Genomic DNA, 72089 nt, shown 5'->3' with positions numbered 1-72089 from the left:
CATCTATTAACTCAGCACTTTCTTCACAACTTCACACAACTAACCAGCAAGTGCACTGGGTCATCCAAGTAATAAACCTTACATGAGTAAGGGTCGATCCCATGGAGATTGTTGGTATGAAGAAAGCTATGGTCATCTTATAGATCTCAGTTAGGCTGATTCAAATGGTTATGGAGTTTTCAAATAATAATAATAATAATAATAAATAAACAGAAAATAAAGATACAAATACTTATGTAAATCATTGGTGAGAATTTCAGATAAGTGTATGGAGATGCTTTGTCCCTGTTGGATCTCTGCAACATACTGCTCTCTTACTTTCAATCCTTCTTAATCCTTTCTATGGCAAGCTGTATGTAGGGCATCACTGTTGTCAATGGCTACATCCCATCCTCTCAGTGAAAAAGGTCTAAATGCTCTTCTCACAGCACGGCTAATCATCTGTCGGTTCTCGATCATGTCGGAATAGAATCCATTGATTCTTTTGCATTTGTCATCACGCCCAACAATCGGGAGTTTGAAGCTCGTCACAGTCATTCAATCCCTGAATCCTACTCGGAATACCACAGACAAGGTTTAGACTTTTCGGATTCTCATGAATGCCGCCAACAATTTTAGCTTATACCACGAAGATTCTGATTAAGGAATCCAAGAGATATGCGTTCAGTCTAAGGTAGAACGGAAGTGGTTGTCAGTCACGCGTTCATAGGTGAGAATGATGATGAGTGTCACGGATCATCACATTCGTCATGGTGAAGTGCAACGAATATCTTAGAACAGGAATAAAATGAATTGAATAGAAAATAGTAGTAATTACATTAAAACTCGAGGTACAGCAGAGCTCCACACCCTTAATCTATGGTGTGTAGAAACTCCACCGTTAAAAATACATAAGTGATCAAGGTTCAAGCATGGCCGAATGGCCAGCCCCCAAAGTCTAAGAACCAAACGTCCAAAGATGGATTTTAGATAAAAAACGAAAACCAAGATGTCTAATACAATAGTAAAATGTTCTATTTATACTAGACTAGCTACTAGGGTTTACAGAAATAGGTAATTGATGCATAAATCCACTTCTGGGGCCCACTTGGTGTGTGCTTGGGCTGAGCTTGAGCTTTACACGTGAAGAGGCTTCTTTTGGAGTTAAACGCCAAGTTGTAATGTGTTTTTGGCGTTTAACTCTGGTTTGTGACGTGTTTCTGGCGTTTGATTCCAGAATGCAGCATGAAACTGGCGTTGAGTGCTAGTCTGTGTCATCTAATCTCGAATAAAGTATGGACTATTATATTGCTGGAAAGCTCTGGATGTCTACTTTTCAACGCCATTGAGAGCGCGCCATTTGGAGTTCTGTAGCTCCAGAAAATCCATTTCGAGTGCAGGGAGGTCAGAATACAACAGCATCAGCAGTCCTTTGTCAGCCTTTTATCAGAGTTTTGCTCAGGTCCCTCAATTCCAGCCAGAAAATACCTAAAATTATAGAAAAATACACAAACTCATAGTAAAGTCCAGAAATGTGAATTTAGCATAAAAACTAATGAAAACGTCCCTAAAAGTAGCTAGATCCTACTAAAAACTACCTAAAAACAATGCCAAAAAGCGTATAAATTATCCGCTCATCACAACACCAAACTTAAATTGTTGCTTGTCCCCAAGCAACTGAAAATCAAAATAGGATAAAAAGAAGAGAATATACTATAAATCCCAAAATATCAATGAATATTAGTTCTAATTAGATGAGCGGGACTTGTAGCTTTTTGCTTATGAACAGTTTTGGCATCTCACTTTTTCCTTTGAAGTTTAGAATGATTGGCATCTATAGGAACTTAGAATTTCAGATAGTGTTATTGATTCTCCTAGTTAAGTATGTTAATTCTTGAACACATCTACTTTTATGAGTCTTGACCGTGGCCCTAAGCACTTTGTTTTCCAGTATTACCACCGGATACATAAATGCCACAGACACATGACTGGGTGAACCTTTTCAGATTGTGACTTAGCTTTGCTAAAGTCCCCAGTTAGAGGTATCCAGAGCTCTTAAGCACACTCTTTTTGCTTTGGATCATGACTTTAACCACTCAGTCTCAAGCTTTTTACTTGGACCTGAATGCCACAAGCACATGGTTAGGGCAGTTTGATTTAGCCGCTTAGGCCTGGATTTTATTTCCTTGGGCCCTCCTATCCATTGATGCTCAAAGCATATGATCCTTTTTACCCTTGCCTTTTGGTTTTAAGGGCTATTGGATTTTTCTGCTTGCTTTTTCTTTTTCTTTCTATTTTTTTCGCCACTTTTTTTTTGCAAGCTTTGTTCTTCACTGCTTTTTTCTTGCTTCAAGAATCAATTTCATGATTTTTTCAGATTATCAATAACATTTCTCTTTGTTCATCATTCTTTCAAGAGCCAACAATTTTAACATTCATAAACAACAAGATAAAAAAATATGCACTGTTCAAGTATTCATTCAGAAAACAAAAAGTATTGTCACCACATCAATATAATTAAACTAAATTCAAAGATGAATTCGAAACTCATGTACTTCTTGTTCTTTCAAATTAGAAACATGTTTCATTTAAGAAAGGTGAAGGATTTATGGAATTATTCATAGCCTTAAGACATAGTTACTAAATACTAATGATCATGTAGGAAAGACACAAACATAGATAAACATTAAGCATAAAAACCGAAAAACAGAGAAAATAAGAACAAAGAATGAGTCCACCTCAGTGATGGTGGCGCCTTCTCCTTGAAGGACCAATGATGTCCTTGAGCTCTTCTATGTCTCTTCCTTGCCTTTGTTGCTCCTCCCTCATTGCTCTTTGATCTTCTCTAATCTCATGGAGAATGATGGAGTGCTCTTGGTGTTCCACCCTTAGTTGGTCTATGTTATAACTCAAGTTTTCTAGAGAAGTGTTGAGTTGTTCCCAATAGTTGTTGGGAGGAAAGTGCATCCCTTGAGGCATCTCAGAGATTCCTTGATGATGAGCTTCCTCATGCATCTCTTGAGATCCATGGATGGCCTCTCTTGTTTGCTCTATCATTTTCTTAGTGATGGGCTTGTCCTCTTCAATGAGGATGTCTCCTTCTATAACAACTTCAGCTGAGTAGCATAGATGGCAAATAAGATGAGGAAAAGCTAGCCTTGCCAAGGTAGAGGGCTTTTCGGCTATTTTGTAGGATTCAAGGGAGATGACTTCATGAACTTCTACTTCCTCTCCAATCATGATGGCCCGATCCACAGTAACTTCAGATCGGTTGCTAGTGGGGATGATGGAGCGTTAGATGAACTCCAACCATCCTCTAGCCATAGGCTTGAGATCCAGTCTTCTTAATTGAACTGGCTTACCTTTTGAGTTTCTTTTCTATTGAGCTCCTTCAACACATATGTCCATAAGGACTTGGTCCAACCTTTGATCAAATTTGAATCTTCTAGTGTAGGGGCATGCATCTTCTTACATCATAGGCAAGTTGAATGCCAACCTCACATTTTCCGGACTAAAATATAAATATTTCCCCCTAACCATTGTAAGATAATTCTTTGGATTCGGGTTTATACTTTGATCATGGTTCCTAGTTATCCATGCATTGGCATAGAACTCTTGAACCATTAGGATTCCGACTTGTTGAATGGGGTTGGTCAGAACTTCCCAACTTCTTCTTAGGATCTCATGTCGGATCTCCGGATACTCATTTTTCTTGAGCTTGAAAGGGACCTTAGGGATCACCTTCTTCTTGGCCACAACATCATAGAAGTGGTCTTGATGGACCTTTGATATGAATCTCTCCATCTCCTATGACTCAGAGGTGGAATCTTTTGTCTTCCTGTTGAGCGGATAATTTATATGCTTTTTGGCATTATTTTTAGGTAGTTTTTAATAGGATATAGTTACTTTTAGGGATGTTTTCATTAGTTTTTATACTAAATTCACATTTCTGGACTTTACTATGAGTTTGTGTGTTTTTCTGTGATTTTAGGTATTTTCTGGCTGAAATTGAGGGACCTGAGCAAAATTCTGATAAAAGGCTGACAAAGGACTGCTGATGCTGTTGGATTCTGACCTCCCTGCACTCGAAATAGATTTTTTGGAGCTACAGAACTTCAAATAGCGCGCTCTCAACGGAGTTGAAAAGTAGACATTCAGAGCTTTCCAGCAATATATAATAGTCCATACTTTATTCGTGATTAGACGACGTAAACTGGCGCTCAACGCCAGTTCCATGCTGCATTCTGGAGTCAAACGCCAGAAACATGTCACGAACCAGAGTTGAACGCCAAAAACATGTTACAACTTGGCGTTCAACTCCAAAAGAAGTCTCTGCACGTGGAAATCTCAAGTTCAGCCCAAGCACACACCAGGTGGGCCCCGGAAGTGGATTTATGCATCAATTACTTACTTCTGTAAACCCTAGTAGCTAGTCTAGTATAAATAGGAAATTTTACTATTGTATTAGTCATCTTTTGACCACATATCTGGTCCTTCTCCTTATTTTCGAATTCATATCACATTTTAGGGGCTGGCCATTCGGCCATGCCTAGACCTTCATCACTTATGTATTTTCAACGGTGGAGTTTCTACACACCATAGATTAAGGGTGTGGAGCTCTGCTGTACCTCGAAGTTTTAATGCAATTACTACTATCTTTTATTCAAATTCAATCTTATTTCTGTTCTAAGATACTACTTGTACTTCAACCTAATGGATGAGATGATCCGTGACACTCATCATCATCCGTCCCTATGAATACGTGCCTGACAACCACTTCCGTTCTACAAGCGAAAGCTAGAGTGTGTATCTCTTGGATTCCTGATGCACGACGCATGGTTGCCCTCGCCTGACAACCAAGCCTTCCATTCCGTGAGATCAGAGTCTTTGTGGTATAAGCTAGAATTGATGGCGGCATTCATGAGAATCCGGAAAGTCTAACCTTTATCTGTGGTATTCCGAGTAGGATTCCGGGATTGAATGACTGTGACGAGCTTCAAACTCGTGATTGTTCGGCGTGATGACAAACGCAAAAGAATCAAGGGATTCTATTCCGACATGATCGAGAACCGGCAGATGATTAGCCGTGCCGTGACAGAGCATTTGGACCTTTTTCACTGAGAGGATGGGATGTAGCCATTGACAACAGTGATCCCTACATACAGCTTGCCATGGAAAGGAGTAAGAAGGATTGGATGAAGGCAGTAGGAAAGCAGAGATTCAGAAGGAGCACATCATCTTCATACGCCTATCTGAAATTCCCATCGATGATCTACATAAGTATTTCTATCTTTATTTTTTGTTTATTTATTATTATTATTCGAAAACTCCATAACCATTAATTATTCGCCTGACTGAGATTTACAAGATGACCATAGCTTTCTTCATACCAACAATCTCCGTGGGATCGACCCTTACTCACGTAAGGTTTATTACTTGGACGATCCAGTGTACTTGCTGGTTAGTTGTGCGAGGTTGTGAAGAAAGTGCTGAGTTATAAACGTGCATACCAAGTTGAATGCCATTATTAGAGATCACAATTTCGTGCACCAAGTTTTGACGCCGTTGCCGGGGATTGTTTGAGTTTGGACAACTGACGGTTCATCTTGTTGCTCAAATTAGGTAATTTTCTTTTTGTTTTATTTTCGAAAAAAAAATTTCAAAAATCTTTCAAAAATTTATCACCTATTTTTGAAAATTTCAGAGTTTTCAAGAATGAATTCTAGAGTTTCATATAACATGTTTTAGCTTGGCTGGCTATTAAGCCATGTCTAATTCATAGGATTTTGATTGAGGACTTTGGATTCATTACTTTCTTTTTCCTATATGTTTTTTGAAAAATATAAAATAAAATACAAAAAAATAATAAAATCATAAAAATAAAAAATATTTTGTGTTTCTTGTTTGAGTCTTGAGTCAACTTTTAAGTTTGGTGTCAATTGCATTTTTCTAAAAATTTATGCATTTTTCGAAAATCCATGCATGGTGTTCTTCATGATCTTCAAGTTGTTCTTGGTAAGTCTTCTTGTTTGATCTTGATGTTTTCTTGTTTTGTATCTTTTGTTGTTTTTCATGTGCATTTTTGCATTCATAGTGTCTAAACATTAAAGATTTCTAAGTTTGGTGTCTTGCATGTTTTCTTTGCATAAAAAATTTTTCAAAAATATGTTCTTGATGTTCATCATGATCTTCAAAATGTTATTGGTGTTCATCTTGACATTTATAGTGTTCTTGCATGCATCATATGTTTTGATCCAAAATTTTCATGTTTTGGGTCATAATTGTGTTTTTTTCTCTCATCATTAAAAATTAAAAAAAATCAAAAATATATCTTTTCCTTTTTTCTCTCAAAATTTCGAAAATTTGAGTTGACTTCGTCAAAAAAATTTTAAAATTAGTTGTTTCTTATAAGTCAAGTCAAATTTTCAAATTTAAAAATCTTATCTTTTTCAAAACTTTTTCAAAAATCAAATCTTTTTCATTTTTCTTTTATGATTTTCAAAAATTTCAAAAATTAGTTTCAAAATCTTTTCTTAATTTTATTTCAAAATTTTTGAAACTTAACTAACAAGTAATGTGATTGGTTCAAAAATTTGAAGTTTGTTACTTTCTTATTAAGAAAGGTTCAATCTTTAAATTCTAGAATCATATCTTTTAATTTCTTGATAGTCAAGTAATTAATTTTAATTTAAAAAAAAATAAATCTTTTTAATCATATCTTTTTATCATATCTTTTATATCATATCTTTTTCAAAAATTTATCTTTTTCAACAATTTTATTTTAAAATATCTTTTTTTTAACTTCTTATCTTCTTATCTTTTCAAAATTGATTTTCAAATTTTTTTTCAACTAACTATTTGACTTTTTGTTTATTTCTTATCTTTTTCAAAACCACCTAACAACTTTTCTCTCTCTAATTTTCGAAAATACCTCCCTCTTTTTCAAAAATTCTTTTTAATTAATTAATTATTTTAAATTTTAATTTTAATTTGATTTCTTATCTTAATTTTCAAAAATCATTAACTCCTTTTCAAAATTATTTTCGAAAACTTCTCTCTCTCATCTTATTCTATTTATTTATTCAGTTACTAACACTTCTCTTCATCTCCAATATCCGCCCCTATCCTCATCTTTGTGTTTGGATTATTCATTCTTCTTCGCTCTTATTCCCTTTCTTCTTCTACTAACATAAAGGAATCTCTATACTGTGACATAGAGGATTCCTCTTCCTTTTCTGTTCTCTTCTTTCTCATATGAGCAGGAATAAGGAAAAAAATATTCTTGTTGAAGCTGATCTTGAACCTGAAAGGACACTGAAGAAGAAACTAAGAAAAGCTAAATTACAACAATCCAGAGACAACCTTACTGAAATTTTCGAACAAGAAAAGGATATGGCAGCTGAACCCAACAACAATAATGCAAGGAGGATGCTTGGTGATTATACTACACCTACTTCCAAGTTTGATGGAAGAAGCATCTCAATTCCTGCCATTGGAGCAAACAATTTTGAGCTAAAACCTCAACTAGTTGCTCTAATGCAACAAAACTGCAAGTTTTATGGACTTCCATCAGAAGATCCCTACCAGTTTTTAACTGAGTTCTTGCAGATCAGTGAGACTGTTAAGGCTAATGGAGTAGATCCTGAAGTCTACAGGCTCATGCTTTTCCCTTTTGCTGTAAGAGACAGAGCTAGAACATAGTTGGACTCACAACCTAAGGATAGCCTGGACTCTTGGGATAAACTGGTCACGACTTTCTTGGTTAAATTCTTTCCTCCTCAAAAGCTGAGCAAGCTTAGAGTGGATGTTCAGACCTTCAAGTAAAAAGATGGTGAATCCCTCTATGAAGTTTGGGAAAGATACAAGCAGATGACCAAAAAGTTTCCTTCTGACATGTTTTTAGAATGGACCATGATAGATATATTCTATTATGGTCTGTCTGAGTTCTCTAAGATGTCACTGGATCATTCTGCAGGTGGATCTATTCACCTAAAGAAAACGCCTGCAGAAGTTCAGGAACTTATTGAAATGGTTGCAAATAACCAATTCATGTACACTTCTGAGAGGAATTCCGTGAATAATGGGACGCCTCAGAGGAAGGGAGTTCTTGAAATTGATGCTCTGAATGCCATATTGGCACAGAACAAAATGTTGACTCAGCAAGTCAACATGATTTCTCAAAGTCTGAATGGATGGCAAAATGCATCCAATAGTACTAAAGAGGCATCTTCTGAAGAAGAAGCTTATGATCCTGAAAACCCTGCAATGGCAGATGTAAATTACATGGGTAAACCTTATGGAAACACTAGCACCTATAATTCTTCATGGAGAAATCATCCAAATTTCTCATGGAAGGATCAACAAAAGCCTCAACAAGGCTTTAATAATGGTGGAAGAAATAGGTTTAGCAATGGCAAGCCTTTTCCATCATCTTCTCAGCAACAGACAGAGAATTCTGAGCAGAGCACCTCTAACTTAGAAAATATAGTCTCTGATCTGTCTAAGGCCACTTTAAGCTTCATGAGTGAAACAAGGTCCTCCATTAGAAATTTGGAGGCACAAGTAGGCCAGCTAAGTAAGAAAGTCACTGAAACTCCTCCTAGTACTCTCCCAAGCAATACTGAAGAAAATCCAAAAAGAGAGTGCAAGGCCATTGATATAATCGATATGGACGAACCTAGAGAGGAAGGAGAGGACGTGAATCCCAATGAAAAAGACCTCATGGGACGTCTCCCTACCAAGAAGGAGTTCCCTATTGAGGACCCAAAGAAATCTGAGGCTCATATAGAGACCATAGAGATTCCATTTAACCTCCTTCTACCATTCATGAGCTCTGAAGACTATTCTTCCTCTGAAGAGGATGAAGATATAACTGGAGAGCAAGTTGCTCAATATCTAGGAGCTATCATGAAGCTGCATGCCAAGTTAATTGGTAATGAGACTTGGGAAGGTGAACCTCCCTTGCTCATTAGTGAACTAGATACCTGGGTTCAGCAAACTTTACCTCAAAAGAGACAAGATCCTGGCGAATTCGTAATACCCTACACCATAGGCACCATGACCTTTGAAAAAGCTCTGTGCTCTGTGTGACCTAGGGTCAGGTATAAATCTTATGCCACTCTCTGTAATGGAGAAGCTGGGGATCATTGAAGTACAGCCTGCCATATTTTCATTACAAATGGCAGACAAGTCAGTAAGATAAGCTTATGGATTGGTAGAGGACGTGTTAGTGAAGGTTAAAGGCCTTTACATCCCTGCTGATTTCATAATCTTAGACACTAGGAAGGAGGAGGATGAATGCATCATCTTTGGAAGACCTTTCCTAGCCACAGCAGGAGCTGTGATAGATGTTAACAGAGGAGAATTAGTCCTTCAATTGAATGGGGACTACCTTGTGTTTAAGATTCAAGGGTGTTCTTCTGTATACATGGAGAGAAAGCATGAAAAGCTTCTCTCAGTACAGAGTCAAAAAAAGCCCCCACAATCAAGCTCTAAGTTTGGTGTTGGGAGGCCACAGCCAAACTCTAAGTTTGGTGTTGAATCCCCACATCCAAACTCTAAGTTTGGTGTTGGGAGTCTACAACATTGACCTGATCACCTGTGTGGCTCCATGAGAGCCCACTGTCAAGCTATTGACATTAAAGAAGCGCTTATTGGGAGGCAACCCAATTTTTATTTATCTAATTTTATTTTTCTTTTATTGTTCTTTAATATTTTATTAGGTTCATGATCATGTGGAGTCACAAAAAAAATACTAAAATTAAAAACAGAATCAAAAATAGCAGAAGAAAAATCACACCCTGGAGGAAGGACTTACTGGCGTTCAAATGCCAGTAAGGAGCATCTGGCTGGTGTTCAACGCCAGAACAGAGCATGGATCTGGTGTTGAATGCCAGAAACAAGAAGCATCATGGCATTTGAACGCCAGGAATATACCTTGAGGAGAGCTGGCGCTGAACGCCAGAAACAAGCATGGAACTGGCGTTCAACGCCAGAAACATGCTGCAATTGGGCGTTGAACGCCCAAAATAAGCATCACTTCGGCGTTTAAACGCCAGAATTGTATGCAAAGGCGTTTTACATGCCTAATTGGTGCAGGGATGTAAATCTTTGACATCTCAGGATCTGTGGACCCCATAGGATCATCTCAGTATCTGTGGATCCCACAAGATCCCCACCTACCTCAACTCACCTTTTCTCCTCTTCTTCATATTCATCCTCTCTTCCCTATAAATACTCTTCCCTAAAAATCCTTCACCAATCACCTCAACCTCTCTTTCCAATTACCACCTTCACCACTCACATCCATCCACTCTTTCCCACAAACCCCACCTACCTTTAAAATTCAAAATTTCTTTCCCACCCAAACCCACCCTAAATAGCCGAACCTACCCCCTCTCCCCTCACTATATAAACCCCTCCATCCTTCTTCATTTTCACACAACACAACCCCCTCTTCTCTTCCTTGGCCGAAACACAACCCCCTCTCCCTCTCCTCCAAATTTTCTTCTTCTTCATCTATTATTTCTTTTCTTGCTCGAGGGCGAGCAATATTCTAAGTTTGGTGTGGTAAAAGCATAGCTTTTTGTTTTTCCATAACCACCTATGGCACCTAAAACCGGAAAAACCTCTAGAAAAGGGAAAGGGAAGACAAAAGCTTCCATCTCCGAGTCATGGGAGATAGAGAGATTCATCTCCAAAGCCCATCAAGACCACTTCTATGATGTTGTGGCCAAGAAGAAGGTGATCCCTGAGGTCCCTTTCAAGCTCAAGAAAAATGAGTATCCGGAGATCCGACATGAGATCCAAAGAAGAAGTTGGGAAGTTCTGACCAACCCCATTTAACAAGTCAGAATCTTAATGGTTTAAGAGTTCTATGCCAATGCATGGATCACTAGAAACCATGATCAAAGTATGAACCTGAATCCAAAGAACTATCTTACAATGGTTCGGGGGAAAAACTTAGATTTTTGTCCGGAAAATGTGAGGTTGGCATTCAACTTGCCCATGATGCAAGGAGATGCACGCCCCTACATAAGAAGGGTCAACTTTGATTTAAGGTTGGACCAAGTCCTTATGGACATATGTGTTGAAGGAGCTCAATGGAAAAGAGACTCCAAAAGCAAGCCGGTTCAAGTAAGAAGACTGGACCTCAAGCCTGTGGCTAAAAGATGGTTGGAGTTCATCCAACGATCCATCATCCCCACTAGCAACCGATCTGAAGTGACTGTGGATGGGGCCATCATGATTCATAGCATCATGATTGGAGAGGAAGTAGAAGTTCATGAAGTCATCTCCCTTGAATTCTACAAAATAGCCGAAAAGCCCTCTACCTTGGCAAGGCTAGCTTTTCCTCATCTTATTTGCCATCTATGTTACTCAGTTGGAGTTATCATAGAAGGAGACATCCCCATTGAGGAGGACAAGCCCATCACTAAGAAAAGGATGGAGCAAACAAGAAAGCCCACTCATGGATCCCAAGAGACGCATGAGGAAGCTTATCACCAAAAAATCCCGGAGATGCCTCAAGGGATGCACTTTCCTCCCAAAAATTATTGGGAACAACTCAACACTTCTCTAGAAGACTTGAGTTACAATATGGATCAATTAAGGGTGGAACATCAAGAACACTCAATCATTCTGCATGAAATTAGAGAAGATCAAAGAGCAATGAGGGAGGAGCAACAAAGGCAAGGAAGAGACATAGAAGAGCTCAAGGACATCATTGGTTCTTCAAGAAGAAAGCGCCACCATCACTAAGGTGGACTCATTCCTTGTTCTTATTTTTCTGTTTTTCGATTTTTAAGCTTTATGTTATCTATCTTTGTGTCTTTATTACATGATCATTAGTATGTAGTAACTATGTCTCAAGGCTATGAATAATTCCATAAATCATTCACCTCTCTTAAATGAAAAATGTTTCTAATTCAAAAGAACAAGAAGTACATGAATTTTGAAATTATCCTTGAATTTAGTTTAATTATATTGATGTGGTGACAATACTTTTTGTTTTCTGAATGAATGCTTGAACAGTGCATATTTTTTATCTTGTTGTTTATGAATGTTAAAATTGTTGGCTCTTGAAAGAATGATGAACAAAGAGAATGTTATTGACAATCTGAAAAATCATGAAAATTGATTTTTGAAGCAAGAAAAAGCAGTGAAAAAGCAAAAGCTTGTGAAAAAAAATGGCAAAAAAAATTAGAAAGAAAAAGAAAAAGCAAGTAGAAAAAGCCAATAGCCCTTAAAACCAAAAGGCAAGGGTAAAAAGGATCCAAGGCTTTGAGCATCAATGAATAGAAGGGCCCAAGGAAATAAAATCCAGGCCTAAGCGGCTAAATCAAGCTATCTCTAACCATGTGCTTGTGGCATGCAAGTCCAAGGGAAAAGCTTGAGACTGAGTGGTTAAAGTCGTGATCCAAAGCAAAAAGAATGTGCTTAAGAACTCTGGACACCTCTAACTGGGGACTTTAGCAAAGCTGAGTCACAATCTGAAAAGGTTCACCCAGCTATGTGTCTGTGGCATTTATGTATCCGGTGGTAATACTGGAAAACAAAGTGCTTAGGGCCACAGCCAAGACTCATAAAAGTAGCTGTGTTCAAGAATCAACAAACTTAACTAGGAGAATCAATAACACTATCTGAAATTCTAAGTTCCTATAGATGCCAATCATTCTAAACTTCAAAGGAGAAAGTGAGATGCCTGATAAATCCATATTTTATGGTTTATCTTGTGCTTAATTGAGTGGATTTTATCAACTCTTTACCCACTTATTCATACAATTCGCATGCTTTACATTTGCCTTCCTAATTATGTGCTTTGATTGAAAACATGCTTCTTTGATCTTATATTTGCTTATTATTAATCCTCTCTTATGATCATTAGATGCCTTGATATGTGTGTTAAGTGTTTTCAGAGATTACAGGGCAGGAATGGCTCAGAGGATGGAAAGGAAGCATGCAAAAGTGGAAGGAATACAAGAAGTTGGAGAAACTGCTAAGCTGTCCAGCCTGACCTCTTCGCACTCAAACGGTTATAACTTTAGCTACAGAGATCAAACAACGTGGTTCTAGTTGCATTGGAAAGCCAACGTCTGAGGCTTCGATTTAATATATAATTTACCATAGCTGCCTCGATGCCAGGCGACGCGAACGCGTGAGTCACGCGGACGGGTGAGTCACGCGGACGCGTGACCTGGCAGGAACGCAACCCGCGCGGCCGCGTGAGCCATGCGGCCGCGTCACTCTTCCGCGACCTGTACGGACCAGAAAGCACTGGAAGTGATTTTTGGGCTGTTTCTGACCTAGTTTTCGGCCCAGAGAACACATATTAGAGGCTATAAAGTAGGGGAATGCATCCATTCAGGGGGATGCTCTCATAATTCACTTTTTCATGATTTAGATTTAGTTTAGAGAGAGATTCTCTCTCTCTCCTTAGGATTTAGGATTTCTTCTTGTTTTGAGAGTAACTCTGGATCCAGGTTTAATGTTCTTTTATTTTTAGTTTACTTTTATTTATTTATTTGCTTTTAATATTTGAATTGATTTATGAATTATTCCATGTTACAAATCTCTATTTTGAATTAATGATATTTGAAGTATTTTTAGTTAAGATTGTTCTCTTTGATTTAAGTTACTATTGCCTTCCATCTAAGGTCACCTCTATTATTCTAGCAATTTTACTTTTTCCCCTTTTGGTTTTGGTTAAGAAATCAGTAACTCAACAGTTATTAAACTCAACATATTTGATAATCGTTATCTTGCTAATTGAGCTAAACTTAAGTAATCCCAACCTTTTCTTAGAAAATAAATAGGATTCAACGTTCAATTTAATTAGTCCCTTGACTTTCCTTTGCTTTAGTAAAGGTTGACCAAGTGGAGTTTAGATTCAACTTTCCTTATAGTTGAGAGAGAGATAACTACGTTGGACCTCCAATTTCTCATACCTTGCCCAAAAGTTTGCTTTACAGTATTTATTCATTTTTAATTGCCATTTAAATTATTTGTCATATAACATATTCTCACCTTACTTCCAAAACCCCAATTTACAAACTCATAACCAATAATAAAAACATACCTTCCTCGCAGTTCCTTGAGAAGACGACCCGAGGTTTAATACTCGGTTATCAATTTTAAAAGGGGTTTGTTACTTGTGACAACCAAAACGTTTGTACGAAGGGATTTCTGTCGGTTTAGAGACTATATCTACAACGCGACTGTTTTTATGAAATTCTTTACTGGCAAAAATCCTAACGTCAAAATGGCGCCGTTGCCGGGGAACTGCTAACGTGTGCCTTATTATTGGTTATTGTAAATACTTTTCTTTTGCTTGCTTATTTATTTTTATTTTTATTTTTCCTTTTTACCTTTATTTGCTACTATGAACTCTCACTCCTCTCGCTTTGAGTTTGGTTCTAATATTATTAAAGGAAATAGAAGTTACAGCAGGAATGTGCATCAAGGTCAGACCAATCAAGGATGGATGGAACCAAGAGGATCTAATCAACCTCTTTGGCAACAACACCCTCCAAGATATCCTGGACAAAGACCATTCTACCGTGCATACCCAGCTGAAAGACACGGTGGACAACCTTGTAACTACCAACAAGCCCCACCCCGTACATATAGACCGTCCTTTCAACATAACCTCGAACCACCACACTCACAAGCTTCTCTTCACCATTCGCCACCATATGATCCTTCCTTGCCCCAATACCAATCCAATCGTTCCCAATCATCACCACTTCCCTTTGTATCATGTCTAAGTCCAGCAAACCACGAAGCAGAGGATCGCCTCAAAGAAACAGTAATTAAATTTCAAACAACCGTTCAACAATTGGAGCAAGCATTAATTCAATGGGCTTCTAGACGCTCAAATATACAAGGATTAACCACAGCTCCATGTGGACAGTCTAACGAAGAGCGTAGCATGAAAGAAATACTAGAGACTCCAGTGGACAAGACAGAGAATGAACTTGTACTAGAACAATTAGAAGAAGCTGTCATTGTTCAAAAAGAAGAGTTGGTTGAAGACTTAGGAGATACAGAACCTCCATGGGAAAGTCCAGTCATAGAACCCCCTTCCAAGATGTTTGAAATTGATGCTGAGGAGGATGTACAACCTCCAAGGGATATCACAGCTGAAGCCTTGGAAGAGGTTGATCAAGAGATGGAGATTTAAGAAGAAGAAGCACAACCTCCCATGCCCTTGGAAAGCAATGAAGAGGAGATTAAATTGGAAGGGAGCTACCAAGAGGAAGAGGTTGAAATTGAAGAAGCTTGCAAAGAGGTGGTAGTTATCCGAAAAGAGCACAAGGGAGTAGAGCTTGCAATTTCATTAAAAATACCTCCCCCTAAGTTGCCATCATCCTTCACAACATTCAAGTGGGTAAAATTCATATCCCTTAGCTTTCTAATTCCACTTGAATATGGGCTACTGGAGACGGATGGTCAACTTAGAGCTCTATGTGGCATCAAGAGTAAAAGGAAGATGGTTAGTGGTAAGAATTGTCCTGCAAGGTTCATCATTGTTGGAAGCTTTAAGTTTAAACGTAAAGGTTGGTATAGAGCTCAACTGAATGGGTCTAGGAAGTTGTTTGGCCGCTTACGTGAGAATTCAGACTGCTTGCCACCCGGATGGAACAATATTGCTCAACCAAAAGACGGGTGCAAAGGCAAGGTCTGGGACCCCGGAATCCATCCTAACAATCACCACTCTTGGGGCCTTGTCACTTGCTTTAACTTACTTGAAGGCCTTCTGCGCCTAGTTTGGGACCCCGGAGGCTATTGGAAGCACAAACATTGGTGGAGATTCCTGGATCAGTACAAGCATAAGCCACCATGACAGGAAGCTCATCAAATGTCCAACTTAAGGACTTTAACTAAAAGTGCTAGGTGGGAGACAACCCACCATGGTATGATCGTTCATTTTTCATTTTTATTTAGTTTTATTTGCTTTTGAGTTTTATTTTATTTTATCATATTGAACCTAGAGTTTTACATCACATTCATATTAACACTGCATTCTGCATTTTATTTCAAAAAAAAAAGGAAAACACGCACACGACGCGGCAGCGTCGCTGACGCGTCCGCATCGCCAGTGCATTGGGTAGAAAAAAATCGAACAGAGAGTCACGCGAAAACATGGCTGGAGCCGCGCCTTTAGCATCATTTGACCCCACGCGACCGCGTCATGTGGAACTTTGGCCTCCCACGCGACTGCGTCACCCACGCGGCCGCGTGCCCTGAAAATCGACGTCAAAAAGGTGCATGGCCAAAAGTTGTGCTGGAATTGGGCTGGACTCGTGCTAGAAGCCAAAGCCCTCCCACGCGACCGCATGCCCCACGCGGCCGCGTCATTTTTCAAAAATGGCCATCCATGCGATCGCGTCACCCACGCGACCGCGTCACCCAAAATTTGGCAAAATAAGATTTTGAACAGAGAGTTGTGCGAGCGCGAGGCTGCCCTCGCGCCAGTAGCATAAATTGAGTCACGCGACCGCGTGACCGACGCGACCGCGTCGATTAAATTATAGCGCAAGTTGCGCGACCGCGTGCCCCACGCGTCCGCGTCGCTTGCGCCGCACAGCTTATCCTAATTTGCCAAATATCTTATCTTTTCTTCCCCAATCCTGATTTCTTCTATCTTTTCTTCTTTCTTCTTTCTTTCTTACTTTACTTCTTTTCCTTCTCATTCTTCTTATCTTTTATTTTATTTTACTTAATTTATTTGCATATCTCATTCATCGCATCTTAATTTTGTGCATATTGTTCTTATTTTCTTTTCTAAATTTTTTATTTTTCCATTGGTGTTAAAAAAATCTTATTCTACTGTTGCATCTTTTCTTGAATTTTGGTAACTTGTTTTACACTTTGGGATGATATTAATTATCTGCCAATGCCAATCTTTTATGATACTTGCACTCCATTTGCATTGGCATGAACTTGTATTGATACTTCCATTACCCACTCTCCTCCCCTATGTTACAAATTTTATACCACTGGTATGCCATGGCTTCTATTATTTTCTCACGTACATGTTGAAACTTCCATGTAAATGAGACCATTATCATTTGGCATTACCCAACCCATATTTCATTTATTTTTTATCTTTATTTTTGGGTTAATTTTCTTTCCTTTTTCTTTCAGGATGGCCACCATGAAGGGAACTGAAAGAAGTTTACATGGGGAGACAGACAAGTCCATCTGTAAAATCTTGAAGAAAAGCATCAGTTGGAACCACCCATCCACCTGCACATCTCAGCAAGCACCGAGGACGGTGCATTCTTTAAGTGTGGGGAGGTCGATACCGATCTCCAGGGTTAGTTATTTCCTATTTCAACACCAATGTTTTATTTTATTTGTTAGTTCATTGTTGCATTTGCATATTTATTTGATTTTGTGCACTTAGTTACTACTTGGTTGAAGTAATATTTTCTTTTTCAAGAAATTTTTTTAGTATTTCACTAATTTAAATTGAAAAAAAAATTTTGTGTTAAACTTGTTTTGAAGTTGTATTTGAAACATGGTTTTTGAGCTAAAGAACACACAACCTGTGAGATTTTGAGCTTATTTATATGGTTACATTATTTAACCATAAATTTTTATTCTTGTGTGTTTTCTTATCTATAATTGTAATCTTTGCTTTGTTCCATTCTATATGTCCATTATTTAGTATATGTACATGCTTGCATATGATTGAGGCCATTGTTTGATTTTAGCTCACTTATCCCAAAATTAGCCTACCTTTTACATCACCCTTGTTAGCCCCCTTGAGCTTTTAAATCCCTTCTGTTTTACAAACACATTACTAGCCTTAAGTAGAAAAATAAAATAAAAATCCCAAGTTGAATCCTTGGTTAGCTTAAGATAGATATTGTGTATAATTTAAGTGTGGGGAATTTTATGGGAACATGGGATGATATGAAAAAAAAAAGTAGGAATTAAATTAAATAAGTTATTTGAAAATTTGGGAAGCATGCTCATGTGAAATCAAAATAATTAAATTACCATGTGCATTGAAAAGCAATATTAAGTAATTAAATAAGGGGGTTCCAAAAAAAAGAGAAAAATAATATTACCCCAAATGCAAAATAAAAAAAAAGAATCAATGCACATGGGACAAAATTCAAAAAATAAATTTGATACATGAGCATGTAATACAAAAAGTGAGAAAATTATGGGAAGCTAAGTATAATTTTAAAATTTTTATAGAGTATGTATATGTTAGGTGAGATCTTAGACTACTCAAGGATTCACTTTATTAGCTCACTTAGCCTTATATACACCCTTACATTCACCTTAGCCCCATTACAACCCTAAAAAGACCTCATGATGTTTGCATTAGTATGCTAAATATTTGTTGATTGGTTAGATGAAGAACAAGGTTTAGAAAACATGATTAGAGAAGAGTAGAGCGATTACCCCTATACACTTGAGATATTAGAGTGATATACACTACCAGTGAGGGTTCAGTGCTTAATTCTATGTTCCTTGCTTTCATGAGCTACCTTTTTACAAGTTTACTTGTCTTTATTTTGTATATGATTTGAATTAGTAGAATTTGAATTATTTTTGTCTTGGAGAACTTATTTACTTTTAACCAAGTAGGTAGAAACATCTTAGCATGTAGTTGTATTTATAGGTTGCATTTCATACATTCTACCATTCCTCTTCATCTTTATAGTTCTCTTGAGCTTAACATGAGGACATGCTATTGTTTAAGTGTAGGGAGGTTGATAAACCCATATTTTATGGTTTATCTTGTGCTTAATTGAGTGGATTTTATCAACTCTTTACCCACTTATTCATACAATTCGCATGCTTTACATTTGCCTTCCTAATTATGTGCTTTGATTGAAAACATGCTTCTTTGATCTTATATTTGCTTATTATTAATCCTCTCTTATGACCATTAGATGCCTTGATATGTCTGTTAAGTGTTTTCAGAGATTACAGGGCAGGAATGGCTCAGAGGATGGAAAGGAAGCATGCAAAAGTGGAAGGAATACAAGAAGTTGGAGAAACTGCTAAGCTGTCCAGCCTGACCTCTTCGCACTCAAATGGCTATAACATTAGCTACAGAGATTCAAACAATGCGGTTCTAGTTGTGTTGGAAAGCCAACGTCCGGGGCTTCGATTTAATATATAATTTGCCATAGCTGCCCCGATGCCAGGCGACGCGAATGCGTGAGTCACGCGGACGCGTGACCTAGCAGGAACGCAACCCGCGCGGCCGCGTGAGCCATGCGGCCGCGTCACTCTTCCGCGACCTGTACGGACCAGAAAGCGCTGGAAGTGATTTTTGGGCTGTTTCTGACTCAATTTTCGGCCCAGAGAACACAAATTAGAGGCTATAAAGTAGGGGAATGCATCCATTCAGGGGGATGCTCTCATAATTCACTTTTTCATGATTTAGATTTAGTTTAGAGAGAGATTCTCTCTCTCTCCTTAGGATTTAGGATTTCTTCTTGTTTTGAGAGTAACTCTGGATCCAGGTTTAATGTTCTTTTATTTTCAGTTTACTTTTATTTATTTATTTGCTTTTAATATTTGAATTAATTTATGAATTATTCCATGTTACAGATCTTTATTTTGAATTAATGATATTTGAAGTATTTTCAGTTAAGATTGTTCTCTTTGATTTAAGTTACTATTGCCTTCCATCTAAGGTCACCTCTATTATTCTAGCAATTTTACTTTTTCCCCTTTTGGTTTTGGTTAAGAAATCAGTAACTCAACAGTTATTAAACTCAACATATTTGATAATCGTTATCTTGCTAATTGAGCTGAACTTAAGTAATCCCAACCTTTTCTTAGAAAATAAATAGGATTCAACGTTCAATTTAATTAGTCCCTTAACTTTCCTTTGCTTTAGTAAAGGTTGACCAAGTGGAGTTTAAATTCAACTTTCCTTATAGTTGAGAGAGAGATAACTACGTTGGACCTCCAATTTCTCATACCTTGCCCAAAAGTTTGCTTTACAGTATTTATTCATTTTTAATTGCCATTTAAATTATTTGTCATATAACATATTCCCACCTTACTTCCAAAACCCCAATTTACAAACTCATAACCAATAATAAGAACATACCTTCCTCGCAGTTCCTTGAGAAGACGACCCGAGGTTTAATACTCAGTTATCAATTTTAAAAGGGGTTTGTTACTTGTGACAACCAAAACGTTTGTACGAAGGGATTTCTGTCAGTTTAGAGACTATATCTACAACGCGACTGTTTTTATGAAATTCTTTACTGGCAAAAATCCTAACGTCAATGCCAAAACTGTTTAGAAGCAAAAAGCTACAAGTCCCGCTCATCTAATTAGAACTAATATTCATTGATATTTTGGGATTTATAGTATATTCTCTTCTTTTCATCCTAATTGATTTTCAATTGCTTGGGGACAAGCAACAATTTAGGTTTGGTGTTGTGATGAGCGGATAATTTATACGCTTTTTGGCATTGTTTTTCGGTAGTTTTTAATAGGATATAGTTACTTTTAGGGATTTTTTCATTAGTTTTTATGCTAAATTCACATTTCTGAACTTTACTATGAGTTTGTGTGTTTTTCTGTGATTTCAGGTATTTTCTGTCTGAAACTGAGGGACCTGAGCAAAACTCTGATAAAAGGCTGACAAAGGACTGCTGATGCTGTTGGATTCTGACCTCTCTGCACTCGAAATGGATTTTCTGGAGCTAAAAAACTCCAAATGGCGCGCTCTTAACGGCGTTGGAAATTAGACATCCAAAGCTTTCCAGCAATATATAATAGTCCATACTTTATTCGTGATTAGATGACGTAAACTGGCGCTCAACGCCAGTTCCATGCTGCATTCTAGAGTCAAACGCCAGAAACACTTCACGAACCAGAGTTGAACGCCAAAAACACGTTACAACTTGGCGTTCAACTCCAAAAGAAGCCTCTACACGTGGAAAGCTCAAGCTCAGCCCAAGCACACACCAAGTGGGCCCTGGAAGTGGATTTCTGCATCAATTACTTACTTCTATAAACCCTAGTAGCTAGTCTAGTATAAATAGGACATTTTACTATTGTATTAGTCATCTTTTGACCACATATCTGGTCCTTCTCCTTATTTTCGAATTCATATCACATTTTGGGGGCTGGCCATTCGGCCATACCTGGACCTTCATCACTTATGTATTTTCAACGGTGGAGTTTCTACACACCATAGATTAAGGGTGTGGAGTATTGTTGTACCTCAAAGTTTTAATTCAATTACTACTATCTTTTATTCAAATTCAATCTTATTTATATTCTAAGATACTACTCGTACTTCAACCAGATGGATGAGATGATCCGTGACACTCATCATCATCCGTCCCTATGAATACGTGCCTGACAACCACTTCTGTTCTACAAGCGAAAGCTAGAGTGTGTATCTCTTGGATTCCTGATGCACGACGCATGGTTGCCCTCGCCTGACAACCGAGCCTTCCATTCTGTGAGATCAGAGTCTTCGTGGTATAAGCTAGAATTGATGGCGGCATTCATGAGAATTCGGAAAGTCTAAACCTTGTCTGTGGTATTCCAAATAGGATTCCGGGATTGAATGACTGTGACGAGCTTCAAACTCGTGATTGTTGGGTGATGAGCGGATAATTTATACGCTTTTTGGCATTGTTTTAGTATGCTTTTAGTATATTTTAGTTAGTTTTTAGTATACTTTTATTAGTTTTTAGTTAAAATTCACTTTTCTGGACTTTACTATGAGTTTGTGTGTTTTTCTGTGATTTTAGGTATTTTCTGGCTGAAATTGAGAGTCCTGAGCAAAAATCTGATTCAGAGGCTGAAAAGGACTACAGATGCTGTTGGATTCTGACCTCCCTGCAATCAAAGTGGATTTTCTAGAGCTACAGATACCCAATTGGCGCGCTCTCAACGGCGTTGGAAAGTAGACATCCTGGGCTTTCCAGCAACGTATAATAGTTCATACTTTGCCCGAGATTTGATGGCCCAAACCGGCATTGCAAATCAGCTTCAGAATTCCCAGCGCTTAACGCTGGAACTGGCATAAAAATTGGAGTTAAACGCCCAAACTGGCATAAAAGCTGGCGTTTAACTCCAGAAAAAGTCTCTACACATGAAAGCTTCAATGCTCAGCCCAAGCACACACTAAGTGGACCCAGAAGTGGATTTTTACGTCATTTACTCATTTCTGTATACCCTAGGTTACTAGTTCACTATTAATGGGATCTTTGGACATTGTATCTGTACCTCATGACACTTTACATGTTTCTCATTGTATTTTCCACAGCATGAGTCTCTAAACCCCATGGTTGGGGGTGAGGAGCTCTGCTGTGTCTTGATGGATTAATGCAATTACTACTGTTTTTTCATTCAATCATGCTTGTTTCCATTCTAAGATATCACTTGCTCCTAAACCTGATGAATGTGATAATCCGTGACACTCATCATCATTCTCAACTATGAACGTGTGCCTGACAACCACCTCCGTTCTATCTTAGATTGAGTAGATATCTCTTGGATTCCTTAATCAGAATCTTCGTGGTATAAGCTAGAATTGATGGCGGCATTCAAGAGAATCCGGAAGGTCTAAACCTTGTCTGTGGTATTCTGAGTAGGATTCAATGATTGAATGACTGTGATGAGCTTCAAACTCCTGAGGGCTGGGCGTTAGTGACAGACGCAAAAGAATCACTGGATTCTATTCCAACGCGATTGAGAACCGACAGATGATTAGCCGTGCTGTGACAGAGTGCGTTGAACATTTTCACTGAGAGGATGGGAGGTAGCCACTGACAACGGTGAAACCCTATATACAGCTTGCCATGGAAGGAGCCTTGCGTGCTTGAAGAAGAAGACAGTAGGAAAGCAGAGGTTCAGAAGATAGAGCATCTCCAAAACTTCAGCCTTTTCCCCATTACTGCAAAACAAGTACTTATTTCATGTTCTTTTGCTTTCACAATCAAATATGATAATTATTGATATCCTGACTAAGAGTTACAAGGTAACCATAGCTTGCTTCAAGCCGACAATCTCCGTGGGATCGACCCTTACTCACGTAAGGTATTACTTGGACGACCCAGTGCACTTGCTGGTTAGTTGTGCGGGATTGCAAAAGTGTGATTGCAATTTCGTGCATCAAGTTTTTGGCGCCGTTGCCGGGGATTGTTCGAGTTTGGACAACTGACAGCTTATCTTGTTGCTTAGATTAGGACTGTTTTATTTTAGTTGGTTTAGAGTCTTTTATTTGAGTTTAGTTTCATATTTTAAGTTTGGTGTCAATTGCATGCTTTTGTTTTCCTTTGATTTTTTTCGAATTTGCATGTCCCTAGTCCCTTTTTGATCTTTAAAAATTCTAAGTTTGGTGTCATTTTGTTGTTTTTCTCTTTCCTCATTTCAAAAAAATCAAATCTTCTCCAAAATAATTTTCAATCATATCTTCTCAATTGCTAATTCCAAAATCTTCTTAATTGACTAATTGATTTAGTTTTCAATTTGCCTTGATCTTATTTGAGTTTTCGAAAATTTATTTTGTTTTCCTTTTGTTTTATTTTAATTTTTTTTTCGGTCAAAAAAAAATATATAAATATTTTACTTTACATGTGAATTCATATCATATTCCCTTTCTCCATCATGGACCTAAGTGGAATTGAACAGTCCAGAAGGACTCTGGGGTCATATACTAACCCCATTACAGCTGTATATGGGAGTAGCATCAGTATACCTCCCATTAAAGCAAGCAGCTTTGAGCTAAATCCTCAACTCATTATCATGGTGCAGCAAAATTGCCAGTATTCCGATCTTCCACAGGAAGAACCTACTGAGTTTCTGGCACAATTCTTACAAATTGCTGACACATTACGTGATAAAGAGGTGAATCAGGATGTCTACAGACTATTACTGTTTCCATTTGCTGTAAAAGATCAAGCTAAGAGGTGGTTGAATAACCAACCTACAGCAAGCATAAAGACATGGAAACAGTTATCAGACAAATTCCTGAATCAGTTTTACCCTCCAAAAAGGATGACACAGCTAAGGCTGGACATCCAAGGCTTTAAACAAGAGGATAATGAATCCCTTTATAATGCATGGGAGAGGTATAGAGGTATGCTAAGAAAATGCCCCTCTGAAATGTTTTCAGAGTGGGTACAGCTGGACATCTTCTACTATGGGCTTACAGAAAAAGCTCAGATGTCTTTAGACCACTCAGCTGGTGGATCTATACATATGAGGAAGACGATTGAAGAGGCTCAAGAGCTTATAGATACTGTTGCTAGAAATCAATATTTGTACTCTAGCAATGAGTTCTCTACAAAAGAAGAAGTTATGGCAGTAGCCACTGATCCTAATCCTCAAGAACAGATGGTTGAGCTTAATCAGCAATTACAACTGATGACAAAACAGTTAGCAGAATTTAAAGAAATGCTCGAAGAAACTAAAATTGCTAACAAGAACATAGAATCACAGTTGAATCAGGCAAAACAGCAGCTATCTAAACAGATAACAGAAGAATGCCAAGCAGTTCAACTGAAGAGTGGGAAGACATTGAATAACACTGCTCAAAGTAGCAAAAAGCCAAATAAGGAACAATTGACAGAGGATTACCAAGCCACTGTCCAAAATCCCTCTGAGGACACTAAGAGCGCAGAGAGGAATACTTTTGGCGTCCAAACGCCAGAAAAGGGGGGAAAGCTGGCGTTAAACGCCCATTCCCTGCCCAGTTCTGGCGTTCAAACGCCAGAAAGGGGAGAAAAGTTGGCGTTAAACGCCCAATCTTCACCCAATCCTGGCGTTCAAACGCTAATGGGGAATCAGACACCTGAGAGTGCTGATAGTAACCCCTCTAAAAAGGCTTCTCCAACCACTTCTGTAAGGAATAAACCTGCAGCAACTAAGGTTGAAGAATATAAAGCCAAGATGCCTTATCCTCAGAAACTCCGCCAAGCGGAGCAGGATAAGCAATTTGCCCGCTTTGCAGACTACCTAAGGACTCTTGAAATAAAGATTCCGTTTGCAGAGGCACTTGAGCAAATACCTTCATATGCTAAGTTCATGAAAGAGATCTTAAGTCATAAGAAGGATTGGAGAAAAACTGAAAAAGTATTTCTCACTGAAGAATGCAGTGCAGTCATTCTGAAAAGCTTACCAGAAAAGCTTCAAGATCCAGGAAGCTTTATGATACCATGCACATTAGAAGGTGCTTGCACCAAGACAACCCTGTGTGACCTTGGAGCAAGCATCAATCTAATACCTGCATCCACTATCAGAAAGCTTGGGTTGACTGAAGAAGTCAAACCGACCCGGATATGCCTCCAACTTGCTGATGGCTCCATTAAATATCCATCAGGCATAATAGAGGACATGATTGTCAAGGTTGGGCCATTCGCCTTTCCAACTGACTTTGTGGTGCTGGAAATGGAGGAGCACAAGAGTGCAACTCTCATTCTAGGAAGACCTTTCCTAGCAACTGGACGAACTCTCATTGATGTACAAAAAGGGGAAGTAACCCTGAGAGTCAATGAGGATGAGTTCAAGTTGAATGCTGTAAAAGCTATACAGCATCCAGACACACCAAATGACTGCATGGGCGCTGACATTATTGACTCTTTGGTGGAAGAGGTCAATATGACTGAAAGTCTAGAATCAGAGCTAGAGGACATCTTCAAGGATGTTCAGCCTGATCAGGAAGAACCAGAGGAAACAAAGGAATTTTTGAAAATTCCTCAGGAGGAGGATAAGCCTCCCAAACCTGAACTCAAACCACTACCACCATCCCTGAAGTATGCATTTCTGGGAGAAGGTGACACTTTTCCAGTGATTATAAGTTCTGCTTTAAATTCACAGGAAGAGGAAGCACTGATTCAAGTGCTAAGGACACACAAGACAGCTCTTGGGTGGTCCATAAGTGATCTTAAGGGCATTAGCCCAGCAAGATGCATGCACAAGATCCTATTGGAGGATAATGCCAAACCAGTGGTCCAACCACAAAGGCGGCTAAATCCAGCCATGAAGGAAGTGGTGCAGAAAGAGGTCACTAAATTACTAGAGGCTGGGATTATTTATCCTATTTCTGATAGCCCCTGGGTGAGCCCTGTCCAAGTTGTCCCCAAAAAAGGAGGCATGACAGTAGTTCATAATGAAAAAAATGAACTGGTTCCTACAAGAACAGTCACAGGGTGGCGTATGTGTATTGACTACAGAAGGCTCAATACAGCCACCAGAAAGGATCATTTTCCTTTACCATTCATAGATCAAATGCTAGAAAGACTAGCTGGTCATGATTATTACTGCTTTTTGGATGGCTATTCAGGTTACAACCAAATTGCAGTAGATCCTCAAGACCAAGAGAAAACAGCATTTACTTGCCCTTCTGGCGTGTTTGCCTACAGAAGGATGCCTTTTGGTCTGTGTAATGCTCCTGCAACCTTTCAGAGATGCATGCTATCCATCTTCTCTGATATGGTGGAGAAATTCCTGGAAGTCTTCATGGATGACTTCTCAGTATATGGAGACTCATTCAGCTCCTGCCTTAACCACCTAGCACTTGTCCTGAAAAGGTGCCAAGAGACTAACCTGGTTTTAAACTGGGAGAAATGTCACTTTATGGTGACTGAAGGAATTGTCCTTGGGCACAAAATTTCAAGCAAGGGAATAGAGGTGGATAAGGCAAAGGTAGAAGTAATTGAAAAATTACCACCACCTGCCAATGTTAAGGCAATCAGAAGCTTTCTGGGGCATGCAGGATTCTACAGAAGGTTTATAAAGGATTTTTCGAAAATTGCAAAACCTCTGAGCAACCTGCTAGCTGCTGACACACCATTTGTATTTGACACACAGTGTCTGCAGGCATTTGAGACCCTGAAAGCCAAGCTGGTCACTGCACCAGTCATCTCTGCACCAGACTGGACATTGCCATTCGAACTAATGTGTGATGCCAGTGACCATGCCATTGGTGCAGTGTTGGGACAGAGGCATAACAAGCTTCTGCACGTCATTTATTATGCCAGCCGTGTTCTAAATGATGCACAGAAGAATTACACAACCACAGAAAAAGAGTTACTTGCAGTGGTCTATGCCATTGACAAGTTTAGATCCTATCTAGTGGGATCAAAGGTGATTGTGTACACTGACCATGCTGCTCTTAAGTACTTACTCACAAAGCAGGATTCAAAACCCAGGCTTATAAGATGGGTGTTGCTTCTGCAAGAGTTTGATATAGAAATAAGAGACAGAAAAGGGACAGAGAACCAAGTAGCTGATCATCTATCCCGAATAGAACCAGTAGCTGGGGCGTCCCTCCCTTCTACTGAGATCTCTGAGACTTTCCCAGATGAGCAACTCTTTGCCATTCAGGAAGCTCCATGGTTTGCAGATATTGCAAATTATAAAGCTGTGAGGTTCATACCACATGAGTACAATAGAGTGCAAAGAAAGAAATTAATTTCAGATGCCAAGTACTACCTATGGGATGAGCCATATCTCTTTAAGAGATGTGCAGACGGAATGATCCGCAGATGTGTACCCAGAGAAGAAGCACAAAGGATCCTGTGGCATTGCCATGGATCACAGTATGGGGGACATTTTGGAAGTGAGCGAACAGCCACTAAGGTCTTCCAATGTGGCTTCTACTGGCCTACTCTCTATAGAGATGCCCGAGAGTTTGTGCGTAACTGTGACAGTTGCCAAAGAGCTGGCAACTTGCCTCACGGATACGCCATGCCTCAACAAGGGATCTTAGAGATTGAGTTGTTTGATGTATGGGGAATTGACTTTATGGGTCCATTCCCACCATCATACTCAAACACTTATATTCTGGTGGCAGTGGACTATGTATCTAAATGGGTAGAAGCAATTGCTACACCTACTAATGGTACTAAAACCGTGCTGAAATTCCTCCAGAAACACATCTTCAGCAGATTTGGTGTTCCCAGAGTCATAATCAGTGATGGGGGTACTCATTTCTGCAATAAACAGCTTTACTCTGCTATGGTCCGATATGGAATTAGCCACAAAGTGGCAACCCCGTATCATCCACAGACAAATGGGCAAGCTGAAGTCTCTAACAGAGAGCTAAAAAGAATCCTAGAACGGACTGTAATAGCCCGAAGAAAGGATTGGGCAAAGAGCTTGGATGATGCTCTGTGGGCATACAGAACAGCATTCAATACTCCAATAGGAACCTCACCATACCAACTTGTGTATGGCAAGGCCTGCCATCTGCCTGTGGAACTGGAACATAAAGCCTACTGGGCAACCAGATTCCTAAACCTGGATGCTAAGTTAGCTGGTGAAAAGAGATTACTCCAGCTAAATGAGCTAGATGAATTTAGACTCAGTGCCTTTGAAAATGCAAAGATTTATAAGGAAAAGGCAAAGAAGTGGCATGACAAGAAGTTGTCATCCAGAGTCTTTGAGCCAGGACAAAAAGTTCTGCTCTTCAACTCTAGGCTCAGATTGTTCCCAGGAAAACTTAAATACCGCTGAAGGGGTCCGTATGTGATTACAGGAGTATCACCATATGGATATGTTGAGCTTCAGGATAATGATTCTGACAAGAAGTTCATTGTTAATGGACAAAGGATCAAGCATTATCTTGAAAGCAATTTTGAGCAAGAATGCTCAAAACTGAGACTTGAGTGATTCTCAGTGAAGGTCCAGCTAAAGACAATAAAGAAGCGCTTGCTGGGAGGCAACCCAGTGATTAGCAGGGTATCTGTTCTGTTTAATCAAGGTTGATACATATTCTAAAAGGGCAATTATCAAAATTGAAGGAATTCACAGAGTTACAGAAGGATTCAGTGCAAAAAGTAGAGAAAAAGAGCTTGCTGGTGAAAAAACGCCAGTAAAGGTGCCATTTTGGGCGTTAAACGCCAGAATGGGCACCATTCTGGGCGTTTAACGCCAGGTGTGCAACATCCTGGGCGTTTAGCAAAACGCCCAGTGATAAAGGGATTTCTGGTGTTTAACGCCAGCCAGGGTACCTGGCTGGGCGTTAAATGCCCAAATTGGCCAACAAATGGGCGTTAAACGCCAGAATGGATACCATTCTGGGCGTTTAACGCCAGAAAGGCAGGGGGAGGAGATTTTGTTTCCCACTTAAAATTTTTTTCAAACTTTCTTGTTTTGATCCATATTTTTCTGCATGAACACATTATAAACTTTCATCATTCACCTTCCAATTTCAAAAATTAAAATCTTCTTCAAATCTATTTCAAATCCTTTCCTAGGCTCTTTCAAAAACTCAATTATCTCCTCAAATTTTTTCCATATCTTCTCAAATCTCCCTCAAATTTTCGAAAATCTTTCCTCTCTACACAATTGCAAATAAGAATTCCACTGAAGCCTAACTGGCTTACCCAAGCTTGATCTCCTTGCTCTGTAAAGAGGCTGGGGTGAAGATGGGAGTAGATGAATTCATACCCATTGAACATCCAATCACCAAGAAGTCAATGGAAGGACAAATGCAAGACAACTCTATCAAAAAGAGGGCGCAGGAGTTCCTCCCTGAATTTCCTGAAATTGACTACTGGGCCAGCCTAGAAGCATCTATCACCAAGTTGCAAGAAACTATAGAGCAACTTAAGGAAGAACAGCAGAATCAAAATTGCATGCTCTGCAAATTGCTGAAGGAACAAGAGAAGCAGAGGCGTGAACTTCAAGAGTTGAAACGCCAAAAGTTCTCCCCTCAATTTGAGGGAGCATCCACTTCTCAAAATCAAGGTTGTTGAGTCCTAACTCTGTGATAACCTCTATCATTAGGAGCATATTTAAATTTTTGTTTTCTATTCCTACTAGTCTCATCTTATATCTATTTTTGAGTCTTGTTCTTAATTCATAATTAATAAAATTTAAAGTTCATGTCTTAAAGCTATGAATGTCCTATGAATCCATCACCTCTCTTAAATGAAAAGTGCTTTAATCACAAAAGAACAAGAAGTATAGGATTTCGAATTTATCTTTGAAACTAGTTGAATTAGTTTGATGTGGTGACAATACTTTTTGTTTTCTGAATGAATGCTTGAACAGTGCATATGTATTTTGAATTTATTGTGTTAAGAATGTTAAAATTGTTGGCTCTTGAAAGAATGAGGAAACAGAGAACTGTTATTGAGGATCTGAAAAATCATCAAATTGATTCTTGAAGCAAGAAAAAGCAGTGATTCAAAAAAAAAAAAAACAAAAAAATTTTAGAAGAAAAAGAAAGAAATAAAGTTGTGGTCCAAGGCAAAAAGAGTGTGCTTAAGAACCCTGGACACCTCTAATTGGGGACTCTAGCAAAGCTGAGTCACAATCTGAAAAGGTTCACCCAATTATGTGTCTGTGGCATGTATGTATCCGGTGGTAATACTGGAAAACAGAGTGCTTTGGGCCACAGCCAAGACTCATAAAGTAGCTATGTTCAAGAATCATAATTCTAAACTAGGAAAATCAATAACACTATCTGAGTTCTGACTTCCTATGGATGCCAATCATTCTAAACTTCAAAGGATAAAGTGAGATGCCGAAACTGTTCAGAAGCAAAAAAGCTACTAGTCCCGCTCATCTAATTGGAGCTAAGTTTCTTCGATATTTTGGAGTCTATAGTATATTCTCTTCTTTTTATTCTATTTTGATTTTTAGTTGCTTGGGGACAAGCAACAATTTAAGTTTGGTGTTGTGATGAGCGGATAATTTATACGCTTTTTGGTATTGTTTTAGTATGCTTTTAGTATATTTTAGTTAGTTTTTAGTATACTTTTATTAGTTTTTAGTTAAAATTCACTTTTCTGGACTTTACTATGAGTTTGTGTGTTTTTCTGTGATTTCAGGTATTTTCTGGCTGAAATTGAGGGTCCTGAGCAAAAATCTGATTCAGAGGCTGAAAAGGACTGCAGATGTTGTTGGATTCTGACCTCCCTGCACTCGAAGTGGATTTTCTGGAGCTACAGAGTCCCAATTGGCGCGCTCTCAACGGCGTTGGAAAATAGACATTCTGGGCTTTCCAGCAATGTATAATAGTCTATACTTTTCTCGAGATTTGATGGCCCAAACCGGCGTTGCAAATTAGCTTCAGAATTCCCAGCGTTTAACGCTGGAACTGGCATAAAAATTGGAGTTAAACGCCCAAACTGGCATAAAAGCTGGCGTTTAACTCCAGAAAAAGTCTCTACACATGAAAGCTTCAATGCTCAGCCCAAGCACACACTAAGTGGACCCAGAAGTGGATTTTTACGTCATTTACTCATTTCTGTATACCCTAGGTTACTAGTTCACTATTAATAGGATCTTTGGACATTGTATCTGTACCTCATGACACTTTACACGTTTCTCATTGTATTTTCCACAGCATGAGTCTCTAAACCCCATGGTTGAGGGTGAGGAGCTCTGCTGTGTCTTGATGGATTAATGCAATTACTACTGTTTTTTCATTCAATCATGCTTGCTTCCATTCTAAGATATCACTTGCTCCTAAACCTGATGAATGTGATGATCCGTGACACTCATCATCATTCTCAACTATGAACATGTGCCTGACAACCACCTCCGTTCTATCTTAGATTGAGTAGATATCTCTTGGATTCCTTAATCAGAATCTTCGTGGTATAAGCTAGAATTGATGGCGGCATTCAAGAGAATCCGGAAGGTCTAAACCTTGTCTATGGTATTCTGAGTAGGATTCAATGATTGAATGACTGTGACGAGTTTCAAACTCCTGAGGGCTGGGCGTTAGTGACAGACGCAAAAGAATCACTGGATTCTATTTCAACCAGATTGAGAACTGACAGATGATTAGCCGTGCTGTGACAGAGTGCATTGAACATTTTCACTGAGAGGATGGGAGGTAGCCACTGACAACGGTGAAACCCTACATACAGCTTGCCATGGAAGGAGCCTTGCGTGCTTGAAGAAGAAGACAGTAGGAAAGCAGAGGTTCAGAAGATAGAGCATCTCCAAAACCTCAGCCTTTTCCCCATTACTGCAAAACAAGTACTTATTTCATGTTCTTTTGCTTTTCACAATCAAACCTGATAATTATTGATATCCTAACAAGAGTTACAAGGTAACCATAGCTTGCTTCAAGCCGACAATCTCCGTGGGATCGACCCTTACTCACGTAAGGTATTACTTGGACGACCCAGTGCACTTGCTGGTTAGTTGTGCGGGATTGCAAAAGTGTGATTGCAATTTCGTGCATCATTGGGCGTGATGACAAACGCAAAAGAATCAAGGGATTCTATTGCAATATGATCGAGAACCGACAGATGATTAGCCGTGCTGTGACAGAGCATTTGGACCTTTTTCACTGAGAGGATGGGATGTAGCCATTGACAATAGTGATGCCCTACATACAGTTTGCCATGGAAAGGAGTAAGAAGGATTGGATGAAGGCAGTAGGAAAGGCAGAGATTCAGAAGGAGCACAGCATCTTCATACGCTTATCTGAAGTTCCCATCGATGATCTACATAAGTATTTCTATCTTTATTTTCTGTTTATTTATTATTATTATTCAAAAACTCCATAACCATTTATTATCCGCCTGACTGAGATTTACAAGATGACCATAGCTTGCTTCATACCAACAATCTTCGTGGGATCGACCGTTACTCACGTAAGGTTTATTACTTGGACGACCCAGTGCACTTGCTGGTTAGGTGTGCGAGGTTGTGAAGAAAGTGCTGAGTTATAAATGCGCATACCAAGTTGAATGCCATTATTAGAGATCACAATTTCGTGCACCACTTTCCTTTCCCTTTTCTAGAGGTTTCTCCGGCCTTAGGTGCCATAAGTGGTTATGGAAAAACAAAAAAAAAGCTATAATTTTACCACACCAAACTTAGAATATTGCTCGCCCTCGAGTAAGAGAAGAAAGAATAGATGAAGAAGAAGAAGATATGAAAATGAAGAAGAATGGAGGGGTTTATATAGTGGAGGGAGAGGGGTTAAGGTTCGGTGGTGCACAAAATTGTGATCATCAATGGCGCCATCAACATGGTACGCTCAATTGCAATCTCAACTCTTTATCATAACTTCGCACAACTAACCAGCAAGTGCACTGGGTCGTCCAAGTAATAAACCTTACGCGAGTAAGGGTCGATCCCACGGAGATTGTTGGTATGAAGCAAGCTATGGTCACCTTGTAAATCTTAGTCAGACAGATTCAAATGGTTATGGATGATATACGAATAATGCATAAAGATAGAGATACTTATGTAATTCATTGGTGAGAACGTCAGATAAGCGTATGGAGATGCTTTGTCCCTTCCGTCTCTCTGCTTTCCTACTGTCTTTATCGAATCCTTCTTACTCCTTTCCATGCCAAGCTGTATGTTGGGCATCACCGTTGTCAGTGGCTACAATCCCGTCCTCTCAGTGAAAATGTTCAACGCACCCTGTCACGGCACGGTTAATCATCTGTCGGTTCTCAATCAGGTTGGAATAGAATCCAGTGATTCTTTTGCGTCTGTCACTAACGCCCAACCTTCAGGAGTTTGAAGCTCGTCACAGTCATTCAATCATTGAATCCTACTCAGAATACCCCAGACAAGGTTTAGACCTTCTGGATTCTCTTGAATGCCGCCATCAATTCTAGCTTATACCACGAGGATTCCAATCAAGGGATCCAAGAGATAAACATTCAAGCCTTGTTTGCTTGTAGAACAGAAGTGGTTGTCAGGCACTCATTCATAAGTGAGAATAATGATGAGTGTCACATAATCATCACATTCATCATGTTCTTGGGTGCAAATGAATATCTTAGAACAAGAATAAGCTGAATTGAATAGAAGAACAATAGTAATTGCATTAATACTTGAGGTACAGCAGAGCTCCACACCTTAATCTATGGTGTGTAGAAACTCCACCGTTGAAAATACATAAGTGATAATAGTGATCATTGGCTTTGGCCCCAGAGAGGGAACCAGAAGAACCAAGATCTGATCTAAGAACTAGACGTCCAAAGATGAAAATACAATAGCAAAAGGTCCTATTTGTAGAGAACTAGTAGCCTAGGCTTTACAAAGATGAGTAAATGACATAAAAATCCACTTCCGGCCCCACTTGGTGTGTGCTTGGGCTGAGCATCGAAGCTTTCATGTGTAGAGACTTTTCTTGGAGTTAAACGCCAGCTTTTGTGCCAGTTTGGGCGTTTAACTCCCATTCTTGTGCCAGTTCCGGCGTTTAACGCCGGGCAGTTTTAAGCTGATTTGGAACACCAGTTTGGGCCATCAAATCTTGGGTAAAGTATAAACTATTATACATTGACGGAAAGCCCAGGATGTCTACTTTCTAACGCCGTTGAGAGCGCGCCAATTGGGCTTCTGTAGCTCCAGAAAATATACTTCGAGTGCAGGGAGGTCAGAATCCAACAGCATCTGCAGTCCTTGTTCAGCCTCTGAATCAGATTTTTGCTCAGGTCCCTCAATTTCAGCCAGAAAATACCTGAAATCACAGAAAAATACACAAACTCATAGTAAAGTCCAGAAAAGTGAATTTTAACTAAAAACTTATAAAAATATAATAAAAACTAACTAAAACATACTAAAAACATACTAAAAACAATGCCAAAAAGCGTATAAATTATCCGCTCATCACAACACCAAACTTAAATTGTTGCTTGTCCCCAAGCAACTGAAAATCAAATAAGATAAAAAGAAGAGAATATGCAATGAATTCCAAAAACATCTATGAAGATCAGTATTAATTAGATAAGCGGGGCTTTTAGCTTTTTGCCTCTGAACAGTTTTGGCATCTCACTCTATCCTTTGAAATTCAGAATGATTGGCTTCTATAGGAACTCAGAATCCAGATAGTGTTATTGATTCTCCTAGTTAAGTATGATGATTCTTGAACACAGCTACTTTATGAGTCTTGGCCATAGCCCAAAGCACTCTGTCTTCCAGTATTACCACCGGATACATACATGCCACAGACACATAAATGGGTGAACCTTTTCAGATTGTGACTCAGCTTTGCTAGAGTCCCCAATTAGAGGTGTCCAGAGTTCTTAAGCACACTCTTTTTGCCTTGGATCACAACTGTATTCTTTTTCTCTCTTTTTTTTCGTTTTTCTCCCCTTTTTTTCTCTTTTTTTTGTATTCACTGCTTTTTCTTGCTTCAAGAATCATTTTTATGATTTTTCAGATCCTCAGTAACATGTCTCCTTTTTCATCATTCTTTCAAGAGCCAATATTCATGAACAACAAATTCAAAAGACATATGCACTGTTCAAGCATACATTCAGAAAACAAAAGTATTGCCACCACATCAATATAATTAATCTGTTATAAAATTCAAAATTCATGCAATTCTTCTCTTTTTCAATTAAGAACATTTTTCATTCAAGAAAGGTGATGGATTCATAGGACATTCATAACTTTAAGGCATAGACACTAAGACACTAATGATCATAAGACATAAACATAGATAAACATAAGCATGAAAATTCGAAAAACAGGAAAATAAGGAACAAGGAGATTAAAGAACGGGTCCACCTCAGTGATGGCAGCTTGTTCTTCCTCTTGAAGATCTTATGGATTAATTGAGCTCCTCAATGTCTCTTCCTTGCCTTTGTTGCTCCTCTCTCATGATTCTTTGATCTTCTCTAATTTCATGGAGGAGGATGGAATGTTCTTGGTGCTCCACCCTTAGTTGTCCCATGTTGGAACTCAATTCTCCTAGGGAGGTGTTGATTTGCTCCCAATAGTTTTGTGGAGGAAAGTGCATCCCTTGAGGCATCTCAGGGATTTCATGATGAGTGGGATCTCTTGTTTGCTCCATCCTTTTCTTAGTGATGGGCTTGTCCTCATCAATGAGGATGTCTCCCTCTATGTCAACTCCAACTGAATAACAGAGGTGACAAATGAGATGAGGAAAGGCTAACCTTGCCAAGGTAGAGGACTTGTCTGCCACCTTATAAAGTTCTTGGGCTATAACCTCATGAACTTCTACTTCCTCTCCAATCATGATGCTATGAATCATGATGGCCCGGTCTATAGTAACTTCAGACCGGTTGCTAGTGGGAATGATTGAGCGTTGGATAAACTCCAACCATCCCCTAGCCACGGGCTTGAGGTCATGCCTTCTTAGTTGAACCGGCTTCCCTCTTGAATCTCTCTTCCATTGAGTGCCCTCTTCACAAATTTCTATGAGGACTTGGTCCAACCTTTGATCAAAGTTGACCCTTCTAGTGTAAAGGTGTTCATCTCCTTGCATCATGGGCAAGTTGAATTCCAACCTTACATTTTCCGGACTAAAATCTAAGCATTTCCCCCGAACCATTGTAAGCCAATTCTTTGGGTTCGGGTTCACACTTTGATCATGGCTCTTGGTGATCCATGCATTGGCATAGAACTCTTGAACCATTAAGATTCTGACTTGTTGAATGGGGTTGGTAAGAACTTCCCAACCTCTTCTTCGAATCTCATGTCGGATCTCCGGGTATTCACTCTTTTTGAGTTTGAAAGGGACCTCGGGGATCACCTTCTTCATGGCCACAACTTCATAGAAGTGGTCTTGATGCACCCTTGAGATGAATCTCTTCATCTCCCATGACTTGGAGGTGGACGCTTTTGCCTTCCCTTTTCTCTTTCTAGAGGTTTCTCCAGCCTTGGATGCCATAAATGGTTATGGAAAAACAAAAAGCAATGCTTTTACCACACCAAACTTAAAAGGTTTGCTCGTCTTCGAGCAAAAGAAGAAAGAAGAGAGTAGAAGAAGAAGAAAAGAAGGAGATGGAGATGGCTTTGTGGTTTGGCCAAAGGGAGAGGAGTAGTGTTTAGGTTGTGTCAAAATGAGGTGGTAAAGATGGGTTTATATAGGAGTGGAGAGAGGGGGTAAGGTTCGGCTATGTGAGGGTGGGTTTGGGAGGGAAAGTGGTTTGAATTTGAATGGTGAGGTAGGTGGGGTTTTATGAAGGATGGATGTGAGTGGTGAAGAGAAAGATGGGATTTGATAGGTGAGGGGTTTTTGGGGAAGAGGTGTTGAGGTGATTGGTGAATGGGTGAAGAAGAGAGAGAGTGGTGGGGTAGGTGGGCATCCTGTGGGGTCCACAGATCCTGAGGTGTCAAGGAAAAGTCATCCCTGCACCAAGTGGCGAGCAAAAATGCTCTCTATGCCAATTCTGGCGTTAAACGCCGGGCTGGTGCCCGTTTCTGGCGTTTAACGCCAGCTTCTTGCCCTTTCCTGGCGTTTAACGCCAGTCTGGTGCCCCTTTCTGGCGTTAAACGCCCAGAATGGTGCCAAACTGGGTGCATTTGTTGCCCTTACTGGCGTTTAAACGCCAGCAAGGTCTTCCTCCAGGGTGTGCTATTTTTCTTTCTGTTTCTCATTCTATTTTTGCTTTTTCAACTGATTTTGTGACTTCTCATGATCATCAACCTACAGAAAACATAAAATAACAAAGGAAAATAGATAAATATAACATTGGGTTGCCTCCCAACAAGCGCTTCTTTAATGTCAGTAGCTTGACAGTGGGCTCTCATGGAGCCTCACAGATACTCAGAGCAATGTTGGAACCTCCCAACACCAAACTTAGAGTTTGAATGTGGGGGTTCAACACCAAACTTAGAATTTGGTTGTGGCCTCCCAACACCAAACTTAGAGTTTGACTGTGGGGGCTCTGTTTGACTCTGTTTTGAGAGAAGCTCTTCATGCTTCCTCTCCATGGTGACAGAGGGATATCCTTGAGCCTTAAACACAAAGGATTCTTCATTCACTTGAATGATCAATTCTCCTCTATCCACATCAATCACAGCCTTTGATGTGGCTAGGAAGGGTCTGCCAAGGATGATGGATTCATCCATGCACTTCCCATTTTCAAGGACTATGAAATCAGCAGGGATGTAATGGTCTTCAATCTTTACCAGAACATCCTCTACAAGCCCATAAGCTTGTTTTCTTGAATTGTCTGCCATCTCTAGTGAGATTCTTGCAGCTTGTACCTCAAAGATCCCTAGCTTCTCCATTATAGAGAGAGGCATGAGGTTTACACTTGACCCTAGGTCACACAGAGCCTTCTTAAAGGTCATGGTGCCTATGGTACAAGGTATTGAAAACTTCCCAGGATCTTGTCTCTTTTGAGGTGATTTCTGCCTAGACAAGTTATCCAATTCTTTGGTGAGCAAAGGGGGTTCATCCTCCCAAGTCTCATTACCAAATAACTTGTCATTTAGCTTCATAATTGCTCCAAGGTATTTAGCAACTTGCTCTTCAGTGACATCTTCATCCTCTTCAGAGGAAGAATACTCATCAGAGCTTACGAATGGCAGAAGTAAATCAAATGGAATCTCTATGGTCTCAGTGTGAGCCCCAGATTCCCATGGTTCCTCATTAGGGAACTCATTGGAGGCCAGTGGACGTCCATTGAGGTCTTCCTCAGTGGCGATCTCTGCCTCTTCCTCCTCTCCAAGTTCGGCCATGTGGGTCATGTTAATGGCCTTGCATTCTCCTTTTGGATTCTCTTCTGTATTACTTGGAAGAGTACTAGAAGGGAGTTCAGTAATTTTCTTGCTCAGCTGTCCCACTTGTGCCTCAAAGTTTCTAATGGAGGACCTTGTTTCAGTCATGAAACTTTGAGTGGTTTTGATTAGATCAGAGACCATGGTTGCTAAGTCAGAGTTGCTCTGCTTAGAATTCTCTGTCTGTTGCTGAGAAGATGATGAAAAAGGCTTGCCATTGCTAAACCTGTTTCTTCCACCATTATTGTTGTTGAAACCTTGTTGAGGTCTCTGTTGATCCTTCCATGAGAGATTTGGATGATTTCTCCATGAAGAATTATAGGTGTTTCCATAGGGTTCTCCCATGTAATTCACCTCTTCCATTGAAGGGTTCTCAAGATCATAAGCTTCTTCTTCAGATGAAGCGTCCTTAGTACTGCCTGGTGCAGCTTGCATTCCAAACAGACTTTGAGAAATCATATTGACTTGTTGAGTCAATATTTTGTTTTGAGCCAATATAGCATTCAGAGTATCAATCTCAAGAACTCCTTTCTTCTGATTTGTCCCATTGTTCACAGGATTCATTTCAGAAGTGTACATGAATTGGTTATTTGCAACCATTTCAATGAGTTCTTGAGCTTCTGCAGGCGTCTTCTTCAGATGAAGAGATCTTCCAGCAGAGTTGTCTAATGACATCTTGGACAGCTCAGACAGACCATCATAGAAGATACCTATGATGCTCCATTCAGAAAGCATGTCAGAAGGGTACTTTCTGATCAATTGTTTGTATCTTTCCCAAGCTTCATAGAGGGATTCACCTTCCTTCTGTCTGAAGGTTTGGACTTCCACTCTAAGCTTACTCAATTTTTGAGGTGGAAAGAACTTTGCCAAGAAGGCATTGACTAGCTTTTCCCAAGAGTTCAGGCTTTCTTTAGGTTGTGAGTCCAACCATATCCTAGCTCTGTCTCTTACAGCAAAAGGGAATAGCATAAGTCTGTAGACCTCAGGGTCAACCCCATTAGTCTTGACAGTGTCACAGATTTGCAAGAATTCAGCGAAAAACTGATGAGGATCTTCCAATGGAAGTCCATGGAACTTGCAATTCTGTTGCATCAGAGAAACTAATTGAGGCTTAAGCTCAAAGTTGTTTGCTCCAATGGCAGGGATAGAGATGCTTCTCCCATAGAAGTCGGGAGTAGGTGCAGTAAAGTCACCCAGCACCTTCCTTGCATTGTTGGCATTGTTGTTATTTTAGGATGCCATGGGTTCTTCTTCTTTGAAGATTTCTGTTAGGTCCTCTACAGAGAGTTGTGCCTTAGCTTCTCTTATCTTTCGCTTCAAGGTCCTTTCAGGTTCAGGGTCAGCCTCAACAAGAATGCTTTTGTCTTTGCTCCTGCTCATATGAAAGAGAAGAAAACAAGAAAATATGGAATCCTCTATATCACAGTATAGAGATTCCTTGAAGTGTCAAAGGAAAAGAAAAATAGAAGGAAGAGGTAGAAGAATTCGAACTTATCAAGAAAGATGGAGTTCGAATTGTGTATTAAGGAGGAGTGTTAGTCCATAAATAGAAGGATGTGAGAAGAGGGGAAGAAATTTTCGAAAATTAAGTAAAAGATTTTAAAAACATTTTGAAAAACACTAATTGATTTTCGAAAACCAAGAGTGGAAAAGAAATCAAGTGATTTTTGAAAAAGATTTTGAAATTAGAAAGTAAAAAGATATGATTGAAAACTATTTTGAAAAAGATGTGATTAAAAAGATATGATTTAAAAGTTATGGTTTTTAAAAAGATGTGATTGAGAAGATATGATTTGAAAAATAATTTAAAAAGATTTGATTTTGAAAATTAATGACTTGGCTAACAAGAAAAGATATGATTCAAACATTAAACCTTTCTCAACAGAAAAGGCAACATACTTGAATTGTTGAATCAAATCATTAATTGTTAGCAAGTATTTTTGAAAATGGAAAGAAATTGATTTTGAAAACATATGATTGAAAAGATATGATTTGAAAAAGATTTGATTTTGAAAAAATTTTGAAAACTTGAAAAAAATTCGAATTAAAAACAGAATCTTCCCTCTTGTGTCATCGTGGCGTTAAACGCCCAGAATGGTATCCATTCTGGCGTTTAACGCCCAAAACACTACCCTTTTGGGCGTTAAACGCCCAGCCAGGCACCCTGGCTGGCGTTTAAACGCCAGTTTTCCTTCTTCACTGGGCGTTTTGAACGCCTAGCCTTTTTTGTGTAATTCCTCTGCTGTATGTTTTGAATCTTCAATTCTCTGTATTATTGACTTGAAAAGACACAAATTAAAATTTTTTTGGATTTTTAATGATGAGGAAAAATCAAAATGCAATTAAAATCAAATAAACAATGCATGCAAGACACCAAACTTAGAAGTTTGTATACTACTGACACTAACAAATTGAGAATGCATATGAGAAACAACAAAACACACAAAACAAGAGAATTTAAAGATCAGAGCAAGGAAATCATCAAGAACAACTTGAAGATCAATGAAGACACATGATTGAATTCAAAGAATGCATGCAATTGACACCAAACTTAAAATGAAACACTAGACTCCAACAAGAAACATAAAATATTTTTTTATTTTTATGATTTTGTAATTTTTTTGGATTTTTCGAAAATTAAGTGGAAAAGAAAATAAAGATATCAAAATTCTTAATGAGAATTCCAAGAATCATGCAATGTTAGTCTAAAGCTTCAGTCTAAAGGAATTAGACATGGCTAGCCAAGCTTCAGCAGGACATTGCATTCAAGAGCTAACTTGATGAGAATCAATCAGCTTTGGTGATGATAAGAACATCACCTTGAAACACTAGAATTCATTCTTAAGAACTTTGAAGAAAAATACCTAATCTAAGCAACAAGATGAACCATCAGTTGTCCAAACTCAACAATCCCCGGGAACGGCGCCAAAAACTTGGTGCACGAAATTGTGATCATCAATGGCGCCATCAACATGGTACGCTCAATTGCAATCTCAACTATTTATCACAACTTCGCACAACTAACCAGCAAGTGCACTGGGTCGTCCAAGTAATAAACCTTACGCGAGTAAGGGTCGATCCCACGGAGATTGTTGGTATGAAGCAAGCTATGGTCACCTTGTAAATCTTAGTCAGACAGATTCAAATGGTTATGGATGATATACGAATAAGGCATAAAGATAGAGATACTTATGTAATTCATTGGTGAGAACGTCAGATAAGCGTATGGAGATGCTTTGTCCCTTCCGTCTCTCTGCTTTCCTACTGTCTTCATCGAATCCTTCTTACTCCTTTCCATGGCAAGCTGTATGTTGGGCATCACCGTTGTCAGTGGCTACAATCCCATCTTCTCAGTGAAAATGTTCAACACACCCTGTCACGGCACGGCTAATCATCTGTCGGTTCTCAATCAGGTTGGAATAGAATCCAGTGATTCTTTTGCATCTGTCACTAACGCCCAGCCTTCAGGATTTTGAAGTTCGTCACAGTCATTCAATCATTGAATCCTACTCAGAATACCACAGACAAGGTTTAGACCTTCCAGATTCTCTTGACTGCCGCCATCAATTCTAGCTTATACCACGAAGATTCCGATCAAGGGATCCAAGAGATAAACATTCAAGCCTTGTTTGCTTGTAGAACAGAAGTGGTTGTCAGGCACTCGTTCATAAGTGAGAATGATGATGAGTGTCACATAATCATCACATTCATCATGTTCTTGGGTGCAAATGAATATCTTAGAACAAGAATAAGCTGAATTGAATAGAAGAACAATAGTAATTGCATTAATACTCGAGGTACAGCAGAGCTCCACACCTTAATCTAAGGTGTGTAGAAACTCCACCGTTGAAAATACATAAGTGATAATAGTAATCATTGGCTTCGGCCCCAGAGAGAGAGCCAAAAGAACCAAGATCTGATCTAAGAACTAGATGTCCAAAGATGAAAATACAATAGCAAAAGGTCCTATTTGTAGAGAACTAGTAGCCTAGGGTTTACAAAGATGAGTAAATGACATAAAAATCCACTTCCGGGCCCACTTGGTGTGTGCTTGGGCTGAGCATTGAAGCTTTCATGTGTAGAGACTTTTCTTGGAGTTAAACACCAGCTTTTGTGCCAGTTTGGGCGTTTAACTCCCATTCTTGTGCCAGTTCCGGCGTTTAACGCCGGGCAGTTTTAAGCTGATTTGGAACGCCAGTTTGGGCCATCAAATCTCGGGCAAAGTATGAACTATTATACATTGTTGGAAAGCCCAGTATGAACTATTATCCACTTCGAGTGCAGGGAGGTCAGAATCCAACAGCATCTGCAGTCCTTTTCAGTCTCTGAATCAGATTTTTGCTCAGGACCCTCAATTTCAGCCAGAAAATACCTGAAATCATAGAAAAACACACAAACTCATAGTAAAGTCCAGAAAATTGATTTTTAACTAAAAACTAATAAAAATATACTAAAAACTAACTAAAATATACTAAAAACATACTAAAAACAATGCCAAAAAGCGTATAAATTATCCGCTCATCACAACACCAAACTTAAATTGTTGCTTGTCCCCAAGCAACTGAAAATCAAAGTAGGATAAAAAGAAGAGAATATACTATAGACTCCAAAATATCAAGGAAACTTAGCTCCAATTAGATGAGCGGGACTAGTAGCTTTTTGCTTCCGAACAGTTTTGGCATCTCACTTCATCCCTTGAAGTTCAGAATGATTGGCATCTATAGTAACTCAGAACTCAGATAGTGTTATTGATTCTCCTAGTTATGTATAATGATTCTTGAACATAGCTAGTGTATGAGTCTTGGCTGTGGCCCAAAGCACTCTGTCTTCCAGTATTACCACCGGATACATACATGCCACAGACACATACTTGGGTGAACCTTTTCAGATTGTGACCCAGCTTTGCTAGAGTCCCCAATTAGAGGTGTCCAGGGTTCTTAAGCACACTCTTTTTTTTGCCTTGGATCACAACTTTATTTCTTTCTTTTCTTCTTTTTCTCTTTCTTTTCTTTCTTTTTTTCGTTTTTTTTTTTTTGAATCACTGCTTTTTCTTACTTCAAGAATCAATTTGATGATTTTTCAGATCCTCAATAACAATTCTCTTTTTCCCTCATTCTTTCAAGAGCCAACAATTTTAACATTCTCAAAACAACAAATTCAAAAGACATATGCACTGTTCAATCATTCATTCGGAAAACAAAGAGTATTGTCACCACATCAAACTAATTCAACTAAGTTCAAAGATAAATTCGAAATCCTGTACTTCTTGTTCTTTTGTGATTAAAGCACTTTTCATTTAAGAGAGGTGATGGACTCATAGGATATTCATAGCTTTAAGACATGAATTTCAAATTTTATTAATTATGAATTAAGAACAAGACTCAAAAATAGATATAAGATGATACTAAAATAGAAAACAAAAAAAATTAAATAGGCTCCTAATGATAGAGGTTTTCACAGAGTTAGGACTCAACAACCTTGATTTTGAGAAGTGGATGCTCCCTCAAATTGAGGGGAGAATTTTTTGCGTTTCAGTTCTTGAAGTTCACGCCCCTGCTTCTCTTGTTCCTTCAGCAATTTGCAGAGCATGCAGTTCTGATTCTGCTGTTCTTCCTTAAGTTGCTCCATAGTTTCTTGCAACTCGGTGATAGATGCTTCTAGGCTGGCCCAGTAGCCAATTTCAGGAAATTCAGGGAGGAACTCTTGCGCCCTCCTTTTGATAGAGTTGTCTTGCACTTGTCCTTCCATTGACTTCTTGGTGATTGGATGTTCAATGGGTATGAATTCATCTACTCCCATCTTTACCCCAGCCTCTTTACAGAGCAAGGAGATCAAGCTTGGGTAAGCCAATTTGGCTTCAGTGGAATTCTTATTTGCAATTGTGTAGATTTCACAAGCAATCACATGATGAACCTCCACTTCTTTTCCAAGCATAATGCAATGAATCATCACTGCTCTCTTGATAGTGACCTCAGAACGGTTGCTAGTGGGCAGTATGAAACACCCAATAAAGTCTAGCCAACCTCTTGCAATTGGTTTGAGGTCTCCCCTCTTGAGTTGGTTTGGGACACCCTTTGAATTGGTTATCCACTTAGTTCCAGGGAGGCATATGTCCTCTAGAACTTGATCCAACCCTTTATCTGCTCTCACCATTCTCCTATTAAAGGAATCAGGATCATCCTACAGTTGAGGCAATTTGAAGATTTCTCTTATTTTGTCAAGATGGAAGTACATAACTTTCCCTCTGACCATGGTTCTGTAGGTATGGTAAGCAGTTCCAGTCATTCTCTGCTTATCTGTTAGCCACAGATTTGAGTAGAATTCCTGAACCATATTTCTTCCAACCTTTATCTCAGGATTGGTTAGAATTTCCCATCCTCTGTTTCGAATTTGCTCTTGGATCCCCGGATATTCATCTTCTTTCAGATCAAATTTAACTTCCGGGATCACTGACCTCAGACCCATTATTTTGTGATAATGGTCTTCATGTTCTTTGGTTAAGAACTTCTCTTGATTCCAAAGATTCTTTGGATTATTCTCTTTCTTTCCTCTTAAATTGGTTTGTTTTCCCTTAGGAGCCATGATCTTGATGAATCTTGGCTCAGTGATCACGGAAAAGCACACCAAACTTAGAGGTTTGCTTGTCCTCAAGCAAAAGAAAGGAAAGAGGAGAGAGAGGAGAAGAGCAAATTCGAATGGTGTGGGGGAATGGTGAGGCCGAACGTCTATATATAAGGGGGGAAGAAGAGATTTCGAAAAATTGGAAGGAGATTTGAGAAGATGTGAAGAGATTTTGAGAGATTGGTGAGTTTTTGAACAAGATTTGGGATTGATTTGAGAGATTTGAAGAATGATTTTGATTTTTTTGAAGATTTGAAGGTGAATGATGAAAGGTTGAAATATGTTTATGTAGAAAATTATGGGTCAAAAAAAAGGAAAGTTTGAAAAAAAAATTTGATTGGAAAGCAAAATCTTGGTCCCCCACCTTTCTGGCGTTAAACGTCCAGAATGGTATCCATTCTGGCGTTTAACACCCATTTGTTAGCCAATGTGGGCGTTTAACGCCCAGCCAGGTGCCCTGGCTGGCGTTAAACGCCAGGATTCCCTTTATCACTGGGCGTTTTGCTAAACGCCCAGGATGCTGCACACCTGGCGTTAAACGCCCAGAATGGTGCCCATTCTGGCGTTTAACGCCCAAAATGGCACCTTTACTGGTGTTAAACGCCCAGAATGGTGCCCATTCTGGCGTTTAACGCCCAAAATGCCCCTTACTGGCATTTTTTCGCCAGTAAGCTCTTTTTCTCTGCTTTTTGCATCAAATCCTTCTGTAACTCTGTGAATTCCTTCATTTTTGATACTTGCCTCTGTAGAAACAAAACATATAACCTGCTAATAACTGAGTTGCCTCCCAGCAAGCGCTTCTTTATTGTCTTTAGCTGGACCTTTACTGAGGATCATTCCAGCCTCAGTTTTGAGCATTCCTGCTCAATATTACTTTCAAGATAATGCTTGATTCTCTGTCCATTAACAATGAACTTTTTGTCAGAATCAATATCCTGAAGCTCAACATATCCATATGGTGACACTCCTGTAATCACATACGGACCCCTCCACCGGGACTTAAGTTTTCCTGGAAACAATCTGAGCCTAGAGTTGAAGAGTAGAACTTTTTGTCCTGGCTCAAAGACTCTGGATGACAACTTCTTGTCATGCTACTTCTTTGCCTTTTCCTTATAAATTTTTGCATTTTCAAAGGCATTGAGTCTGAATTCCTCTAGCTCATTTAGCTGGAGCAATCTATTTTCACCAGCTAATTGAGCATCCATGTTTAGGAACCTGGTTGCCCAGTAGGCTTTATGTTCCAGTTCCACAAGCAGATGACAGGCCTTCCCATACACCAGTTGGTATGGAGAGGTTCCTATTGGAGTCTTGAATGTTGTTCTGTATGCCCACAGAGCATCATCCAAACTCTTTGCCCAATCCTTTCTTCGGGCAATCACAGTCCGTTCTAGGATTCTTTTTAGCTCTCTGTTAGAGACTTCAGCTTGCCCATTTGTTTGTGGATGATACGGAGTTGCCACTTTTTGGCTAATTCCATATCTGACCATAGCAGAGTATAGCTGTCTATTGCAGAAATGAGTGCCCCCGTCACTGATTAGTACTCTGGGAACACCAAATCTGCTGAAGATATGTTTCTGGAGGAATTTCAGCACGGTCTTGGTATCATTGGTGGGTGTAGCAATTGCTTCTACCCACTTAGATACATAGTCCACTGCTACCAGAATGTAAGTGTTTGAGTATGATGGTGGGAATGGACCCATGAAGTCAATTCCCCATACATCAAACAATTCTATCTCTAATATCCCTTGTTGAGGCATGGCATATCCGTGAGGCAAGTTACCAGCTCTTTGGCAACTGTCACAGTTACGCACAAACTCTCGGGCATCTTTATAGAGAGTAGGCCAGTAGAAGCCACATTGGAGGACTTTAGTGGCTGTTCGCTCACTTCCAAAATGTCCTCCATACTGTGATCCATGGCAGTGCCATAGGATCCTCTATGCTTCTTCTCTGGGTACACATCTGCGGATCATTCCATCTGCACATCTCTTAAAGAGATATGGCTCATCCCATAGGTAGTACTTGGCATCTGAAATTAATTTCTTTCTTTGCACTCTGCTGTACTCCTGGGGTATGAACCTCACAGCTTTATAGTTTGCAATATCTGCAAACCATGGAGCTTCCTGAATGGCAAAGAGTTGCTCATCTGAGAAAGTCTCAGAAATCTCAGTAGAAGGAAGGGACGCCCCAGCTACTGGTTCTATTCGGGACAGATGATCAGCTACCTGGTTCTCTGTCCCTTTTCTGTCTCTTATTTCTATATCAAACTCTTGCAGAAGCAACACCCATCTTATTAGCCTGGGTTTTGAATCCTGCTTTGTGAGTAAGTATTTAAGAGCAGCATGGTCAGTGTACACAACCACTTTGGATCCCACTAGATAGGATCTAAACTTGTCAATGGCATAGACCACTGCAAGTAACTCTTTTTCTGTGGTTGTGTAATTCTTCTGTGCATCATTTAGAACACGGCTGGCATAATAAATGACGTGCAGAAGCTTGTTATGCCTCTGTCCCAACACTGCACCAATGGCATGGTCACTGGCATCACACATTAGTTCAAATGGCAATGTCCAATCGGGTGCAGAGATGACTGGTGCTGTGACCAGCTTAGCTTTCAGGGTCTCAAATGCATGCAGACACTGTGTGTCAAACACAAATGGTGTGTCAGCAGCTAGCAGGTTACTCAAAGGTTTTGCAATTTTCAAAAAATCCTTTATAAACCTTCTGTAGAATCCTGCATGCCCCAGAAAGCTTCTGATTGCCTTAACATTGGCAGGTGGTGGTAATTTTTCAATTACCTCTACCTTTGCCTTATCCACCTCTATTCCCCTGCTTGAAATTTTGTGTCCAAGGACAATTCCTTCAGTCACCATAAAGTGACATTTCTCCCAGTTTAAAACCAGGTTAGTCTCTTGGCACCTTTTCAAGACAAGTGCTAGGTGGTTAAGACAGGAGCTGAATGAGTCTCCATATACTGAGAAGTCATCCATGAAGACTTCCAGGAATTTCTCCACCATATCATAGAAGATGGATAACATGCATCTCTGAAAGGTTGCAGGAGCATTACACAGACCAAAAGGCATCCTCCTGTAGGCAAACACGCCAGAAGGGCAAGTAAATGCTGTTTTCTCTTGGTCCTGAGGATCTACTGCAATTTGGTTGTAACCTGAATAGCCATCCAAAAAGCAGTAATAATCATGACCAGCTAGTCTTTCTAGCATTTGGTCTATGAATGGTAAAGGAAAATGATCCTTTCTGGTGGCTGTATTGAGCCTTCTGTAATCAATACACATACGCCACCCTGTGACTGTTCTTGTAGGAACCAGTTCATTTTTTTCATTATGAACCACTGTCATGCCTCCCTTCTTGGGGACAACCTGTACAGGGCTCACCCAGGGGCTATCAGAAATAGGATAAATAATCCCAGCCTCTAGTAATTTAGTGACCTCTTTCTGCACCACCTCCTTCATGGCTGGATTTAGCCTCCTCTGTGGTTGGACCACTGGTTTGGCATTATCCTCCAACAGGATCTTGTGCATGCATCTAGCTGGGCTAATGCCCTTAAGATCACTTATGGACCACCCAAGAGCTGTCTTGTGTGTCCTTAGCACTTGAATCAGTGCTTCCTCTTCCTGTGGATTTAAAGCAAAGCTTATAATCACTGGAAAAGTGTCACCCTCTCCCAGAAATGCATACTTCAGGGATGGTGGTAGTGGTTTGAGTTCAGGTTTGGGAGGCTTATCCTCCTCCTGAGGAATTTTCGAATATTCCTTTGTTTCCTCTGGTTCTTCTTGATCAGGTTGAGCATCCTTGAAGATGTCCTCAAGCTCTGATTCTAGGCTTTCAGTCATATTGATCTCTTCTACCAGAGAGTCAATAATGTCAGCGCCCATGCAGTCATTTGGTGTGTCTGGATGCTGCATAGCTTTTACAGCATTCAACTTGAATTCATCCTCATTGACTCTCAGGGTTACTTCCCCTTTTTGTACATCAATAAGAGTTCGTCCAGTTGCTAGGAAAGGTCTTCCTAGAATGAGAGTTGCACTCTTGTGCTCCTCCATTTCCAGCACCACAAAGTCAGTTGGAAAGGCGAATGGCCCAACCAATTATTGTGCTAGAGTGGTGCTGGATTGGTGCTGAACGCACAATTCTACCCACGCGGCCGCGTGACCCACGCGACCGCGTCACATTCCTCTAAAAAGCCCACTCACGCGATCGCATGCCCCACGCGATCACGTCACCCCAATTTTGGCAAATTTATCTATTTGAACAGAGAGTTGTGCAGCCGCGAGGCTGTACTCGCGCTAGAAGCACAATATGGGTCACGCGACCGCGTGACTGACACAACCGTGTCACCTACCTTACAGCGCAATCACGCGAACGCGTGCCCCACGCGGCCGCGTCGTTTGCACCGCACAGCTCCACCAAAACTGCCAAATTATCTTATCTTTCTCTCCTCCAAATCCTAATTTTTCTTTTCCCTCCTAATTTCCCCCTTCTCCCTTCTCCCTTCTACCACACCCCTCACTCTCTCTTTCTCTCGCCTCCATTAACAAGGTTTTCTTTTCTTTCTTCCCTTCTTCCATTTTTATCATTATTCTTATTTTAGATGTTATTTTCTTTTCTTTTCTTTTTCTTTTCTTTATCATTATTTTATTTCTTCTTATTTCCTTTTTACATGGTGCTAGCATATTTATTTGAGCCATCATTCCTCATTATTTGCTTGTGGATTCTTGTAATTTGTTTGGCACTTATATCTTATTCTCAAAAAAGGATTGCTTGCATGTTTACTTTAATACTTTCTATGCCTTATTTACCATGCATGCTATGTGTTTGTGAAAAGGCCCATATGGCATCATGCACTTTTCTACATTATCCTATTATACTACTCCATGCATGTTTTTCACAAACCTCCCTTACTATTTTATTAATCCATTTTAATTGCCAATACAAATTGTTAATTTGTTACAAAGTGATGCTTGATCTATGCTACTCATGCCCTTGCCGGCATGCCAATAATCATCTTGCATCTACTTCCCTTTTTGTGCACATATCCTATTTCCTTTCTTGATCTTTTCGCATGTTGTCTAGACCATGTGTTTATTTCATTCATCTTCACCGTGCACTGTTTATTACCCACTCCATCTCCTTCCTTGCTTTGTTTCTTTGGATCTAACTTACTTTCTCTTCCCTTTTTCAGAATGGCCACCAAGAAAGGCAAAGAGAAAGCAACCCCTAAACCCACAGCAAGGAAAGGAACGAAGAGAGCATTAGTGGCAGAACCTTCTTCAACTGCAGTCAAGCCCTCAACAAAGAGAATTAAAAGGATCATCAAGGTTGATGAAAAGGAACGAGCCTTCCCAGCCAAGGACACTGCACGATTCCCAAATCGCTACTGTGAGCATATGTTCCCTATTCTGGCAGCTCGAAATTATAACAACGAACACCTTCTTATCCTTCCGCCTCATATTGCTGAATTTGTTGAGCCACAAATTGCACATCGACATTGGGGATTTTTACTGAGACAGCCACGACAGGTTAACCTTTCTTGGGTTGTTGAGTTCTACTCCAACTTCCACCTGCCAACTTTGCAGTCCATCTATTTACGCCAGAAGCAAGTCCCCATTACAGAAGAAGCCATACAGCAAGCCTTAGATCTCCCACCTGCTCCAGAAGGATTGGACGTTTTTTAGAAAGCCGCAACTAAGCGCCAGGCATACACTTTTGACTGGGACGCTGTTCTCAGAGTTATTGCTCGCCCTGGCAGCAAATGGATCTTCGGATACCATCGTTCTCATCCTAAGGGAATCTCGGCTTCCGCCCTTACCTTAGAGGCTCACGTATGGGCACAGATCATGTCCCATTACGTCTTCCCGAGTACTCATGAGTCCTCCTTCACCGCAGACATGGCCGTTCTACTATGGTGTATCCTCACAGACCAGCCTCTCAATTTACCACGACATATCCGGAATGCTATGAAACATGTGCAGATCGCGGGCAACCTATATTTTCCCGCATTGGTCTCTGATCTCATCTCAGCAGCCGGAGTATCCTACAGAGCTGGGAACACCAAAGCCATTCTCCCACGGGATGATCAATATGTTCCTCACGGGAAATATCTCAGGCCACAACTTGCCCCTACCAGCCAGTCCACAGAGGATGCTGCAGCTCCTCCACCATCTACCAGTCAACTGCTACATCAGATTCTGAAGCGGTTGGACCAACATGAAAAGAAAGCAAAGATCCGTGAGCGCCGCAACCAACGCTGATTCAAACACCTCATGGAGCTACTTCGAGGAGATTGCAGAGGCTCAGCCATCCCGGACTCCACGTCCTTCACCAGCACATGGAGCCTTGACAGCCCCGACTGTGGAGACACTGCCACCAGCCCACCATTATTCCTGACAGATGGCACCGAGGACGGTGCAAAGCCTTAAGTGTGGGGAGGTCGGTCAGTACCTGACTTCCAGAGGTAAATTCTCTTTCCTAGCACCAATAAATTAGGATATTTTAGTTAGATTTTCTTTTTCTTAGAATAGGTTAGTTGCATGCATGTTCTACTTGATTGAAAAGACAATAAGTTTCTTCTAAAAAAATATCTTTAGAACAAAATTTCACTAATTCTAATCCTAATTTTTAGAATAAATCTGCTTGAAGTTGTATTTGGAACATAATTTTTGAGCTAAAGAACACACAACTTGTAAAAATTTGAGCCTTTATGCATGGTTACATTATTTAACCATGATTATTTTATTCTTGTCTGTTTACTTCTCTATGATTGTAATCTATATTTTTTCTCATCCTATATGTCCAATAGTTATTATGTTTATATGCTTGCATGTGATTGAGGCCATTATTTGTTTAAACTCACTTATCCAAATTAAGCCTACCTTTTTAATTACCTTTGTTAACCACTTTGAGCCTTAAAATCCCATTTGTTCTGTATTTTACCACATTACTAGCCTTAAGCGGAAAAACAACTGTATATCCCAAATTGAATCTTTGGTTAGCTTAAGATAGAATTGTGTATGCTAGTTAAGTATGGGAATATGTGGGAACAAAAATTATAAAGGGAATGTATCATGATAATATAATGGGAATTTGGGTACCTACTCATGTGAAGCTATAAGAATTACAAATCTATGTGCATTGATAAGCTATGTTTAATGAATAAGGGGACAAAATCACCCCAATATGAAATTAAAAATTCAAGGATCAATGCACACATAAAAAAAATATATTTGATACATGAGTATGGAAGGTAAAAGGGAATTCTGGGTAGCTAGGTATGAATTCTAAAGTTGTATAAAATATATAGGTTGGGTTAAAGCTGGGTTAATTAAAGATTCAATTTATAAGCTCACTTAACCATATATATATATATATATCCCTATCCTTACCTTGGTCCTATTACAACCTTAAAAAGACCTCATGATGTTTGCATTAGCATATTAACTGTTGTTGATTGGTTAGGAGAAAAACAAAAATTAGAGAGCTTGATTAGAGAAGGATAGAGTGATCACCCTATACACTAGAGAGATTAGAGCATACATACATCATCAGTGAGGGTTCTATACTTAAATTTTTATGTTCCCTGCTTTCACGAGTTATCTTCTTGCACTTTTATCTGTTTTACTGTATAGTAATAGAATTAATGGAATTTGATTTGTAATTGTTTTGAAGATCTTGTTTACTTTTGATCAAGTGGGCAAGAATCATATAGTTGCATTTGTATATATATAGGTTGTATTGCATTGCATGAATTTCTACATGTTCATACTCATTTGTCTTATCTCCTTCAATTAAGCATGAGGACATGCTAATGTTTAAGTGTGGGGAGGTTGATAAACCACTATTTTATGGTTTACATTGTGTATAATTATGTGGTTTTATCATGATCCCTATCCACTTATTCATTAATTTAGCATGCATTTATATTTCCTTCCTGGAATTATTACATGGTTGAAAACTGCTTCCTAGAGACTTTTTATTATGCATTTTAGTTCTCCTTTATCCCATTCGATGCCGTGATCTATGTGTTAAGTGTTTCAGGCTTTATAGGGCATGGATGAGTTGGAGATTGGAAGGGAAGCCAGCAACAATGGAAGGAACACAAGAAATTGAGGAGACAACCAGCGAGAAGTGACGCGGCCGCATGGCTCACGCGTTCGCGCGGAAGAGGAGAAATCGCAGTGACGCGTCCGCATGGCTCATGCGACCGCGCGGAAAGGAAAAGCACAAGTGACGCGGAGGCGTGGACGACGCGAACACGTGGCACGAAAAAATGCGAATGACGCGTCCGCGTGGACGACGCGATCGCGTGACATGCACGATCTGCATAATCTGCAGATTTTGCTGGGAGCGGTTTTGGGCCCTGTTTTGACCCAGTTCTCAGCCCAGAATAGCAGACTAGAGCCAGAGAACATGCAGAAATGAAAAACAACATTCATTCTACACAGTTTTAAGTTTTTAGATCTAGTTTTTACTCCTCCTCTAGGTTTTCTCTCTACACAATTTGATACTTTTAGGATATTATATTTCTACTACTTTTGCATTGGGATATTGAGAAGAGTTATTTCCTCATCAAGATTTCGTCATTCTAGTTCGTTCTCTTAACTTGGTTTATTTCTTCCATATTCTTTGCCTTGTTCAATTTTGTCATTGGAATACTTTTATGATTATTTAATACAAGAATTATTTCTTTCATTTTAATCCATTTTACCTTCCAATAATCATGTCTTCTTTTGATTCCCTTTCATATGTTATGGATTTATTATTTACAATGAGTGAGTAGTTCCCTAACTTGATGGGGAGTTGATTGAAAGGAACCAATTGAGTTGGAAGGCTTGAAAGAAAGATTGTAATTGGGTTTACTGTTGGATTGCCTTCTAGTCACTAACACCAATCCCTTTTAATTAAGTGGGTTGCAATTTGTGAACAGACGTAGCATTCCAACGTGTTTGACTTTCCTTTGCCTAGTAAAGGATAACCAAACAGAATAACCTTTAATTATCAATTAATCTTGAGAGCATTCCAACTATAATAGGGACTCCAACTAATCAACTCCCAGTCAAGGCTTTTATTTACATTGTTCAAATTCATCAATTTAATTTCCTGTCATTCAACTCAAACCTTTCTGAAAACATCTGATTAATAAAATAGCACACCTTTCTGCAACTCGTTGGGAGACGACCTGGGATTCATACTCCCAGTATTTAAAATTTGAATTTCTATGACATATTTTTAAATTGATAAGTGGATTTCCGGTGAGTTAAGAACTATACTAACAACGTACAAATTTTCATAATTTTTAATTCACCAATTTTCCTGCATCAATTTTTGGCGCCGTTGCCGGGGAGTTGCAACAGTGTTAATTTATTGATTGGTATTTATTTTTATTGCAATTTTTTTATTTTATTTTCTCTTTTCATTCTATCAATATGAACTGCACGTTTCTTTCGTTAAATGACGCGTTCGCTTTCTGATCCAAGCTTGCCAGCATTTGACCCTGAAATTGAAAGAACTCTTTCGCATATAAGGCGAGCTAGGCGTAGGCGACTCCTCTTTGAGGACGAACCTGAACCGTCATTTAAGGAAGAAACAACCCCCTTTTCTACTGATCCAGTTCATTCACGTACAGGTGACATGGCAGCACCCAGAAGAGTCACCATCCAGGAGGAAGGAGCCCCTGATTTTACGCTCCAACCATTCCAGGCACACCACCCAGCAGTAGCTGTAGATTTTGAAATAAAATCTTCACTACTCAACTTGATGCCCAAATTTCATGGCTTACCTGCTCAAGAGCCTATCAAGCATCTTAGGGATTTCCAGACTGCTTGCTCTACTGTTAAGCGTGATGGAGCTGATGAAATCTCTATTCTACTAAAAGCCTTCCCGTTTTCTCTGGAAGGAAAGGCAAGAGAGTGGTACTACACTCAGCCTAGAGAAACTATTTCCAACTGGGATACACTTAGGAGCGAATTTCTAGATAAATTTTTTCCAGCTGAAATTGCTGATAAGCTAAGGAAGGACATGTCTATGATCGTCCAGGATAAATCTGAGACCCTCTATGAATACTTGGAACTCTTCAATACACTTCGAAATGCATGTCCCCATCATATGATTGACAAGATAGTCATACTCGGTTACTTTACACAGGGTCTGAGACCTCAAGATAGGACCACACTCGAAGGTGCTTACAATGGTTCTATGAAAAAGCACAAGACTACGGACGAAGCATGGCAATTGATCAGAGACTTAGCTGACTCTACTAGGAATCATAAGCAGAGACAAAGTTGGTCAAGAGCGGTTGCGGAGGTATCCACTAATATAGAGACTACCGCTATAGCCCAAAATCTATGTGAAATTACTAACTTGCTGAAGCAGATGCAACTGAATCAACAACAATCTCAGCAAGTTCAGCCTTCTCCACTACAGCACAACCAGCAGTTAGTCCCACAAAGAGTGTGCGGCATCTATGCAGACTATAGTCACTATACCAATGAGTGTCCGCAGCTCCAACCAGAAGACAATACTGTAGCAGCCACTCACAACTTTTATGACCGCCCCAATCAATGGTACAATCAAGGTGGCAATTATAACCAAGGATGGCAGGATAATTCCAACCAAGGCTGGAAAGACAATTCTAACTTGGGTTGGAGGGACAATTCTAACAGAGGAGGCAAAGATAACAATGGAAATCAAAGGTGGAATAACAATAACAACAGGTAGCAGAATCAACCTTACAGAGCACCTCATTTAAGACAACCTCAAGCCCCTCAGCAAACCTCTCAGACCACTAGCATCTCTTCATCCCCTAATACTGACTTACTACAAGCCATTGATCAGAGACATCAGGCTATGGAAGAAAATATTAAAGCAACTCTGAATACTTTCGCTTCTACTTTACAAACTCTTGTCTCACAGATGGGATCAACGCAACATTCCAGTAACCAATCCTCAAGCTCTGGTGGACTCCCCTCTCAACTATTCCCCAACCCAAATGGTGGTATTAATGCCATTACTCTAAGGTCTGGAACCACACTGCAGGAGAGAATTCAGGAGGAGCCAAGCCCACCAGAACACGCCTCAGCTGAAGAGGTTGTGGAATTAGAAGATGTTGAAGAGGAAGAGGACATACAGGACATACCAGAGAGAGAAGAAGCTCAATCACAGGAGAAAGCACCAAAAGGCGCAGACACTGCAAAAAACACCACTCCCATTCCATTTCCACAACTTGCAAGGAAGCCCAGGAAGCAGTTGGAACCTGATCCCAAGATGGTAGAAATCTTCAAAAAGGTTGAGGTAACTGTTCCCCTTTTTGATGTCATTCAACAGGTACCTAAATATGCAAAGTTTCTAAAAGATTTATGTATACATAAGGACAAAATTAATGAATTAGAAACTATTCCTTTAGGAAGTTCCATATTTGCTTTAATGGGAAGTTTACCTGAAAAATGTAGTGACCCAGGTCCTTGTATAGTTAGTTGTACTATTAGTGGTGTAGTAATTTATGATTGCATGTGTGATTTGGGAGCATGTGTTAGTATTATGACTTTATCTGTATATGATGTTTTAAGGCTTCCTCCCTTAAAAAGGTCGGCAGCTCGTTTTGTGTTGGCAGATAAAAGCATTATTACAGTAGCTGGAGTTGCTGAAGATGTTTTAGTAAACATTAAAGGGCTCACATTTCCCACTGATTTCTATATCTTGGAGATGCCCAATAATGACTCAGATAAGCCATCATCAATTCTACTTGGCAGACCATTCCTAAAGACATCAAGATTCAAATTAGATGCTTTTTCAGGAACATATTCTTTTGAAAGAGATGGCAGAATAGCAATATTCAATTTGAATGGAGTCATAAACAACCCTCCAGAAGATCATTCCATCTTCCAGTGTGATGTCATAGATGAAGCTGTAGCTAAAATTCACCAGGAAGAGCTGGAAGAAAAGTACACAGAACAAAGTCCAGGTGTGGGGACTCTATTAACTAACAATACGGACACTTCTGAACTTTCACAAGCTCCAGATAATCCAGAACCTGCCCATGACCAGAAGATTGAGTTGAAACCTCTCCTTCCATATCTCAAATACGCTTATCTTGAAGAAGGGCAGAAGTTTCCAGTTATTATTGCACAGGATCTTACTCCTGAACAGGAAGAGCAGCTACTTAATGTGCTGAGGAAGCACAAGAAAGCAATTCGGTGGAGTTTGGCAGACATCGTAGGCATCAACCCTCAAGTATGTGAGCACAGAATATTTTTAGAGGAAGGAGCAAGACCTGTCCGCCAACTCCAGAGAAGACTGAATCCCACTATTTTGGAAGTTGTCAAAAAGGAAGTGACCAGACTATTGGAAGCAGGTATCATTTATCCTATTTCAGACAGTGAATGGGTTAGCCCAGTACAAGTGGTGCCCAAGAAGTCTGGAGTCACTACAGTGAAGAACGAGCATGGAGAGCTCATAGCGACCAGAGTACAAAACGCATGGAGGGTCTGCATTGATTACAGGCGTCTCAACCAAGCTACTCGCAAGGATCACTACCCTCTTCCATTCATTGATCAAATGCTGGATCGCCTGTCAGGTAAATCACATTATTGCTTTTTAGATGGTTACACAGGTTATTTCCAGATTCATATAGCTCCTGAGGATCAGGAAAAGACTACTTTTACATGTCCTTTTGGGACTTATGCTTACAAGAGAATACCCTTTGGCTTGTGCAATGCACCAGCTACTTTTTAGAGATGCATGATGAGTCTTTTTTTATCTCATTGAGGACTGTATGGAAGTTTTTATGGATGATTTTAGCGTTTATGGTGATTCTTTTTGCCTTTGCTTAGATGGATTATCTAGAGTACTAGATAGATGTGTCAATACAAACCTTGTATTAAATTTTGAAAAATGTCATTTTATGGTTAAACAATAGATTGTATTAGGACATATTGTATCTAATACTGGTATTTCTGTAGACCCAGCAAAGGTGAATGTTATTTCCAGTTTACCTTACCCCTCCTCTGTGAGGGAAGTCCGTTCGTTCCTTGGCCATGCAGGTTTTTACAGGAGATTTATTAAGGACTTCAGTAAGGTAGCACTTCCCTTATCCAGATTACTGCAGAAGGATATTGAGTTCGAGTTCAATGAGAATTGTAAGCAAGCATTCGATAAGCTGAAGACCAACCTGACTCAAGCTCCCATTGTGAGAGGACCAAACTAGAGCCAGCCATTTGAAATCATGTGCGATGCTTCCAACCATGCAGTAGGAGCAGCGCTGGCTCAGCGTGAAGGTACGGATCCTTTTGTTATTGCTTATGCGTCTAAAACTTTAGCGCTGCCCAGTCTAATTATACTACTACTAAGAAAGAGCTTCTTGCTATTATTTTTGCTCTGGATAAATTCCGAGCTTATCTACTTGGTACTAGAGTAGTAGTGTATTCGGACCATGCAGCTTTGAAGTATCTATTAGCTAAAAAGGAGTCCAAACCACGGCTCATACGTTGGATATTGCTTTTATAAGAATTTGATTTAGAAATAAAGGATAGGAGTGGTAATCAGAATCTAGTGGCAGACCACTTGAGTCACCTTGAGCACATTAAGGATGATTCTACTCCTATAGATGATAATTTTCCATTTGATAACCTGCAAGCAGTATCTGAGGTAGCACCTTGGTATGCACCTGTAGCTAATTATCTAGTTAGCCGCACATTTCCTCCACATTTTTCTAAGCATCAAAGGGACAAGCTGAAAAGCGAGTCTAAATATTGTATATGGGATGACCCATATTTGTGGAGATGTGGTGCTGATCAGGTAATTAGACGTTGTGTACCTCAATCAGAATTCCAGTCGATTTTGGAGGCCTGTCACTCATCTGAGGGTGGAGGACATTTTGGCCTTCAAAGAAAAGCTAGAAAGATCTTAGACTGTGGATTTTGGTGGCCTACTCTTTTTAGAGACGCTGCTGAGTTTTGTAGATCTTGTCTTCTGGTGCACGGAATTGCAATCACACTTTGCAATCCCGCACAACTAACCAGCAAGTGCACTGGGTCGTCCAAGTAATACCTTACGTGAGTAAGGGTCGATCCCACGGAGATTGTCGGCTTGAAGCAAACTATGGTTATCTTGTAAATCTTAGTCAGGATATCGATAATTATCAAGGTTGATTGTGAAAAGTAAAAGAACATAAAATAAGTACTTGTTCTGCAGTAATGGGGAACAGGTTGAGGTTTTGGAGATGCTCCATCTTCTGAATCTCTGCTTTCTTACTGTCTTCTTCTTCAAGCACGCAAGGCTCCTTCCATGGCAAGCTGTATGCAAGGGTTTCACCGTTGTCAGTGGCTACCTCCCATCCTCTCAGTGGAAATGTTCAACGCACCCTGTCACGGCACGGCTATCCATCTGTCGGTTCACAATCAGGTTGGAATAGAATCCGGTGATTCTTTTGCGTCTGTCACTAACGCCCAGCCCTCAGGAGTTTGAAGCTCGTCACAGTCATTCAATCATTGAATCCTACTCAGAATACCACAGACAAGGTTTAGACCTTCCGGATTCTCTTGAATGCCGCCATCAGTTCTAGCTTATACCACGAAGATTCTGATTAAAGAATCCAAGAGATATCTACTTAATCTAAGGTAGAACGGAGGTGGTTGTCAGGCACACGTTCATAGTTGAGAATGATGATGAGTGTCACGGATCATCACATTCATCCGGTTTAAGAACAAGTAATATCTTAGAATGGAAGCAAGCATGATTGAATGAAAAACAGTAGTAATTGCATTAATCCATCAAGACACAGCAGAGCTCCTCACCCCCAACCATGGGGTTTAGAGACTCATGCCGTAGGAAGTACACAAAGAAACGTGTAAAGTGTCATGAGATACAGATACAATGTCAAAAGATCCTATTAATAGTGAACTAGTAACCTAGGGTATACAGAAATGAGTAAATGACATAAAAATCCACTTCTAGGTCCACTTAGTGTGTGCTTGGGCTGAGCATTGAAGCTTTCATTTGTAGAGACTTTTTCTGGAGTTAAACGCCAGCTTTCATGCCAGTTTGGGCGTTTAACTCCAAGTTTTATGCCAGTTCCAGCGTTAAACGCTGGAAATTCTGAGGCTGATTTGCCACGCCGGTTTGGGCCATCAAATCTCGGGCAAAGTATGGACTATTATACATTGCTGGAAAGCCCAGAATGTCTACTTTCCAAAGCCGTTGAGAGCGCGCCAGTTGGGCTTCTGTAGATCCAGAAAATCCACTTCGAGTGCAGGGAGGTCAGAATCCAACAGCATCTGCAGTCCTTTTCAGTCTCTGAATCAGATTTTTGCTCAGGACCCTCAATTTCAGCCAGAAAATACCTGAAATCATAGAAAAACACACAAACTCATAGTAAAGTCCAGAAAATTGAATTTTAACTAAAAACTAATAAAAATATACTAAAAACTAACTAAAATATACTAAAAACATACTAAAAACAATGCCAAAAAGCGTATAAATTATCCGCTCATCACAACACCAAACTTAAATTGTTGCTTGTCCCCAAGCAACTGAAAATCAAAGTAGGATAAAAAGAAGAGAATATACTATAGACTCCAAAATATCAAGGAAACTTAGCTCCAATTAGATGAGCTGGACTAGTAGCTTTTTGCTTCCGAACAGTTTTGGCATCTCACTTCATCCCTTGAAGTTCAGAATGATTGGCATCTATAGTAACTCAGAACTAAGATAGTGTTATTGATTCTCCTAGTTAAGTATAATGATTCTTGAACATAGCTAGTGTATGAGTCTTGGCTGTGGCCCAAAGCACTCTGTCTTCCAGTATTACCACCGGATACATACATGCCACAGACACATACTTGGGTGAACCTTTTCAGATTGTGACCCAGCTTTGCTAGAGTCCCCAATTAGAGGTGTCCAGGGTTCTTAAGCACACTCTTTTTTGCCTTGGATCACAACTTTATTTCTTTCTTTTCTTTCTTTTTTTTTCGTTTTTTTTTTTGAATCACTGCTTTTTCTTGCTTCAAGAATCAATTTGATGATTTTTCAGATCCTCAATAACAGTTCTCTTTTTCCCTCATTCTTTCAAGAGCCAACAATTTTAACATTCTCAAAACAACAAATTCAAAAGACATATGCACTGTTCAATCATTCATTCGGAAAACAAAGAGTATAGTCACCACATCAAACTAATTCAACTAGTTTCAAAGATAAATTCGAAATCCTGTACTTCTTGTTCTTTTGTGATTAAAGCACTTTTCGTTTAAGAGAGGTGATGGACTCATAGGACATTCATAGCTTTAAGACATAGACACTAAGATACTAATGATCATATAATAAGACACAAACATAGATAAACATAAGCATAAAAATTCGAAAAATAGAAAATAAAGAACAAGGAGATTAAAGAACGGGTCCACCTTAGTGATGGCGGCTTGTTCTTCCTCTTGAAGATCTTATGGAGTGCCTGAGCTCCTCAATGTCTCTTCCTTGCCTTTGTTGCTCCTTTCTCATGATTCTTTGATCTTCTTTAGTTTCATGGAGGAGAATGAAATGTTCTTGGTGCTCCACCCTTAGTTGTCCCATGTTGGAACTCAATTCTCCTAGGGAGGTGTTGATTTGCTCCCAATAGTTTTGTGGAGGAAAGTGCATCCCTTGAGATGAATCTCTCCATCTCCCATGGCTCGGAGGTGGAAGCTTTTGCCTTCCCCTTCCTCCTTCTAGAGGTTTCTCCGGCCTTAGGTGCCATAAATGGTTATGGAGAAACAAAAAGCAACGCTTTTACCACACCAAACTTAGAAGGTTTGCTCGTCCTCGAGCAAAAGAAGAAAGAAGAGAGAGTGGTGGGGTAGGTGGGGATCCTGTGGGGTCCACAGATCCTGAGGTGTCAAGGATAATTCATCCCTGCACCAAGTGGCAAGCAAAAATGCTCCTCCTGCCAATCCTGGCGTTAAACGCCAGGCTGGTGCCCATTTCTGGCGTTTAACGCCAGCTTGGTGCCCATTCCTGGCGTTTAACGCCAGTCTGGTGCCCCTTTCTGGCGTTAAACGCCCAGAATGGTGCCAGACTGGGCGTTAAACGCCCATCTGCTAGCCTCACTGGCGTTTAAACGCCAGCAAGTTCTCCTCCAGGGTGTGCTGTTTTTCTTTCTATTTTTCTTTCTATTTTTGCTTTTTCAATTGATTTTGTGACTTCTCATGATCATCAACCTATAAAATAACAAAGGAAAATAGATAAAATATAACATTGGGTTGCCTCCCAACAAGCGCTTCTTTAATGTCAGTAGCTTGACAGTGGGCCCTCATGGAGCCTCACGGATGCTCAGAGCAATGTTGGAACCTCCCAACACCAAACTTAGAGTTTGACTGTGGGGGCTCTGTTTGACTCTGTTTTGAGAGAAGCTCTTCATGCTTCCTCTCCATGGTTACAGAAGGAGAACCTTGAGTCTTATAGTTTGCACTGTCTGCAAGCCACGGAGCTTCCTGAATAGCAAACAATTGCTCATCTGGAAAGGTTTCAGAGATCTCAGTAGGAGGGAGGGATGCTCCTGCTACTGGTTCTATCCGGGACAGGTGATCAGCTACTTGATTCTCTGTCCCTTTTCTGTCTCTTATTTCTATATCAAACTCTTGCAGAAGCAACACCCATCTTATGAGCCTGGGTTTTGAATCCTGCTTTGTGAGTAGATATTTAAGAGCAGCATGGTCAGTGTACACAATCACCTTTGATCCCACTAGATAGGATCTAAACTTGTCAATGGCATAGACCACTGCAAGTAACTCTTTTTCTGTGGTTGTGTAATTCTTCTGTGCATCATTTAGAACACGGCTGGCATAATAAATGACGTGCAGAAGCTTATTATGCCTCTGTCCCAACACTGCACCAATGGCATGGTCACTGGCATCACACATTAGTTCGAATGGCAATGTCCAGTCTGGTGCAAAGATGACTGGTGCTGTGACCAGCTTGGCTTTCAGGGTCTCAAATGCCTGCAGACACTGTGTGTCAAACACAAATGGTGTGTCAGCAGCTAGCAGATTACTCAGAGGTTTGGCAATTTTTGAAAAATCCTTTATAAACCTTCTGTAGAATCCTGCATGCCCTAGAAAGCTTCTGATTGCCTTAACATTGGTAGGTGGTGGTAATTTTTCAATTACTTCAACTTTAGCTTGATCCACCTCTATTCCCTTGTTTGAAATTTTATGCCCAAGGACAATCCCTTCAGTCACCATAAAGTGACATTTTTCCCAGTTTAGAACTAGGTTGGTCTCTTGGCATCTTTTCAGAACAAGTGCTAGATGGTTAAGGCAGGAGCTGAATGAGTCTCCAAAAACTGAAAAGTCATCCATGAAGACCTCCAGAAATTTCTCTACCATATCTGAGAAGATAGAGAGCATGCACCTCTGAAATGTTGCAGGTGCATTGCACAGACCAAAAGGCATCCTTCTGTAGGCAAATACTCCAGAAGGACATGTAAATGCTGTTTTCTCTTGGTCCTGAGGATCTACTGCAATTTGGTTGTAACCTGAGTAGCCGTCCAAAAAGCAGTAGTATTCATGACCTGCTAGTCTCTCTAGCATCTGGTCTATGAATGGTAAAGGAAAATGATCCTTTCTGGTGACTGTATTGAGCCTTCTGTAGTCAATACACATGCGCCACCCTGTAACTGTTCTTGTAGGAACGAGTTCATTCTTTTCATTATGAACCACTGTCATGCCTCCCTTCTTAGGGACAACGTGGACAGGGCTCACCCAGGGGCTATCAGAAATAGGATAAATAATCCCAGCCTCTAGTAACTTAGTGACCTCTTTCTGCACCACCTCCTTCATGGATGGATTTAGCCGCCTTTGTGGTTGAACCACTGGCTTAGCATCATCCTCCAATAGGATCTTGTGCATGCATCTTGCTGGGCTAATGCCCTTAAGATCACTTATGGACCACCCAAGAGCTGTCTTGTGTGTCCTTAGCACTTGAATTAGTGCTTCCTCTTCCTGTGGATTTAAAGCAGAGCTTATGATCACTGGAAAAGTGTCACCTTCTCCCAGAAATGCATATTTCAGGGATGGTGGTAGTGGCTTGAGCTCTGGTTTAGGAGGCTTATCTTCTTCCTGAGGAATTTTTAGAATTTCTTTTATTTCCTTTAGTTCCTCCAGATCAGGCTGAACATCTTTAAAGATGTCATCTAGCTCTGATTCAAGACTTTTAGTCATATTGACCTCCTCCACCAAAGAATCAATAATATCAGTGCTCCTGCAGTCATTTGATGTGTCTGGATGCTGCATAGCTTTGACAACATTCAACTTGAACTCATCCTCATTGACTCTCAGGGTTAATTCCCCTTTTTGGACATCAATGAGGGTCCGTCCAGTTGCTAGGAAAGGTCTTCCTAGAATGAGAGTTGCACTATTGTGCTCCTCCATTTCCAGCACTACAAAGTCAGTGGGAAAGGCAAATGGCCCAACCTTGACAATCATGTCCTCAATTATGCCTGATGGGTATTTAATGGAGCCATCAGCAAGTTCGAGACATATCTTGGTTGGTTTGACTTCTTCAGTCAAGCCAAGCTTTCTGATAGTGGATGCAGGTATTAGGTTGATACTTGCCCCAAGATCACATAGAGCTTTCTTGGTACAAGTACCCTCTAATGTGCATGGTATCATAAAGCTTCCAGGATCTTTAAGCTTCTCTGGTAAGCTCTTTAATATGACTGCACTGCATTCTTCAGTGAGAAAAACTTTTTCAGTTTCTCTCCAATCCTTCTTATGACTTAAGATCTCTTTCATGAACTTAGCATAAGAAGGTATTTGCTCAAGTGCCTCTGCAAACGGAATCTTTATTTCAAGAGTCCTTAGATAGTCTGCAAAGCGGGCAAATTGCTTATCCTGTTCCGCTTGGCGGAGTTTCTGAGGATAAGGCATCTTGGCTTTATATTCTTCAACCTTAATTGCTGCAGGTTTATTCCTTACAGAAGTGGTTGGAGAAGTCTTTTTAGAGGGGTTACTATCAGCACTCTCAGGTATCTGGTTCCCCTTTTGCGTTTGAACGCCAGGATTGGGTGGAAAATGGGCGTTTAACGCCAACTTTTCCCCCTTTTCTAGCGTTTGAACGCCAGAACTGGGCAGGGAATGGGCGTTTAACGCCAGCTTTCCCTCCTTTTCTGGCGTTTGAACGCCAATAGCATTCCTCTCTGGGCTCTTACTGTCCTCAGAGGGATTTTGGATAGTGGTTTGGCTATCCTCCGTTAATTGTTCCTTTACTGACTTTTTGCTACTTTGAGCAGTGTTATTCAGTGTCTTCCCACTCCTCAGTTGAACTGCTTGGCATTCTTCTGTTATCTGTTTAGATAGCTGCTGTTTTGCTTGATTCAACTGTGATTCCATGTTCTTGTTAGCAATTTTAGTCTCTTGGAGCATCTCTTTAAATTCTGCTAACTGTTTTGTCATCAGGTGTAATTGCTGATTAAGCTCAACCATCTGTTCTTGAGGATTAGGATCAGTGGCTACTGCCATAACTTCTTCTTTTGTAGAGAACTCATTGCTAGAGTACAAATGTTGATTTCTAGCAACAGTATCTATAAGCTCTTGAGCCTCCTCAATCGTCTTCCTCATATGTATAGATCCACCAGCTGAGTGGTCTAGAGACATCTGAGCTTTTTCTGTAAGCCCATAGTAGAAGATGTCTAACTGTACCCACTCTGAAAACATTTCAGAGGGGCATTTTCTTAGCATACCTCTATACCTCTCCCAGGCATTATAAAGGGATTCATTATCCTCTTGTTTAAAGCCTTGGATGTCCAGCCTTAGCTGTGTCATCCTTTTTGGAGGGTAAAATTGACTCAGGAATTTGTCTGATAACTGTTTCCATGTCTTTATGCTTGCTGTAGATTGGTTATTTAACCACCTCTTGGCTTGATCTTTTACAACAAATGGAAACAGTAATAATCTGTAGACATCCTGATCCACCTCTTTATCACGTACTGTGTCAGCAAGTTGTAAGAATTGTGCCAGAAACTCAGTAGGTTCTTCCTCTGGAAGACCGGAATACTGGCAATTTTGCTGCACTATGATAATGAGTTGAGGATTTAGCTCAAAGCTGCTTGCTTTAATGGGAGGTATACAGATGCTACTCCCATATGCAGCTGTAATGGGGTTAGCATATGACCCCAGAGTCCTTCTGGACTGTTCAATTCCACTTAGGTCCATGATGGAGAAAGGGAATATGATATGGATTCACAAGTAAAGTTTTTTTTTATTTTAATTAAAAGTGGCCGAAAATAATAAAAGAAAATAAATGGAAAATAAAATAAAATTTTGAAAAATAAAATCAAAGCAAATTGAAAACTAAATTAATTAATTAATTAAAAAGATATGATTGAGAATTATTTTGAAAAAGATATGATTGAGAAGATATGATTGCAAATAAAAATGATTGAAAAGATATGATTTTGAAAATCTTTGACTAATTTAATGCAAAATTTCGAAAATTATGAGTAAAACAAGGAAAGAATATTTTTTATTTTTAAATTTTAATGAGGAAAGAGAAAAACAACAGAACGACACTAAACTTAGAAATTTTAGATCAAAACAAAGAGAACAAACAAGAAAACTTTGAATGTCAAGATGAACACCAAGAACACTTTGAGGATCAAGATGAACACCAAGAACAAATTTTTGAAAAATTTTTAAGTGAATAAAAGCACAAAAGACACCAAACTTAAAATTTTTAGAAAATCAAACACAAATTTTCGAAAATTTTAAAGGAAAAACACAAAGAGGACACCAAACTTAGAATTTGAAACTAGACTCAACTAAAAGACTCTAAACCGACGAAAACAAAATAGTCCTAATCTAAGCAACAAGATAAGCCGTCAGTTGTCCAAACTCGAACAATACCCGGCAACGGCGCCAAAAACTTGGTGCACGGAATTGCAATCACACTTTGCAATCCCGCACAACTAACCAGCAAGTGCACTGGGTCGTCCAAGTAATACCTTACGTGAGTAAGGGTCGATCCCACGGAGATTGTCGGCTTGAAGCAAACTATGGTTATCTTGTAAATCTTAGTCAGGATATTGATAATTATCAAGGTTGATTGTGAAAAGTAAAAGAACATAAAATAAGTACTTGTTCTGCAGTAATGGGGAACAGGTTGAGGTTTTGGAGATGCTCCATCTTCTGAATCTCTGCTTTCCTACTGTCTTCTTCTTCAAGCACACAAGGATCCTTCCATGGCAAGCTGTATGCAAGGGTTTCACCGTTGTCAGTGGCTACCTCCCATCCTCTCAGTGGAAATGTTCAACGCACCCTGTCACGGCACGGCTATCCATCTGTCGGTTCTCAATCAGGGTGGAATAGAATCCAGTGATTCTTTTGCGTCTGTCACTAACGCCCAGCCCTCAGGAGTTTGAAGCTCGTCACAGTCATTCAATCATTGAATCCTACTCAGAATACCACAGACAAGGTTTAGACCTTCCGGATTCTCTTGAATGCTGCCATCAGTTCTAGCTTATACCACGAAGATTCTGATTAAAGAATCCAAGAGATATCTACTTAATCTAAGGTAGAACGGAGGTGGTTGTCAGGCACATGTTCATAGTTGAGAATGATGATGAGTGTCACGGATCATCACATTCATCCGGTTTAAGAACAAGTGATATCTTAGAATGGAAGCAAGCATGATTGAATGAAAAACAGTAGTAATTGCATTAATCCATCAAGACACAGCAGAGCTCCTCACCCCCAACCATGGGGTTTAGAGACTCATGTCGTGGGAAGTACACAAAGAAACGTGTAAAGTGTCATGAGGTACAGATACAATGTCAAAAGATCCTATTAATAGTGAACTAGTAACCTAGGGTATACAGAAATGAGTAAATGACATAAAAATCCACTTCTGGGTCCACTTAGTGTGTGCTTGGGCTGAGCATTGAAGCTTTCATTTGTAGAGACTTTTTCTGGAGTTAAACGCCAGCTTTCATGCCAGTTTGGGCGTTTAACTCCAAGTTTTATGCCAGTTCCAGCGTTAAACGCTGGAAATTCTGAGGCTGATTTGCCACGCCGGTTTGGGCCATCAAATCTCGGGAAATGTATGGACTATTATACATTGCTGGAAAGCCCAGGATGTCTACTTCCAACGCCGTTGAGAGCGCGCCAATTGGGCTTCTGTAGCTCCAGAAAATCCACTTCGAGTGCAGGGAGGTCAGAATCCAACAGCATCTGCAGTCCTTTTCAGTCTTTGAATCAGATTTTTGCTCAGGACCCTCAATTTTAGCCAGAAAATACCTGAAATCACAGAAAAACACACAAACTCATAGTAAAGTCTAGAAAAGTGAATTTTAACTAAAAACTAATAAAAATATACTAAAACCTAACTAAAATATACTAAAAACATACTAAAAATAATGCCAAAAAGCGTATAAATTATCCGCTCATCAGTCCCCAATTAGAGGTGTCCAGGGTTCTTAAGCACACTCTTTTTTTGCCTTGGATCACAACTTTATTTCTTTCTTTTCTTCTTTTTCTCTTTCTTTTCTTTCTTTTTTTCGTTTTTTTTTTTTTGGATCACTGCTTTTTCTTGCTTCAAGAATCAATTTGATGATTTTTCAGATCCTCAATAACAGTTCTCTTTTTCCCTCATTCTTTCAAGAGCCAACAATTTTAACATTCTCAAAACAACAAATTCAAAAGACATATGCACTGTTCAATCATTCATTCGGAAAACAAAGAGTATTGTCACCACATCAAACTAATTCAACTAAGTTCAAAGATAAATTCGAAATCCTATACTTCTTATTCTTTTGTGATTAAAGCACTTTTCATTTAAGAGAGGTGATGGACTCATAGGATATTCATAGCTTTAAGACATGAATTTTAAATTTTATTAATTATGAATTAAGAACAAGACTCAAAAATAGATATAAGATGATACTAAAATAGAAAACAAAAAACAAAAAAATTAAATAGGCTCCTAATGATAGAGGTTTTCACAGAGTTAGGACTCAACAACCTTGATTTTGAGAAGTGGATGCTCCCTCAAATTGAGGGGAGAATTTTTTGCGTTTCAGTTCTTGAAGTTCACGCCCCTGCTTCTCTTGTTCCTTCAGCAATTTGCAGAGCATGCAGTTCTGATTCTGCTGTTCTTCCTTAAGTTGCTCCATAGTTTCTTGCAACTTGGTGATAGATGCTTCTAGGCTGGCCCAGTAGCCAATTTCAGGAAATTCAGGGAGGAACTCTTGCGCCCTCCTTTTGATAGAGTTGTCTTGTACTTGTCCTTCCATTGACTTCTTGGTGATTGGATGTTCAATGGGTATGAATTCATCTACTCCCATCTTTACCCCAGCCTCTTTACAGAGCAAGGAGATCAAGCTTGGGTAAGCCAATTTGGCTTCAGTGGAATTCTTATTTGCAATTGTGTAGATTTCACAAGCAATCACATGATGAACCTCCACTTCTTTTCCAAGCATAATGCAATGAATCATCACTGCTCTCTTGATAGTGACCTCAGAACGGTTGCTAGTGGGCAGTATGGAACGCCCAATAAAGTCTAGCCAACCTCTTGCAATTGGTTTGAGGTCTCCCCTCTTGAGTTGGTTTGGGACACCCTTTGAATTGGTTATCCACTTAGTTCCAGGGAGGCATATGTCCTCTAGAACTTGATCCAATCCTTTATCTGCACTCACCATTCTCCTATTAAAGGAATCAGGATCATCCTGCAGTTGAGACAATTTGAAGATTTCTCTTAATTTGTCAAGATGGAAGTACATAACTTTCCCTCTGACCATGGTTCTGTAGGTATGGTAAGCAGTTCCAGTCATTCTCTGCTTATCTGTTAGCCACAGATTTGAGTAGAATTCCTGAACCATATTTCTTCCAACCTTTATCTCAGGATTGGTTAGAATTTCCCATCCTCTGTTTCGAATTTGCTCTTGGATCCCCGGATATTCATCTTCTTTCAGATCAAATTTAACTTCCGGGATCACTGACCTCAGACCCATTATTTTGTGATAATGGTCTTCATGTTCTTTGGTTAAGAACTTCTCTTGATTCCAAAGATTCTTTGGATTATTCTCTTTCTTTCCTCTTAAATTGGTTTGTTTTCCCTTAGGAGCCATGATCTTGATGAATCTTGGCTCAGTGATCACGGAAAAGCACACCAAACTTAGAGGTTTACTTGTCCTCAAGCAAAAGACAGGAAGGAGGAGAGAGAGGAGAAGAGCAAATTCGAATGGTGTGGGGGAATGGTGAGGCCGAACGTCTATATATAAGGGGGGAAGAAGAGATTTCGAAAAATTGGAAGGAGATTTGAGAAGATGTGAAGAGATTTTGAGAGATTGGTGAGTTTTTGAACAAGATTTGGGATTGATTTGAGAGATTTGAAGAATGATTTTGATTTTTTTGAAGATTTGAAGGTGAATGATGAAAGGTTGAAATATGTTTATGTAGAAAAGTATGGGTCAAAAAAAAGGAAAGTTTGAAAAAAAAATTTGATTGGAAAGCAAAATCTTGGTCCCCCACCTTTCTGGCGTTAAACGCCCAGAATGGTATCCATTCTGGCGTTTAACGCCCATTTGTTAGCCAATGTGGGCGTTTAACGCCCAGCCAGGTGCCCTGGCTGGCGTTAAATGCCAGGATTCCCTTTATCACTGGGCGTTTTGCTAAACGCCCAGGATGCTACACACCTGGCGTTAAACGCCCAGAATGGTGCCCATTCTGGCGTTTAACGCCCAAAATGCCCCTTACTGGCGTTTTTTCGCCAGTAAGCTCTTTTTCTCTGCTTTTTGCATCAAATCCTTCTGTAACTCTGTGAATTCCTTCATTTTTGATACTTGCCTCTGTAGAAACAAAACATATAACCTGCTAATGACTGAGTTGCCTCCCAGCAAGCGCTTCTTTATTGTCTTTAGCTGGACCTTTACTGAGGATCATTCCAGCCTCAGTTTTGAGCATTCCTGCTCAATATTACTTTCAAGATAATGCTTGATTCTCTGTCCATTAACAATGAACTTTTTGTCAGAATCAATATCCTGAAGCTCAACATATCCATATGGTGACACTCCTGTAATCACATACGGACCCCTCCACCGGGACTTAAGTTTTCCTGGAAACAATCTGAGCCTAGAGTTGAAGAGCAGAACTTTTTGTCCTGGCTCAAAGACGCTGGATGACAACTTCTTGTCATGCCACTTCTTTGCCTTTTCCTTATAAATTTTTGCATTTTCAAAGGCATTGAGTCTGAATTCCTCTAGCTCATTTAGCTGGAGCAATCTATTTTCACCAGCTAATTGAGCATCCATGTTTAGGAACCTGGTTGCCCAGTAGGCTTTATGTTCCAGTTCCACAGGCAGATGACAGGCCTTCCCAGACACCAGTTGGTATGGAGAGGTTCCTATTGGAGTCTTGAATGCTGTTCTGTATGCCCACAGAGCATCATCCAAACTCTTTGCCCAATCCTTTCTTCGGGCTATCACAGTCCGTTCTAGGATTTTTTTAGCTCTCTGTTAGAGACTTCAGCTTGCCCATTTGTCTGTGGATGATACGGAGTTGCCACTTTGTGGCTAATTCCATATCTGACCATAGCAGAGTATAGCTGTCTATTGCAGAAATGAGTGCCCCCGTCACTGATTAGTACTCTGGGAACACCAAATCTGCTGAAGATGTGTTTCTGGAGGAATTTCAGCACGGTCTTGGTATCATTGGTGGGTGTAGCAATTGCTTCTACCCACTTAGATACATAGTCCACTGCTACCAGAATGTAAGTGTTTGAGTATGATGGTGGGAATGGACCCATGAAGTCAATTCCCCATACATCAAACAATTCTATCTCTAATATCCCTTGTTGAGGCATGGCATATCCGTGAGGCAAGTTACCAGCTCTTTGGCAACTGTCACAGTTACGCACAAACTCTCGGGCATCTTTATAGAGAGTAGGCCAGTAGAAGCCACATTGGAGGACTTTAGTGGCTGTTCGCTCACTTCCAAAATGTCCTCCATACTGTGATCCATGGCAGTGCCATAGGATCCTCTGTGCTTCTTCTCTGGGTAAACATCTGCGGATCATTCCGTCTGCACATCTCTTAAAGAGAT

At 39.8% G+C, this 72089-nt stretch overlaps 1 non-coding gene across 1 annotated transcript; it reads left to right on the top strand.

The window, feature by feature from the left end:
- Positions 1-39129: 39129 nt before the first annotated feature.
- On the top strand, positions 39130-39237 carry LOC112804633 (small nucleolar RNA R71). Its single transcript, XR_003203246.1, has one exon. It is a non-coding gene; the product is annotated as a small nucleolar RNA R71 (small nucleolar RNA).
- Positions 39238-72089: the final 32852 nt, after the last annotated feature.

The sequence above is a fragment of the Arachis hypogaea genome, chromosome 5 (assembly GCF_003086295.3).
Source record: "Arachis hypogaea cultivar Tifrunner chromosome 5, arahy.Tifrunner.gnm2.J5K5, whole genome shotgun sequence".
Classification (NCBI taxonomy): domain Eukaryota; kingdom Viridiplantae; phylum Streptophyta; class Magnoliopsida; order Fabales; family Fabaceae; genus Arachis; species Arachis hypogaea.
Note: the sequence above shows the minus strand (reverse complement) of the source record. Positions and strands in the feature narration are given on the sequence as shown.